The sequence below is a fragment of the Nicotiana sylvestris genome, chromosome 7 (genome assembly GCF_000393655.2).
Source record: "Nicotiana sylvestris chromosome 7, ASM39365v2, whole genome shotgun sequence".
Taxonomy (NCBI): domain Eukaryota; kingdom Viridiplantae; phylum Streptophyta; class Magnoliopsida; order Solanales; family Solanaceae; genus Nicotiana; species Nicotiana sylvestris.
The window spans coordinates 94,401,608-94,473,696 of NC_091063.1; the positions used below are offsets into that span (position 1 = coordinate 94,401,608).

Here is a 72,089-nt window from a genome sequence, read left to right on the forward strand (position 1 = left end):
CAACGACGCCAAAATTTGACGAGAGCAAAACACACACTTAGATTATGCTCGCTAATCAAATATAGTATAATATAATATCGTATCTACAGGGATTAGATTTAAATAGTATTCTCATAGTTTCTAAATTTATTACTATCCAGAAGGATCAACAATTGAGATTTATATGATTAATAACTAATATTTAACTAAGAATCTAAAGCTATTGACTAGTGACAAATCGAGACAAGGAATAAGCAAATAAAGTTATCAGTGGGAGAAGATAGGGTTTTGATAGGATATGTGCAAGATAATTGTTCTAGGTCTAACTCTAGATAATTCACTTCTAATGTTCAAATGAGTCTCTCGAATTTATTCAATTATTAGTTCAAACAACAATAACAACATACATAATATTATTCCATATTGTGAGATCTAGGGAGGGTAGTGTGTAAGCAGACCTTACCTCTACCTTGTGAGGATAGAGAGGTTGTTTCCAATAGACCCTCGGCTCAGGAAAGCATAAGCACCACATTAATGAAAATATATACAAGAAGGGACGGTACCAAAAAATCATATAAAATCAGAATAAAAACAACAAGATAGTAAGGCGATCACCAATGAAACAAAACAACAGTAGTCAATTATTAGTTCAAACGTTCAGCAAAAACTCCTCTCTCGATTAAGTCTTAACCTTATGAGATGAACCAAATTAAGCACTATGAAGATATGCAAGAATGCATAATGGATTGGTCTTTAGGAAAACCTCTTTCGATTATTCTCCTAACTAGGTTTAATCAATGATTCAGCTAGCCTCTTTCGATTACTTAGGAGAATCTATGAACTTGACCAACAATATAATGCAAAGATATCATAAGTTATGCCTCTCTCGATTATATGAACTAGTGAATATAGATGCAACAATTAAATTATCCAAAACGATTCAATATATAAAACTAGAGTTATAATCCACAAACAATTATCAATACACCAAATCCATCAAACTCTAAGGTGAAATACTCCATAGACAAGGAAAAATTCATCACAAATATAATTAAAAGTATAGGAAAACATAAATTCAATCCAAACTCGAGTCTTGATTGAGGAAGGAATGATGAATTCCTTATGCTTGTGTTCTTCCAACTTCTCCTTAGCCTCCTTAGGTCGAAAGTATGTCAAAAGTCTTGAAAATAATATTTTTTCATGTATTTATACCAAGTAGGGTCGGGCCGGGACGAAACCACCCTTTCCTAGCCAAAATAGGAAAATAGCTTTGGGAAAAATACACAGGTGCACCGCATGGGGCAACGCGCCACGCGAGGAAACAATGGGACTTATTAAAGAGCTCACAAAATTGACAAGCAACAGGAATTGCACTGTTGCAACGCACCACGCACTGTGGCAGTGTTGTTTCCTTAGAGTCCGACTTCAACCTTTATTTTTGATGTCCAGACTTGGTCCTCGACCCTCAGACACGATGCCGGCTTAATCCTTTGGGCTTTTACTCATACTTCAAAGCTCCAAATAGCTCGAATTAGCTCCATAACATCTACATAATTCGAAATCACTCTTATAAGGCATAAAACACACAATAAGTGCAAAATACTACTAACTAAATCTCAAACACAAGTGAAGTGCAGTGAATTACAATGCAATAAGCGATTAAAATACAGGATTATAGCCTACCATCAGAAAGATCCTCAGTATAATTTATTTCCATGGAAGCACACATGTTGAACTTGAGGTGCCTGCTATTTCCACTATTGATGGTAGAAGGGATACCCACCAGAAAATACTATTGACCGAAGAAAATATGTACAAACTTGAGAGCAAGAGAAGAGAGAGAGAGAGAGAGAGAGAGAGAGAGAGAGAGAGAGAGAGAGAGAGAGACCATATGTTCTGGAGCGTTACTTTTCTTATCTGAAGATAGCGTTACTTCTCCACGTTCATTCCAGATTCAGAGCGGTGCTTCCACATGTTAAAACTGGAACTACACGTGCTATATAAGCAATCGGCTAAATAGCTTTGAAATGATAGAAGAATCCTCAAATTAATTTTTATTTTCATGGAAACACACATGTTGACCTTGAGGTTCCTGTTGTTCCCTCTTATTAGTAAGTTGGAACTACACATGTTAAGCTATATAAGCGATCGTCTAAATAACTTTGAAATGGCAGAAGTATACTCACATTAATTTTTATTTTCATGGAAGCACACATGTTGACCTTGAGGTGCCTGCTATTCTCTCTTATTAGTAAGTAGTAATTTAAAGGGCTTCTTAGTTGGTTTACTTGCTCAGGGAAGTGATTTTGGTCAAACAATAAAATTCCTTGTCATTTGGTCAAATGGTTCAATAATAAACAAAAGATGAGAACAATCTAGTACTTGAAATATGAAGAACCAAAATACATTTTTAAAGGCAAAATGACATATAGTAGCATCCATTGCTTGATTCCTTTTACTTTTGTAGTGAAACATGTAAATTGATGAGCAATAAGATAATATATATATATGGGTATACACATTAAAACTTTCAAAAGAGGTGATTAGCATGCTTTTGGGGATTTTTCTCAGGTATTTTATGATTTTAGATTAAACGGAAAAGGTCCAAATATACCAATTAACTATGCAAATTAGGACATATTCCCGTCGTTATTAGTTTCGCCCAAATATGTTCAAACCGTCCAATAGTTGTGCATCCATGCCCTTATTAGACAGAACCAACATTTTCTTTTTTTTAATTAACTAATATTGAACTCGACCTAAATCTACCGACCCGACCCACCCCTAATTCTAAAAGACCCAAACTTAATCCCCTATTTTGTTCGCCCATTTCCAAAAGACCTAACAGACGTCCCTCGCCCACCCCATTCGCTCTTCCTTCTGTCCTATTCTTCCTAAATCCTAACTAGGGTTTTCCATATCTCCTTCCTTCTGCCTCAATGTCTGTCTAATTAGTGAGTTTTCTGAAAAAAGGCACGGGTCTCCCCTCAAATTTTCTTCTTTCTCCTCTTTCTTTCTCCCCTGAAAAAAAGGTACGACTTTAAATTTTTGGCTGGGTTCTTCTTCTTTCTCCTTTTTCTTTCTTTTATGCTTTAATTTTTCAATCCAACAGGCCGTTTCCATCTTGTTTGATCCATTCACTTTCCTCTCTTACTTCTTTCATTTGTTTTGAAATGTCGAAATGTTCGAGTTCTTCAAATAGTCGTCGAAGGATGTGTGGATGTGGAGTTGCTGCACTCCATCTCACATCGCGGACTGAAATGAATCTCGGAAGACTCTTTTTCAGGTGTCATAAACCTGATTTAAGTTTTCTATTTTTTCCCCAATTAATGCTTATTCCGACAGATTTGAATCAATGATTTTGTCATATTTGTAATCGATTTTTGTTATGATGTTAATATTTTATTTGCAGAAAACTGGATGTGGTTATTGGGAATAGGAAGGCGATGAATTTCTACCAAGAGCTATTATTGTCATCAACAAATTAAAAAGGGAAAAGGGTGCTCTTCTTAAAGAAAGACTTGAAAACAAGGGGGGAAATTATTTCTTATGTTTTTGGGTTTCATTATTGGATTTGTGGTTAGTTTCATGTTTTGAGGGAAGACTTGAAAATATGGTTGTAATTGTTTATGGGTGTAATTGCTTATGGTTGTTTTAGTTGTATAATTTAGATGCATTATATTGTAATGGTTGGATGAAAATAGTTGTAATATGCAATATATGATTTTTAATGTAATGGTTGAAAATATGGTTGTAATTTAAATGCATTGTAATGCTATAGTAGTAATTTCTCAGCAGCATTGCGTGAACTTTCTAGTGTTGTGTAATTGCTCAACAACATTAAGATTAGGGAGTAATATGTGATCCATATAATTGCAAAAGTTTGTAATCTGGTTATGCACATTATCTTGGACTTGCTTCTGTTGATCAGCTAAGGAGGCCTTGTAATGAAATAGTGGAAAAAAGATCATTTGTGAGAATAAATTCTTCTGTTGATCAGCTAAGTGTTAATTCATCTTGAACAAGAGTTATTGGTCCCCTACTAGAAATCGTACAAGTCATTTTGTAGTTTTGTCATCACTTAGGATGATCCACATAAAACATGCATTTCTTTCTACTATTTCGTACATTTGCTAGCTAGCATTATTATTGATGCAACGAATCTTACACTTTATGGACAAACCATATGCCATTGTAGAAATCTGTGACTTTAATCCGACAATTAGAAACATCAAGAAACAGTAATGTCTTTTGTCCCCTCATCTAACTTGGAACTAAGTAGCTAACTACTAATATCAGAACTTAAATAGATGTACTATCTTTGGACTAGTAAATATTGCAAGGATCGATAACAACACTGTTATAGTACCAATACTACTGAATAACCACATGGTTATGGCAGCAACACTGCTGAATAACCACATATTTACATAGCCACACTGGAATATAGTTAAACAAACAGACATTCATATCCACCAAACCAAGATAACATGCATATAAAGTTAAACCAACATAAAATTCACTAAAAATCAATAGTTTTGTGTATAATAGTCATCCATAAACTAAGTTCCTTAAGTTTTTCACACAAATAATTAGTCAACTTATGCTAAATTTCAGCATTTGGTACAGGGACTCCTTCCCCATTTGGCTCCATCTTCATTTTCTTTTTTCTTACTTCAGCTTGGAGCTAGCTAAGTGTAACTGCAGCTTTCCCCTTCCAAGTTGCCTTAGTTGGTGAGTAAGGCAAGTTTGTCGGCATAGACACTCCATCTGCACCCCCAGTAAATTGAATCCTTCTAGTCCCAGTTGGTAGTCTTTCTTTCAACCTTCTTTCCTTAAGTATTGATTGTGACTCAGAGATGATTTGTGGCCTCAACGGTGGATCTTCCTCATCGCCAATATTTGTACCATAGGCTTGTGATTGTTGTGTTGTGACTTGAGAAGAGTAATCAGATTATTGTGTTTGTGCTTCAATTCAGATTCAAAGTCCAACCAATTATCTTCAGTACTAAGAGTCGATATTGTACTATCCTTTTGCTTCTTTTTATTCGATATTGTACCCTCTCCACCATCTTTGTTATGACATCCAAAGAATGAGTTAATAAGAAGTTGTCATACTTTAAATTTCCATTATAAGTTTGTTTTACCTTGAAACAAATCCTAGAATTGTGGTTCTCTCCATCACATTTGTTGCATGTCATCACAGTTCCTTTCCTTGAATAACTCCACTCCCCCTTCCTCTTGCTTGCTTCATCAGGTTCTCTATTTTTCTTTACCTTGGGTTTGCCCACAGTCTTGGAAATTTCAGGTGGATCCATTGCTTGTCTAGGATCAATTTTTCAGAATTTTATACCCCTAACTGGTTGAAACTTGTGCTTGTAAGTCAAGGAATATGCTTCTTTGCTATAGTACCAATGTATTTGTTCCTTAGGATCACCCTTTCAAAAGCAAGAAATAACACTAATTAGATAACTTGGAAAATATGAGCTTAAGTGAGAAAACTAACTTAAAATATTTCATACCCTATCATATATTATAGCTTTGATAGCATGGGGCAAGGGATCCCAGAAAGTTGTCATAATCTACAAGTGCATTTTTTATGTTGAAGATCCACAGTATGTCTATCATCACCTTATATGATTTTGTATCCAAAGTCACCATTAAACTCAACCTTGCAATAATGAGCAATTGTCCTATAGTCATTGTAAAGCATCAAAGCACTTGGACTATAGTCACTATTCCATTTTCTGACAAAATAGATACAGGAAGTCAAAATAAAAGGAGCATAAAATAGAAGGAGAACATTTCATTATAACTAGTCATTACTTGATTTTATCTTTATTGATAGCCAACAGATTCATAACCTTTATTCTAATCTCCCAGAGTATCTTGATAATTGGCATATGTATAACTTCAAGAATCCATGCATTAAACGACTCGGTGAAATTATTGTCTAACATCATGTTTTTTCATTGAGTGTCAAAATATGCTCTACACCAAGACTGTGGAGGATAATGCAGGAGATCTTTTGCAGCAGAAGCATCTTCATCCTCACATAGCTCTCCCATCTTTTTAGTTGATCTTTGAAATCTTCTTCATAAGTGCTCCAAGCACACCACCACAACAACTTCTTCATATGTCCACTTCTCTCCTTCTTCTGCCAATTTACCTCAATATGTCTTACACAATACCTATGATTAGCTTCAGGAAGTATATTCTGCATAGCATCAATTAACCTCTATGATAAAACAGGAACAAAAAATCATAAGCGGTAAAATATATAAGTGTATACAAGAGAACAATAGAAATCAGAGATGAAAGTTGTAGTGTTTCCCTTTTGCATATCTGAGATAAAAGTCACTCTTTGTCCATCATTTAGCTCCAGAGAAAGCTTCAAACACTCTAAAAACCAACCCCAAGTCCTGACAGTTTCCTTGTCTACCACAGCCCATGAAAGAGGATAAAATTGGTTCATACAATCTTGACGATTAGCCACTAACAACTAATCCTTAGATGTACCCTTAAGAAAGGTACCATCCAGCCCAATCAGTGGTCTCAAGCCACTTTTCCACCCATTTTTCAATGCATTGAAGCATATGTACATCCTCAAGAACTTTCTTTTCCCTTCTCCAAGAGCATTCTTTGATAAATTGATCACAACATCACTGCTCGGATTAGATTGTCTTACTTCTTGTCCATATGCCTTGAGTTTGTTATAGTCATAAACAAAACCGCCCTCCAACTTCTTAAGAGCCAAACCCTTGGCCCTTTTGAGCTTACTTTTGGACACATTTAAATCAAAACCACTCTCCAACTCAGCTTTCATATTGTACTTAGGATTGTACTACACCTTTATCTTAAAAAATTAGGCCAAAGTATTCTGATCAGCCCTAGCATTTTAGAAACATGTATCACATGTATGTTCATCTTTTAATGTTTTGATTGTAATGGTAGGACACTTCTTATCAACTGAAATATACAGTCTAAAAAGGCAGCCTTCAGCACACTTGTAACTAGCCCTAGTCGTATCAGTTTTGAGCAACTTCAACCCTTTTTTTATTTACTAGTGCATAGAAGTTTACTGCCCTTCTAGCTTCTACAATATCCTTAAATGTCATACCTAGCTCAACTCCTTAAAATGTTCCAACTTGTCAGTTACAACCATCTTCTTTCTTTGACAATACCATCAAGTTCTATAGAATCATCCTCAAAACAATCTGATTCATCAAAGTCACTTCCCCCAAGACTATGTTCGCATTCAGAAGCTACATCAATGTCTATAGAATATGTCTCTGTATGATAAGTAATATTTTGAGCAAATACCTTTAATTCAGACTCATCAACAGCAAAGAAATTAATCACATTGAATTCTTTAGAAAACAAGCACTGAAGAGTCTTCACACCTTCATCATCAGTTACCAAGTAGTAACAAGATAAGAGACATAACCAGACAAAGTGTGCACCGACATCTTGTTATATACTATCTTGGGGGAAAAATTCAGTTACCCTCATAGTGAAACACCAAGTCCACTTTATCAATCATCTTCAACGGACTTCATATGTAAAGGTCTAGAAAAAGGGACAAAGAAGGGACCACATAAGTATATATAAAGTCATATTCGAAATGCAGAGCAAACAAAACAGCAAATACTGTCCAAGATTATCAAATTAATATATTAAAATACAAAAAGACCCAACCACTCGACAAAACCATCAAAATTATCAAATTAACTGACTGTATTTTGTTCTTTAGTGTATTAAAATACAAAAGATATAAAAAACAATATCACTCTTTAGTGGATTCTAACAAAGCATAGCTTGTCCCTACATATGAAACACACAAGAAAAAATTTGAAATCCCATATATAACACACAAAGAAAGTATAAAGTAATCATACCTTTGTCAGAAGATGAAAAACCCTAGCTTGTCATACTCAAAGATGGAAAACCCTAGTTGGGATTTTAGGAAGAAGAGGACAAAAGGAAGAAGAGGACAGAAGGAAGAGGCAGACAGAAGAAGATGACAGAAGGAAGAGACGAACAGAATAGGAGATTAAGTTTGGGTCTTTTAGAATTCAGGGTGGGTCGGGTCGGGTGGGTAGATTTAGGTCGGGTTCGGTATTAGTTAATTAAAAAGAAAAAGAAAATGTTGGTTCTGTCTAATAAGGGCATGAATGCACAACTGTTGGACGGTTTGGACATATTTGGGCCAAACTAATAATGACGAGCATATTTGTCCTAATTCACATAGTTCATTGGCATATTTGGATCTTTTCCGTAGATTAAAAGAAATCTTTAAGAGAAAAAAGAAAAAGATAATAATAATTTTTTGTATTAAAATTATAAGTTGTACCGAAATCGTTCCTATTCAAAAGGTGGAGGATATATTATTTCCCAATCTTTAAAGGTTAAAGGGTAAAGTGGATTTTAATATAAAAGTTTCAATTAATTGAGATAAAACTTTGTTTTGTATGGAAAAATAAATAAACCTTTACTGGGAACATTGTTTTACATATAAAAAATTATAACATTTTTCATATTAAGAGGAACCGTAAACATACTGGAGATTTGACGTTAGTTGATGAGTCTCGTGTGCAAAAGAAAATAGATAAATAAGTGAAATGAATTTTTAAATTCTCCGAAAAAGGTGAGAGATTTGTGGATAATACATCACCTTTTTTTCTTAAAAAAAGTTAACACATTTTAGGTGAGATTATATTTTTTTATTATTAACATTGTCATTTGTGGGTGCATAACTAAAATGTATGATAAGAAACAAACGCATCAGCCCTAAGACAGGATCAAAGAAGTCTTTTTGATAAACATATAATGCATACTAGTACCATAGTAATACGCCATATATCACAAAATAGTCATATGAATATATAGTTCATTGTTATACTTTTACAGGACTCTATTTTATAAGCATTAAAAATGTAATGTTTCTTTCTCTTCTATGTCATTTCGTACGGAAATTCTCTTATCCTTTTTTGGACGTTGGTGTATGCATCAACGTCCAAGTATAATATTTTACAAGTATTAAATACTTATTTTACTGTGATTGTAAGTTTATAACCGAATTCACGCACGTTGAATATTATACTTAGGATGTGAAGGAATGTGAGACTTTGAGTAACTCCAGTGTCTCAATTATTATTTTCATCTTTAGAGTGAAATTAGCTAAATTTTCTTTTACTGCTTCCTCAATGATTTAATTTTTATTTAATTTTTAAATGAAAAATTTTCGATGTTTTTGTCAAAACTAGAAGTCACAATTAACGCTTCTGCTCAATTAACTTAACTCATAAAATTCTTGGAGGAGTTAAGAGGCAAAAGTTAGATTGCGGCCTCATTTGTTTGCACTTAATGGAGGTCTGAATCTTAATCATTCAAATCTCAAACATTAAGTGTGTTTGTTTTTAAAGTCTGAATCTTAATTATTCAGATCTTAATTATTAATTATTTTTTTTTTACTTCACAATCACTTAATGGATCTAAATAAGTTTGTATGATTAAGATCTATAAGAGAGACTTAATTTCATTAAGATGCTATCACATATTCATTATTAACTGCCGCCATTATCAACTACCATCATGCCACCACTATCACCATACTCAACCACCACCACCATAACCCCACCACCACCTCCACCACCACCCCACCACCATGATCCTCAATTATAGCCGCCATCATTATCGACCATCACCACCTGTTATTCCCACCACTCCGACCACCATCATTCTCACCCACAATCAACACTCATCCACCTCAACTACCACAACTGACCATCCTATCACCATCAACAACCACAGCCGGCACTGTCCATCATAATAACCTACCACCACCCACCCACCACCTTCCTCAATCACAACTACTACTACCACCCCCAATTATTAACTATAATCATCCACCACCACCATCCTTAATCATAATCGCCACCACTACCAATCACTACTAGCTACTAGCATGAATCATCATCATAAACCAAAACTACCACCAACCACCACCTCTAGTCGGCATTCACCCGTTAGCCATCACCATCAACAACTATCATATTTAAAAAAGTTATATATTTTATTGATAGAATATTAGATTAGTTAGTATTTCATTTGAATTTTATATTTATTAATTTTCAAATAAAGATAAATTTTATACATTCAGATGTTAAAAATCAAACAGTCTTAATTATTTCTATCCAGATCTTAATACACATCTTAATATATTCAGATGTGTATTTAGATTCAGATGTTTTAATCTTAATACACGTCTTGATATTCAGACGTGTATTCAAATTCAGACGTCTTGATCTTGAAAATAAAACAAATGAGGCCTGATTTTTCTAGTTACTAAAGTCTAGTTAAACCTTACACACTCAAAAAGTTATTATATCTGTTGAAAGAAAAGACATTAAATTTACTATCGACAAATTTATTTTCCTTCAACCATATAAATATGGATTCTTTGGTTATTACTCTTTTTAGATTCAGTTAATTTGTAAAAGAAAAAAGGAAAATAGTGAAGTACTATTGTTTACGCATTTCCTAACGACAAAGAATTAATTACGGTTGACTTCATTTTCTTTCTTGGTGTAATAAATTTTCTGTTTTCTGAACTTGCAAACCAGCTACTCACTCTTTCTTTCTCTGTGGTAAAACCGGACCGAAAGGCTAACCTGAACCGTTGGATCCATATCTTGCCGGCGATACAGATGCGGCCGACCGCCCGATCACTATCTCTTGTTCTACTCCTTGCCGCCTTCCTCATCGTTTTTCCGGCGTTTGCTTCCGAGTCCGATCACAAGGTATAAATCTGACATATTATACATTGCAACGGGAAACCCTAATTCTAGCTCATTCTTTATTTTTCATGGCTCACACTTGTAGAAATTCCGTCACTTTCATGGAATTTGAATGCTGGGATGTTCCTCGTGCGTCATTTTTGTAATTTGTGAGCCATTATAGATTTGATTAACAGTGAATGAATAAAATACAACAATGGGTGCAACTAGGCATCCATCCTATATATTAATCCTCTACGTTCATTCAACTCCAGGGGCGGATCCACAATGTAACCTATGGGTTCCGGCAAAACCAGTAGCTTTGGCCTAGACCCTATATATGCGTTAAGAAATTCATCAATGTGTATAAAAAGTAAATTTTGAACCCATTGATTAGTGTACATGAGGTTGTTGTCCTAGAATCTTAAACCCATAAGTTCAAATCCTGGATCTGTCAAATCCACTTGGATCCCATTTAATTCAAGTACTCAAAATTGGCTTTTAGGACCAATTAGGAGTTCTCTAGCATTAGATGTTTGCTATACAGTTTATACTGATGACTCGTATCAAAGTGTTAATGCCAACACCGGATGAAATTAGATATCTTTTTTTTCCTGAGAGGAAGTTATGTGTGACCCGTAGATCTTAAAATAAATTCCTTTGTTTCATTTAAAAAATTTCAATTTGCTGACGATTTCACGTGCAATTGAGCTTTGTAACCATTACATCTTTCTAGTTGTAAGTACTGAGCAAGATGTTGTAGTGAAGTAAAGTTGCTAATAAGTCTTCAGAATGATTGCATGTGCATGCAGTAGTTTACACAGGAATTTGTGTAGGCAATGTCAATATATTGTCATAATTCGGTTTGTATACATATTTGGATGTGAGGCTGTGGGTTTCTAATGGTTTACTTCTTAACCCGAATTGATGTTTACTTTGTACTCCCTCAGTCCCAATTTATGTGATGGTGTTTGGTTGGATACGGAGTTTAAGAATTAATAAAAGACTTTTGAAACTTGTGGTCTTAAAACAAGCCTTAAAAATTTCTTTGGCTGTAAATCATCACATTAAGGGTAAAATATAAAGTCCAAAATTAAACTGTTACTAAATAAAGTAAGGTGTCTTTCTTTTTGGGACCGGCTAAAAAGGAACGAATGTCACATAAATTGAAAATAGTGGGAGTGGCAGCCTACTATATATACACACTAGTTCTTAGAAAATTATTATTTACATATATAATTATTTTTTCCCCGAAGCTATGTCGGATGACACCTGTTGGTTGAAGGTGCCTCCGCCACGCTGTTATAGGTAGTCCAGGGAGATCTGACAATGGTTGTTGGTTACTAAATTGGCGGTTATCTATTTTTTTGATCAGTAAAAATTGATGGAAAACTATTGATATTGGAGAATCTCTGTGATATGATGTTAGGTTATTCTACTATATCTAATGCGTCCATAAGGCATTATAAAAGAAAAAAATCTAATGCGTCCGGAAGGGTTTGTGGACGAATTATCAGCTTGTTCCTTTATGGCTTTACTTGTTAATCTGGATAAGTGGCACATACACAACTCCATTTTGATCTTACCATGTAACTTGCCTTATCTGGTAATTTAATTAGTTATTCTTTAGGCCTTGAATTTTAGTAGTTAACAAAAATGGTACATTGAATGTTAGTAAAGTTCAGGTGATGCCATTAATTTGCATGGTTAGATGGAGATATCAATTCATCAGAATGAAAAAACCACATACCAAAAGTTGAAACCTTTTATTTGAATTAGTTTGCTCCATAGGGTGGCTACCTGGAGAGATGTTCTAAGTTTATGATGGCTAAAGTTAAAATATTAGTTTAAAGCAGCTGTCACAGGCAGATGCAGCTTTAGAGAAATAGTCGAATAGTATAAGTGGTGGACCTGGTGAGTCCGTAAGTAAAATGACATAAAACATTGGCAAAAGAACTATACTACTGTGTACAAAAAAAGAGAACATAAATAGGTAACCATGTGCTATATAGGTCTGAGCTAATGTCCCCAGTTAACAGTCGAGTTTCTTTTTTAAAGGAAAATACATAATGCATGGATAACATGCGTTACGCAAACCAAGAATATTTCGGCCGCAAAGGTAAGCTACCCAGGGCCCATGGGCCAAAACACACCCTCAATTCTGTGAACTAACATGTTATTTCATTATGACACACATATTCCTTTAGAAGTTGATAAACCTAACTATCAGTAAGTTGGAATCCTAATTAGAATTGTCTGTTTACATTTACGTTAAACTAAAAAAATAAAAAATCACCATGGCTGGACAATTATTTGTCTTTTAAAATTTTTATGCCCCTTAATTTTTTTGATAAGGTAAATTGTATTAATCAAAAGGGAAAAAACTACCGTATACAAGAAGTATACCAAAAAGTAGAGAATTTACATCAAAACATGATTCTCTACAAAAGACACACAATCTTCTATACAGGTAGGGGCTATATGAGTGCACCAAAAAGCGATCAAAGATAAAAGACTATTCTTAAGATTTGGAAAAGGAGGGCTTAGTGTCTGGAAGACAATCAGAAATCTTTGGCAAATGTTCAACAACAAAATCAGCTATAAAGTGGGTAGTGGACAGAACATTTCTTTTTGGGAAGACAATTGGTTGGGACAGGAACCTCTTAAGACAATGTACCCAGACATTTGCTCAATAAATCAGCAGCAAAAGGCCACTGTGAACGAGGTTTGGTCAGCTCAAGGGTGAAATCTCACTTATGGAAGACTCTTAAATGATTGAGAAATCACTAGAATTGCAGATTTTTACAACAAACTCAATCAATTCACTGGGGTCAATCAGGACGTAGACAAGGTGTGGTGGTTGGGGCACAGCTCAGGAAGGTTCTCAGTCAAGTCTTCCTATCATATGCTTAATCAAACTAATATTGTGATTGATCTTTGGCCCTGGAAACACATATGGAAAGTAAGAATACCCTACAAAGTGGTATGTTTTGTTTGTTTGGTTGCTAGAAAGGCTTGTTTAACACTAGGATAATTTGAGGAGAAGGGGAATATCTTTGTGCTCTACATGTCACTTATGTGGAAGGGAGGAAGAAACCAACAGTCACCTTTTTCTGCACTGTTTGGTGACTGTTCAGGTTTGGAACATATTTATAGCACTCACACGGATTCAATGGGTCATGCCCAACAGCACCATGGAAATGTTGTCATGTTGGAACAAGGGAGAAGATCTGTAAGTGAGAAGAAGAGATGGGGTATGATTCCTGCATGCATATGGTGGACGCTTTGGAATGAGAGGAATTCAAGATGTTTTGAAGACAATGCTAACTCAATTCAGAAGATTAAAATGAATTGCCTACTGCTTTTTCATTTTTGGTGTAAACTTGAATACATAGAGGACTCAGAAGCTATAATAGATGCCCTTGGGTCTTTGTAAGAAGATAGATAAATTGATGTATATTTTTGGTTATTCCCTATGTAATTATGGCATGCACAGCCTTTGTGCTTCTGAATATAGCAAACTGTTATCATCTCAAAAAAGAAAAAAAAAAGAAAAAGGAGACTCAATCCCCTCAAAAGCTCTCCTATTTCTCTCCCCCAAACTATCCACATGAGAGCTAACGGGGCGAACTTCCACGCCTTTTGCTTTCTTCTTCTACGGAAACTGACCCAGCTATATAACATTTCCTTTACAGTGCGTGACATCGCCCATTGAACACCAAAAAGATTCAGGATTGCCCTCCACAAACCGGAGGACACAGGGCAATGCAACAAAAGATGATCAACTTCTTCCCCTGAGCTTTTACACATGTAGCACCAACTAACAAGTGTAATTCCTTTCTTTCGCAGATTTTCAGCAGTCAAGATCACTCCCCTCGCCGCTAGCCATGCAAAAAAGCACACCTTCATGTGCGCCTTAGGGATCCAGATCGAGGAGTATGGAAAAGTGGCTTCCTCTCTCACCAACATACTTTGGTAAAAGGACTTTACGGTGAACAAACTATCGCCACGCAACCCCCATCTCCAAGAATCACAAGATGGCTGGGGCCCGTCTTGCGCATATAGCAGTGCCAACAAATCTTGGAGCTTCGTAATCTCCCAATCTTGCATGTTCCTTTTAAATGAGAGGTCCCATACTATCCCCCTTCATGCTCCTTGCGAATCTGTTGGACCATCAATTCCTTCCGGTTTTAAACTCTAAAGACGTGGGAAAAAAGACCCTCAAAGTATCCTCTCCACACCACCTGTGATTCCAAAAACTATTTCTCCTTCCATTTCCCACCCTGTAAGTGATGTTGCCATTGAAGGCTTCCCAATTCTTCATGATGCTTCTCCACATGCCACACCCGAAAGGTGCTGTGATTGCCTTGGTCCTCCAACCCCCTTCCGTAGAATCGTACTTTTCTACTATGACCTCCCTTTATAGAGCGTGCTCTTCTACCCCGAATCTCCACAACCACTTCCCCAACAAAGCTCTGTTTAATATCCTAAGATCTTTTACTCCAAGTCCACCCCACTTCTTTGGGGAAGTGACTGTCTGCCAATTCATTAGATGAGACTTTCTAGTTCCATCAGCTGCATCCCAAAGAAAATTCCTTTGAAGCCCCTCCAGTTTATCTGTGAGCTTGCAACAGGGACAAGTAATAGGTGGGCATACTCGATAAAGTGCTTTTAATAAGCACTTCCTTACCGCCTTTTGACAAGTACCGTTTCTGCCAGCCTGCTAATCTTTTTTCAACTCTTTCGATCACTGGATTCCAAACCGTAGTATCCTTATGCGAAGCGTCCAATGGGAGACCCAGGTAAGTAGTGGGAAGAGAGCCCACCTTACATCTGAGAACATGAGACAAAGCATCAATGTTAGCAGCCTCACCCACCGGGAAAATCTCACACTTGCCGAGGTTGATTTTGAGTCCTGGTACTATCTGAAACCACTGCAGGACCTGCTTCAGGTAGGTCAACTGATTCATATCGGCATCATAGAAAACCAGGGTGTTATCCGCAAAAAGCAAATGAGAGACTCTTCGGGCACTGAGAACCCCGATCGGAGCTGAGAATCCTCTCAAGAAGCCTCCGCCCCCCGCACGATCCATCATTTTACTCAGAGCGTCCATCACTAGAATGAATACCATGGGGATAGGGGGTCACCTTGCTTGAGACCCCTGGAGCTGCCAAAGAAACCACACGGGCTACCATTAACCAGGGCAAAGAATCTGATTGAGGAAATGCAGAACTTGATCCATCCCCTCCATCTTACCCTAAACCCCATCCGCATCATAATGAAATCCAGGAACTCTCAATTGACATGGTAGAAAGCCTTCTCAAGGTCCAACTTGCATAGTAAGCCGGGTTCTCTATTTTTCCTTCTGGAGTCTACAAGTTCATTTGCCACCAAAGCAGCGTCCAGATCTGCCTACATGTAGGGGGGAGGTAGTATGAGACCTCTCATTTAGAAGGAACATGCAAGATTGGGAGATTGCTAAGCTCCAAGATTTATTGACACTGCTATATGGGCAAGACATGCCTCAACCATCTTGTGATTCTTGGAGATGGGGTTTGCGTGGCGATGGCCTGTTCACCGTAAAATCCTTTTACCAGAGTATGTTGGTGAGAGAGGAGGCCTTTTTCCATACTCCTCGATCTGGATTCCTAAGGCGCCCACGAAGGTGTGCTTTTTTGCATGGCTAGCGGCGAAGGGAGTGATTTTGACTGCTGAGAATCTGCGAAAGAGGGGAATTACACTTGTTAGTTGGTGCTATATGTGTAAAAGCTCAGGGGAAGAAGTTGATTATCTTTTGTTGCATTGCTCTGTGTCCTCAGCTTTGTGGAGGGAGATCCTGAACCTTTTTGGTGTTTAATGGGTGATGCCAAGCACTGTAAAGGAAATGCTATATAGCTGGGCCGGTTTCCGTAGAAGAAGAAAGCAAAAGGCGTGGAAGTTCGCCCCGTTAGCTCTCATGTGGATAGTTTGGGGGGAGAGAAATAGGAGAGCTTTTGAGGGGATTGAGTCTCCTTTTTCACATCTTAAGAATAGTCTTTTATCTTTGATCACTTTTTGGTGCACTCATATAGCCCCTATTTGTATAGAAGATTGAGCGTCTTTTGTAGAGAATCATGTTCTGATGTAAATTCTCTACTTTTTGGTGTACTTCTTCTATACGGGAGGTCTCTCCCTTTTGATTAATACAATTTACCTTATCAAAAAAAAAAATTGTTTGATTAATTTTTTTTTTTTGAAAATTCTTGGGTGGAAAGTATGAACCTAAATAATCTTATTCCACTATCAAAATTCAATTACAAAAACTATTTAAACATATTTTCTTTTGAACATTGTTAATAACTCCTGAATTGATATATAGTTCTTATAAATATTATGTTTGTGTTTTGGCACTTGGGTAGCTTACTTTTGCCGCTAAAGTTTTTTTTGGGGGTACATAGCGCATGTTATCCATGCGTTATGTATTCTTCTTTTTTTTTTTAAAAAAAACTCGGTTGGCAGCCCGTTAACCCTAGACATTAGCTCAGACCCATATAACACATGGTTTTACATGTGCTATACCTATTTATGTTCTTTTTTAACAGAGTAATATAGTTCTTTTGCCAATTGTTGATGTCATTCTGGTTCTCCACTCTGTGGAGTGGGTAGCCAAAAGGTGCACGCAGTGGTGATAGAGAGTCTTGCAGAAAATTTACTTATCTACCAGCTTTGCTGGATTTATTGCTTTTTTGGCTATTTATATTGTTAAAGCTGAAGTTTTGTTTTAGTTAGCTTTGACAATGATTCTCATTTATAAAAATGAAAAAAGCTTTGAGAATGATTTTTATCTAGAGGCCTCTCTATAACAGGTCAAGACTCCAGAGCCCTTCTTCTTGTTGCCACCGTTAGTTATGAATTACTTGCATTGTAATATGGAGTAAATATTTTCCTTCTCAAAAAAAAAAAATCCTTCTCAAAAAAGATATGGAGTAATTATTTTCTGCTGCTTAAAATCAGGGAGCCTTCTATATTTCTCGTGTTTGCTTTTGGTATTATCTTATTATCCCCCTATCAAAAAGATCTTTTAATATCTCTTATTACCTTATATAAAATAAAAACTCAAAGTACGATCTAAACACATCTGTAGTAAACTTTTCGATAAATTTAAAAAGTAATAGGAGGATGATATACATGTAAACATAGCAAAAAAACTTTTTCATATAACGGTGGTAGTGTTATCAAAGGCGCGCTTAAAGCGCGCTTAAGCCCTGAAGCGAGGCTCAAAACATGTTGACGAGCGTTTCAGTGTTGTCATCAAGGTTCTAAGGCATAATTTTTCTTGCCAATGAGCGTAATCCTAAAGAGTCGATACTGAACAAGATATTTCACTTTATCATAAATTTTCGTCAATTTCTTTGTCCATATATTTGGTATTTATGCTTATAGGTATTAGTCTTGGACTACACATACATATTTTTTTGTTTGTGCCTTTTTTCGTTAAACCCCATGCTGTATTTGCGCTTTTCGCTTAGAGCCCTAGCAGACCTTAGAGCTTTTTTTTTTTTTTTTTGCGCTTTTCGCCTTTGATAACACTGAATGGTGGTGCCCATATCAGTGTGCGCGTGCCTCAATTATTTCACTGAGTGTTTGCTACCTCCCACCAATGTAGGTATCGGATAACTCTGCCCACCAAAGCTTAGGCAAATGAGAATAATCACCTAACTTTGTTTCCTCTGTTGGGATTTGAACCGTGGTCTCCCATGGTTTTCACCCACATCATTTACCGTATGCCATTCCCTTAGGTGCAAAGAAACACGGTGTTGGCAAAAGGAAAATTCATTCTGCAGACATACAAAAGCTGCAAATGATTCTCAAAATAACTTAGCAAGTGAAGGGCTGATCTAGGAATGATCCTTAAAGTGGCCAATGGTGTTGGAAAATGGTATTTCTCATAATGTTATTTAGTGCTAAAGTCTTGCCTATACTGGATAAACAACTTATCAAGGTGTATTTTCTCATGATAATTACCACACAACTGTCCCATTCTCCACTACATGATGATATTTTAATGACCATGATTGGACATATGTCTTGTTTTATGATTATTTTAAAAAACACTGAACATATGTCCTGTTCTACTGTGTTATAGTAAGTTTGGAGTTCATGACATATGCAATTCTTAAACTCTTCATCTGTCAGGCAAATGGATTAGTAAATTCTAATAAACATTGGATTATTTAAGCTGCAAGTACCTCTATATTTCTTAAAAAACTTCTCTACCGACAAGCAGCTTCCTTAACATAACGAGGCCGACTCAGTCTCATGTGCGCTGTCTTTTGCTCTTATTATTGCATTTCATATTCTCTTTCTGAAGAAGGTATAAGATTCGTTTTTCAGGAGACTTTATGGTTCTTTTCACGCTTCATTCTACTCTATTACTTGTTGCTGTCAATTGGACTGCTGCGGTCTGATGCATTTAAATTTTATAGTTTCTTTTCTCCCTATAGTTTGTCTATTCATGCACAGGTGTTTGTAATATGTTAATCCAATATTGTTCTTTTAGCTTATGATTTTGTGCGATACATGTTTGCCTAATTCTTTGCTCCACGTTTTGTTCACTTCTGAATATTTGGAGAAAAATCTCTTAGAATATACATAGCACATATCCTGTAAACTTTTGCAAAGCATTAATGGATGCACCAGTAAAGTGAATGTATCAGTACACTCATACTTGTTCTTTCTTATCTAACCATTTGTCATATGCAATTGCTTTTCTCTGACCCCTGTTCTTTCTCATCAGTATCAACCAGATGATCCAGTTACCCTTTGGGTAAATAAAGTTGGGCCATATAATAACCCACAGGAAACATACAACTATTACAGCCTACCATTCTGCCATGCATCTGGTTCTACTCACAAATGGGGTGGCCTTGGTGAAGTTTTGGGTGGAAATGAGCTTATTGATAGTCAGATTGACATAAAGTTTCAAAGTATGTGGGTCTCTTTTAATTTGAATCCTAGTTTTTTCTTGTTTGATTTGAGTTGACATGGACTATTCTGTTTTCTAGAAAATGTGGACAAGGGTGGTATTTGTGAGCTTGAGCTTGACGAAACGAAGGTTAAGCTATTCAAGGATGCTATCGAAAACAATTATTGGTTTGAATTCTTCATTGGTACGTATTAATTTTTGATATATTTTTAACATAATTGGCTAATGGTTGTAAACAGTTGTTTCTGCACCAATGCATAGAACTTCCCATTAAATTTGGAATGAAATGGGATATAATACATATACACAAAATCAAAATCTTCAAAGACTACATTTTATTCAAGTTACTACTATTATTCCAACACTGATCATATTGTATTTCTTAATTTATTTTTGATAGAAGTCCGTGAAATATTCCAATAAGAACATCTTTTGCTCCCTCTTATTTGTTACGTAGTGTCTGTTATGGCAAGTAAACTAAATATTTCTGTAGCTATCCTTCTTTAAGTATATCTACATTCTCTCTTCTGGTTTTATGATTCCTGAATAATAATAAAGATCGTGGATGGGTTATTCATAAAAAAGAAATAAATTACAAATTAATGAATAAAGAAAGACCGCGGATGGTTTTACGGATGGCATATTGAGGGAATATTTCTCCTGCTAAAATTATGTACGGAATTAGAAAGATAGTTGACTCCTAAAGCTTTTCAATGGACACCAAAAATTTAATGTAAGCTGTTAGTCTACTCTTTAGTAAAGTTTGAGCTTGATTTTAAAAATATTTTCTGGGACTTTAAACAAGATACCAATCACGATTTTTTTTGGTCGGCTTCAAGCAAATATAAATTCAGTTTGTCCAAGAGGTTTGTTAAAGGTGTTGCTTGGAATTGGTACAGGCTAAACCATAAAATCTTAGTATACTGCACTATACAACATTGACACTGGGCCATACTGTTTTCTCGAGACGCTCTTGCATTGGACCAAAAATGCATTACAGAATACGAGCATTGCTCATTTTCCAGAGAGCTTTACATTCCGTCCCAAGGTTACACAATTTGATGACCAAGGGATTACTGAAGATGTAATGCATGGTTTCCATGTTTGTACAACATAGTTCTCTGGAATGGGACACTGCATGAAGTAATTTAGGTATGCTGAACTGCATGATGTTAAAGGTGTCCTCGAGACGCACTTAAGACTGAAGCTTGGTGCTTTGAAAAGGTTAAGCAATTACCCTTCGCTTAGGTGACACTATTAAGGCAACAAGGTACAAAGGCATGTGCCACAGAGCACATGGCTTCTCTGTTGGAAATTGGCACATGGCTTCTCTGTTGGAAAAGACTGCACTAAGTAGTAAATATGGATGGAAAAATAATATATGAATTGTTAGGTAAAGTTATCGATGAATATTTTAGTGATTAAAGCAGGAAATTTGAAACCATATAATTAAAGTGTTCATTAAATCTGTATTAGAAATTAAGAATTGCATCTTGGAAATATTTTTAAATGGGTTTTACCACATATTTCAATTAATCGCAGTTATTTCAATTTGTTTGTTCATTTTTGTTTTCTTATATTCTAGAGACTGAGATTGTGAATATTTTTAATTTTGTATGGAACCTTTGCTTCCCAACTGAGGACCTTTTGCTTATGAAGTGACATTGGTGAGGCTTCAGGTGTTTGTTGTTAACTTTTGAAGTGATGGACCTCTCTTGCGACCTCTTTTCACATATTATAAAAATTTCCTTGTTCCTTCTATTTTATTTTAATTGCAAAATTCCTGTTGACTTTAGGTCGATTTTATTTTTTGATAAGTGACTTTATGTTGATTTCTCTTTTCTTGACCTTTTTTTTTTTTTTTTTGTTTCCAAGCAAATTTATTATTCAGCTGACCTGCCTTATAAAAGCATTATTTATTTTAGCATTTCTGTTTACTTTATGTCGATTCTGCTTGTCCTGACTTTTACCTTTTGTTTCCGGCCTGCTGAATTTTTTTTCCAGATGACCTGCCTTTATGGGGTATGTGCTCTCTGAGCTTTCTTCCTTAGAAGCTCTTCTTTCAAATTTTCTTTTTTTCTTCATATGGGTTAAGTGGTTCTAATTTGTACTTTAATTTGGTGTTGTAGGTTTTGTTGGTGAGCTACATACTGACAGAAACAGTGATAACAAGCATGTGCTTTACACGCATAAGAATATTAATATTAAATATAACAAGGACCAGGTTAGTAGCTTGTTAATTTCATCTTTGGTAGCCTGTTTGCATGCTGATATGCCCTGGTTTTCTTTCTTGCAGATCATTCATGTTAACCTCTCTCAGGAGAGCCCTAAGCCTTTGGAAGCTGGGAGAACCTTGGACATGACATATTCTGTCAAATGGGAACCAACTAATATCAGTTTTGCTCGTCGTTTTGATGTGTACTTGGATTACCCATTTTTTGAGCATCAGGTGAGCGTTAGTTTGGGGCATTATTTCATTAAGCAAACTTGCAAACTTATTGGTATGCCTTCCAAAGATGGAGCTAGTGATGGTGAATTAGTTTTCTGTATGTCTGCTTTTTTGCGGTCTATTCTTGGACAGCGTACATATGGTTGTCTATTTTATCATTGGAGCTAGATCAATCCAAAGTCGTATTTAAAAAAAAGTCAATTTGAAGTTTTATAAATCCTCTCCTTGTGTTTAATGTAGCATAGCAAAATTTATTACTTGGCTTGAGTTTCATGTATTGTCTATATTATATTCACTTCGCAGATCCATTGGTTCTCCATATTTAATTCCTTCATGATGGTCATCTTTCTTACTGGTCTGGTGTCTATGATTTTGATGCGCACACTGCGGAATGATTATGCCAAGTATGCTCGGGAAGATGATGACCTCGAAACCCTGGTAACAACTCATGCGTGAACAACCTTATTTCTGAATAAGCCTTAAAATTTAAGGTTTACTGTCTTAAACGTTAATGCTTGTCTCAGGAAAGAGATGTTAGTGAAGAATCTGGTTGGAAACTTGTTCATGGGGATGTGTTTCGGCCTCCTTGTTGTCTAGCATTAATTTCAGCTCTTGTTGGTACTGGGGCACAGCTGGCACTGCTTGTTCTCCTTGTCATTCTGTTGGCAATTGTGGGGACATTATATGTTGGGTATGTTGGAACTCTTGGTATCATTCCTTGAAAACTAGTTGTTACCTAATGAAGCCTAGAAGCGAGTTATAGGGGTATTTGATGATGGCTATCTGCTATTTTTCTACTTTTCAAGTAATTTTGCATTAAATTGTACATTTACTAGCACACTGTTGGCTATTCCTGTCTAGCAACAATCATTTTAACTAACTCTATTTACACGCTAAATTGACAGAATTATCAGCTAAATAGCTTTTTTTTGGGGGGGAAAAGCTTACATAGCATATATATATATTCTTTTTACAGGAGAGGAGCTATTGTCACGACTTTCATAGTATGCTATGCTTTGACATCTTTCATTTCGGGCTATGTTAGTGGTGCAATGTACTCGCGAAATGGTGGTATGTTCTCTTGCTTATCTATATCTGTGCATACACGACACTACTTTTATTGGACCTCCTCTCTATGGCTTGTCATTTTGGTTCACCTGACTAAGAAAGTTCAGGTGAATGGAATATTTTACCTTCATGTTTATTTTTTGGTTGTGCACCTTTTATTTCCTTGTATTGTTTGGTTTACTCGGTATACATATCTTTTGATATGTTTTATAAAGTATTTCATTTGGGAATATTTAGTGTATATTTGCTTAAAAACATGTTCTCTCTCTCTCTATATATATAAAAGTATCACGGTCTTTGATTCATGGTTGCAGGGAAAAGCTGGATCAAATCAATGATTCTCACAGCATCGCTATTCCCATTTTTGTGCTTTGGGATTGGCTTTGTTCTAAACACGATTGCCATATTTTATGGGTCTCTAGCAGCCATTCCCTTTGGTACAATGGTAGTTGTCTTTGTCATCTGGGCATTCATTTCCTTTCCCCTGGCTCTTCTTGGTACTGTTTTTGGAAGAAACTGGAGTGGTGCTCCAAACAATCCATGCCGTGTCAAGACCATTCCTCGCCCTATTCCTGAGAAGAAGTGGTACCTGACACCATCTGTAGTTTCCTTGATGGGAGGATTGCTGCCATTTGGAAGCATATTTATTGAGATGTATTTTGTCTTCACGTCCTTCTGGAATTACAAGGTAAAGACTAACCTTCTGCAAGGCTGGTAAACTACTTGCAAGTCACTTTGAATAAAAAATGAAGCTAAGAGTTCACAAATGTAGATAGAAAGTAGTTGATAGAATTTTTCAATTGATTGAGACTCGTTGCTAATTAATATGAGTGTGAATTGAATTATGGATTTGAAATACAATGAGGGGTCAAGGCAAATAAAAAATTCTTAATGAGTCGAGGCAAATAATTCTTAAATAAAACCATTCTCCCTTCTCCCTTTGGTTTGACAGATGGGCTGTTCACTTCGGCTAGTTCTTATGTTTCAGCCACCACTGTTTAGATAGGGTTGGAAGTTGAGGGTCATCATTTATGTTCATATATGCATGCGGATGAAAATTACATTATTCGTTTGTTTGAGCTCGGTGTGTAGGATGCTGTATCATTTTATAGGAGAATGTCAATTAAAATGCTGCGGAGAATAACTGGGAAAGATTGCATAGGTTAACTGTTAATGACAAGGGCATTACTTCTGGACAGGCAGATTTTACATCCGTTTTGGCCTCGTGTTTATTTTCTTACATGCAGAATTCGCATTGTTGGTGCTTCTTCGCATTTTTTTGTCTTAACTCCTCGTCAAATTCTCCTATGTCAACTCATTTCCTCCCTCCCCGAGGGCGAAGAAAAGGGGGAAGGTACCATCCTTTTTTCATCGATGGCAGGGGGGTGGGTCTTAAGGGACTTCAACGTACTCCTTTTATGTCCATGATTAGTTGTATTTTGCAGATAGCCACTTTTTAAAATTTAGAAATAGTATATAAAGTAATGCCTTTTGTCAGGTAACAGCATTTGCAATTTTCATTGAACCTGTGCTGGGCTTTGCAAATTTTGAAGTCATTGCTATTTTGTTTCGTTGTATTCTTTTGCAGGTGTACTACGTCTATGGATTTATGCTTCTGGTCTTTCTTATCCTCATTATTGTTACCATCTGCGTGACTATTGTGGGAACATATTTCCTACTAAATGCTGAAAATTACCATTGGCAGTGGACTTCATTTTTCTCAGCCGCATCTACAGCTGTCTATGTATACCTGTACTCGGTCTATTATTACTATGTGAAGACTAAGATGTCAGGGTTTTTCCAGACCAGCTTCTACTTTGGATACACACTGATGTTTTGCCTTGGCTTAGGGATTCTATGCGGTGAGTATATCAACTCCAGTTCTTTTTAGACCATTTATGCGATATTGCCTTTAGGCTTTGAGTAGGATTTGTTTTCATCTAAGAGCTCTCCTTGGTGATAATTTATGTTAGCTTTAGTTTTGTTCCTGTCTCGTTGCTTTGAACACGGGTGCATATAAGTCTGTCTCTGTATGTTTTCTGTATGTTGCTTGTAGGAGAACACAGTTATTGTGGTTCTTCATTTTGTTTTATGTTGACCTAATCAACCATGTGATTTTGTCAACTATGCTCAGGTGCTGTTGGATTTTTGGGCTCTAATCTATTTGTGAGGAGGATTTACAGAAACATCAAATGTGACTAATTTTCTTCCAAAGGAGAGTAGGACAGACAATGCCCTTTATTCACCTGGTCACTTGGCTATAAGGTCAAGAAGAGCCTCAAGAATCATGTATCTTCGTGGGGGATGGTTGGTGCCTCTGCCAGGAATCGTTGGAGTCCTGAAGATTTTCCCTCTTCTTTGGGCTGTAAGAGATTCTTTTTCCCTTTGTACTTAAATTAGAAAGATTAGAGAGTTTAAGGGATTCCAGGCTAGTTTGGTAAGGGTTTCAGACAGTGATATATAGTTATTTTGGACACTCTTAAGCACTGACCCTTGATATTTGTTGATTATTGCCAAGGAATGAGACTCAGGTCAGTTTATCTGATTGATGAACAAGTTAGGACCATGTTTGGATATATACATTGCATTTTTTGAAGCACGAACCGAATTTTCCATCTTCTCTATTTAATTGGATGTCAGATGCTCAAAAAGGATTGTAGCTTTTCAGGAACTTCTGCATAATTGATGTGAAGCTGCTTGTTTAATCAAGCTTTGCTACATTGTTAATTTGCTATGCAGACCCCTTTTTTTTTGTTTGCTTTCCTTGGTTTCGCCAGGCAAATTTGTTCTTTTCGTGCTGTTTCTCAATAAGGCTAGCAAAATCTGTGTAACGTGAGATCAATCAGATAAAGGCAAAGGCAACTCATTAATTTTAGCTGTGACTTGAGCAAAGGCAACTCAAACATGAGATCTTCTCTGTGTGTGTGTGTAGCGTATGGACACAACTTTACCATCCATTACGGATTTCTTTTGTTTATTTTTAGAAACGAAAGGACTTTGATGTGATTGTTGAGCGTGTAATTTAGTACTCGATCAGTTAAGTGTTAAAGTTAAAATTGGTCTCTCCTGTCTAAAAAAGGTTTTGGTGACAAAATGCTACTACTGTCCTATTCTTACCAAGTGTGGATCATTTTTTAACGTTTTTCACCAGTTGACTAATAGCATTATTTAAGAATTAAATATCATTATTTATGTTTTATATTTTACTGTGATGTTTCTTTAAATTTTATTTTAATATCTCTTTCGTTGTTATCTATGTAATATAAAAATGAAGTTAACATACCAATAAAGCATGCTCATGAGAAAGACTCGCGACCACGCTGCTGGCTATAATACTTACCATGGGCAAACGTTGAATTCTTTAGCCCTTTTCTGCAGCAGAAAATTCTTGTCATTCCCCACCACTGTTTGTTCACTTAAGATATGTAGGTTTGGGTATGAGTTATTCATATCTCGATTTATTTAAATGCATTTTTGTACAAACACTTATTTGCTCTGAACAAAGTCTGATTCAATTTTTTTTGTACATTCTCAAAACTATTAAGACGTTCACGAAAAGATTATGTGAATGTAACTTTTACCATCACTCTATTGACGACCATTGCGCACCCACCTACATCGCCAGCCACTGGCAACTATCACCATTAACCTCCACCGTACAACAACCACTAACCATCTCTAATGCCAACCACCACCAGTCCACCACTAGCTATCACTGTGCCACCACCACTTCCACTAGTTGACAACAAGTAGTTTTGGTCATCATTGCACAATCACCATCAGCCATCACTGCACAACTGTCCCCACAGACAACCTTCACCAACCACAACTATCACTAACCACCACCTTGGTTACAACCGTGGCAAACGTACGGGGCGGGTCGGATATGAGCGGGTAGAAAATTGGTGATTCAAAAAAACGAATAAATTATCCGACGCGTCCCGTATTTGGGACGGATAAAAAACGGGTTATGGATAATATGGATTTACAATACTATTTTAATTTTTTTTCTAATTTTGTAATTATTATTTTATTTGAATGTAATATTTGTTAAAGTAAATGAATATAAATATACATATTTAGATACTAAGAAAAATAGGTTAAACTATCCAATATCCAGATATATAACTCCCTTGATGCTTCCGTTTAAATTGTGGTTGACAGGACAAATTAAAGCCACAAGCCTTGTGAGAATGAAAGGCTGATATTAAAGCAGTGACATTCACATTCACACGATAACTGGTGAATCCTGCTAAGTTGATAAACTGATAAAGCTAGCCATACCCTATTGACACGTGGAAGATAAACCACTCACTATTTCCACAAGCCCCTCTTCTTATATATCCTCACATCTCAAGTGAGAGCAGAGCAAAGCAAAGCAAAGAAAATTTTTGTAAAAATGGCCAGTATTTCAGGTACCATGGTTAGCACCTCTTTCCTCCCAAGGAAACCAGTAGTGACTAGCCTGAAAGCCATACCAAATGTTGGGCAAGCTCTCTTTGGTCTTAAATCTCAGAGGGGTGGTAGGATTACTTGCATGGCCAGTTACAAAGTGAAGCTTATTACACCAGAGGGAGCTGTTGAGTTTGATTGTCCGGATGATGTTTACATTCTTGATCAAGCTGAGGAAATGGGACATGATCTTCCTTACTCATGCAGAGCTGGTTCTTGCTCTTCTTGTGCTGGAAAAGTTACAGCTGGAAATGTTGATCAGTCTGATGGAAACTTTCTTGATGATGACCAAATGGCTGATGGATTTGTTCTAACCTGTGTTGCTTACCCCCAGTCTGATGTTACTATTGAGACTCACAAGGAGGAGGAGCTCACTGCCTAAACCCCTCAATCTCATTATTTTAAAAAAGTTTGATGAGCATTTATTTTCATATGTAACTCTTTTGTTCGCATAAAAGATGCTATGTTGCAACTTCTAGTCAATGACTTTGATTTGCTTAGTATATCAACTTTCATCTCCTTATTCCCCGCTTTTAGATGTGTTAATTTTCATGTATATTTAACTTTTCTCAAATTTGTACACCAATAAAACAAGTACGGACCAGTCTAGTTGAAAGATGGCACATGTAATCCAAGAGATAGTAGAGTCTATCTTATCACAATTTGCAAGATTAGAAAATTACCATTAGTAACTCTATTAAGGTCCAACATAATACTTTGTTATATAGACCTAGGGCTATTTACGATTAGAAAGTTAAGAGGTCTTTGATGTGCAAGCCCTACATCTTTGATGCAGGGGTGGAGGTAGAGTGGGGAAGCGGTTCGGCCGAACCCAATAGCTTTGGTTTGAACTCTATATTTGTCTTAAAGTCTGTCAAATATGTAAAAATTCTAGAATACAAACCCAATAGCTTTGGTTTAGACTCTATATTTGTCTTAAAAAGTCCTGTGAAAATGTAAAAATTATTAATTTATAACCTAATAACTTAAAACGATTAGAACCCGGAACCCATAAGCTTGAAATCATGGCTTCGCCTCTACTTTGATGCAACCATTGATTCTCACGAGAGGTCACAGTTGTTGCGTAGGAAGGCATTTTTGTTATGTACTAATAGCCTGTTTGGCCAAAAGTGATTTTTTTTTTTGGCCAAAAGCACTTTTGGCCAAAAATTGAGGTGTTTGGCCAAGCTTCTGGAAGGAAAAAAAATGCTTTTGAGTAGAAGTAGAAGCAGTTTTGGAGAAGCAGAAAAAAATAGCTTCTCTTCAAAAGCACTTTTTTGAGAATGTACTTTTGAGAAAAATACATTTAGAAGCAGTTTTTTAAAGCTTAGCCAAACACTAATTGCTGCTCAGAAGTACTTTTCGAACTAATTAGCCAAACACAAACTGCTTCTCACCAAGAGTACTTTTGAGAAAAACACTTTTAAAAAAAAGCACTTCTCAAAATAAGCTGGTTTTTGCAGTTTGGCCAAACGGGCTATAATACTTGCTCTGCTACTCTTTACGGGCGTACAACAAAAGCCCCTTAAAGGTCCAACACTACCAACTGAACTAATTAATTTCCATGTAAAATTAGGCGTATATTCATCAAAACTGTTTCTTTACAGCTCAATATATGTTCATTTTCTGAGTTACAAAATAGATGCCTAATCTATGAACTGGTCTCCATTGCCAGATAGCAAAGACTGCAATAAATACTCATCTAAAAATGGTTTACCCCATGCAGGAAGTGCTCCGCGGCTAGTGTCCGAGTATGGACTGGTAGGTGTATATTGTACAGAATAAATACTTTGCTTGCATGAGAAAAAATCATGTCTTTTGAAACAGATCAAAGAGAGTTTCTGGCTTGTCTGCATCCCCATTATCCACATTCTCTTGTATATCAGTAACCAGAGGTTCAGATGAATGCCTCTCATTATCCACATTCTCCTCTGTATCAGTGACCAGATATTCGGATGAATATTCCCTATTTCTGAAGGAAAGTTCATGTGAGGTTTCAACAATGCAATCTTCTTGTTGATCATTTGACAGGACATTCTCATCTAGATGGTGAAATGAGCCTCTAGAGGAACATGGAGATAAAGTTACCGTTGCTATCTCATCCCCCTCATCAATCGTTGATCCTAGGGAACACGTTGATCTTGTAGTGATAGAGCGTAAAGCATCTCGTTTAGACTTGTCCTTTACTCTCTTACACCAACTGTGAAGTGATTCTCGAACACTTTCAGCAACGAGAGCCTTTCCACACCGCGAACCCATCTGTGACCAAAAGTTTATGCAAATTAAAGGTCATTTAGGACTCCATGTCACTATCCCAAGACTAGTTCAAGTTCACTGCAACACATGGAATGCATTAAAAGATAGGTAAATGCATGAAAAGTGAGAGAGAGAAAAGGATCACCTGCGAGATAATTACGTTTAAAGGAACAGTGCTGTGGCTACACCAGAACTGCACAAGAACCCTGTTCAAAGAGTGCATTTTCTGAGTACCAAATAATATGCATCATACACTACATGTTATAAAAGAACCGCTATGCATCTTCTATTTTAATGCACGAAAATCATGTTCAACGAGTGCAGCTTCTATGTACCAAAAACATCTGCTAAGGATCCAATCTTTTCAGTACATGTAGCAAAACCAAGATATATGTGAGATAATTAGTCTTCGACTTGATAACTATTCTGATGCAACACTCAGCAATTATTTATTTGGGTTTTGATGGCCATTGACTTGGTCCAGGCTTGAAAATCAGGTAATGATGGCTTAACCAAGCAACATATAGGCTGGATGGCTCGAAATTTAGTAGCTCCTCACTTGTGCTCCTAATATTTTAGCAGCTAATTTAAGTGGTTCTCACTAAAATTCCCCTTAAAAAAGTAATTCACTCAATGTCAACTAAGAATAATCAGTAATGCATTGTTCAGTGAACTAGTTACATGGAGTAAGTTCTGATCAGAGAAGATAGGAGGGGAGGGGGCGCAGTTCTGTGCTAGAAAGTGAATCGGTGGATGAGCTCTACTTATAGAAGATGAGAAACATAGGTATGCAGTTGCAAGACGATTGCAGGCCTTCTAAAAGGTTCTTTCGAACCGTTTTAAGATAAGTACAAGTATGCACTGCAAGTTTACCCCCATGGGAAGAATGATGGGAAAGTGAGATTAGATGGTATCTACGTGCAAACAGCTCAGATAACTAGGCTCAATCTTATAGGAGAATGACATGATCCATGAAGATAGTTATGATAGAACTGAGATAGGGATGACCAAAAATAGAGTACTACAGGAGCTATGGCTATGCGATAGGAAGAATACTTAATAAGGTAAAAGGCAAGAACGAGCCAGACTTTTACCGTTCAAGAAAAAAAGAATGGGCAAGAAGCGGATATTGGAGTAAAGTTCTTCACAGTTTGAACTGTATTAAATGCAAAAGTGGTTCCATATTACTACTTCCATAGAGAAGTATTAACAAGTACTTGCGAGCCTGCTTTCTTTTAAAAGAATCTTTTTTGGGACAAATCAATATAGAAAATAAGACAATGGATTCGGGCTACTAATTATAAATTCAAATGGGAGGAAGGGGGTAGTGTGGTAGAAGTGTACATTACATACCCTGAAATCAATCTGATAACAACCATCGCATGGTTCTTCATGAAACACTCCCGTTGCTCGAATCCCCACTGCACAATTGGATTAATGCTGTTATGAAGTGAATCATCAATCTAAAAGAACAAAAATTCTTCTCGAGCGAGAAGAACCTCTAAGACAATACAAATACATGGTTTGATAATAAGAGCAGCTTGTATGAGTAGGTAGCCCTCCAAAAACTGCAAATATTAGTTTTCTGACATTATTTTCATGTCTATATCTATCAATAAAAGCGGCAGTCTTTCACTTGAGCATATTATGTTGAAGAGAGTGTGCAAACTGAACTTGTTTGCAGAGAGAAAAGTGACCTTTTTGTTTTCATTTCTAAAGCATTAAGAAAATGAAAAATTGATAAAATGATAGCATAGTGGAAGAATCCTCAACAACCTGAAGGGAATCCCGTCTTACTAAATAACTAATTTAAGGTTACTATGATTGAACCGTTAAATGTCCGACTTTGGTTCAAGGGATGTGCTGTTGTCTCGTCATATGGTCTTGGCAATCATCATCTCATGAGCTAGCTTTTAAGGTTTAGTTAGATCCAAAGTTCATTTACTTAGCAAAATGTTGTCATGGAAGGAACATGTGTTACTCTTTTCATGCAACATCTGTTTTATGTTCTCTAACTGTGCAATCGAGTCCTAGTTATTGCAAGAGTGGAAGATACTAAAGAAGCATGTAGATGTTATTTTGTAGCATAAATTCCTTTCAACTGATTATCCACTCCACATTCATTCATTTTTAGCAGAAGACAAAAAAATTCATGTGTCGACCTAAAGAAGAAGTATTAATCTCAAACAAGAAGATGATGCATGGACAATAGAAAAGAAGAAAGGCTAATGAATCTCACCAAGGACCAGATAAATGTTGCCATTTCAAAAGCATTCTGCGTACAGAACAAAAAGCAATCGACGTTAGGACATTTATTTTTATCATTTACATCTGTTTTGCATGAAATAAACATTGAACAGTGGATGGAGCACCAGAGCTATTGAGAATTTGACCTGAAATGATATAAACTGTATTAATCGTAATAGTATCTTCGGTTTGCCAAACCAAAACAATTCATCGCGTGGCTTTACTTGTGTTCTAGTAAGTGGACCCTTAGGCTCTGCAATTTCAAGTGCCAACACGGAGACTACATGCTGTAGTTTTGTTCCAACCACCATGACAAGCTTTGGCACAAGTCAATATAATGTCGAGCATCAGATACATATATTAATTCAACTAGAAACGGACCAAAGAAGGGAGGCTGACTTACAATCGCAGGAATAAAAGAAAGCCAGAAGTAGATATTAAGGCCTGCAATATATGTATAAAACATCGTTCTGAAATTTCAACAAGCCAACTAAAACTGATGTTTTCACATTAGAAAATTTCATTACCATGAATGTTGATGAAGATGCATATGATGGCATAACCCCAAAGGATCCAGCTGCAAAGTCCTAGAATAAGTCAGCATAAATATTCAACTATCAAAACACTCATTTGTAGAAACGTTTAAATATATGACAACAGACCCTCAAGGAGGACCTCGAGTTTTTTTCAGATGTTATAACACTGAAGTATAATAATGATTAAGTCAAAATATCCTCCCACCTATTATGAACTAAATTGATCTAAACCAACAACAAAACATACCTGATCCCTACAATTTCATAAAATTCATCTTCCATGCTACGAACCATGTACTTATGGAAATTGTAAGTAAGCGGAAGCTTGTGATTCTGCATGTTATAGAAGCAAGGGTCAGGCATTACAGGTAAATAGTGAACTTTGGAAATAAATAGAATGAGAGCATTCAATTTTGTGTTCAGTGATTAATTGCTTAGCATCAACAGCATTTTCAAGATATCCCGCCGTCTTGCTTAAGAATAAACCTGGCAATTTGAATGTAGCTGCTTAAGCACATCGAGGGTGATGTTGACGAATTTTAGCTGTGTAAAACGATAATGAGCATTTCGCCTCTTCCCTTCCCTCCTCATACACAGGCGAATTGAGATATTTATAAGGAGAAAGAATAATCTAAAGGAAGTACCAAAAGAAATTGAATACCTACAGTGATAAAGCCCAATCTCAGTGCCAAGTAATCTGACTTATGAATTGAAGTCCTGAACTGCCTTAGAAAGCAAAGCTGCAAGATTACAAAACAAATGCATGTCATATACATGCAGAGCAAATCTAAAAACAAATTGCTAAAATATTATTGAAGACAAAATGTATGGAATTTTGTTATTTGCAAGGGAGGCTGACAAGTCTGTAGTCTTAACAAATCAACGGATCAATTGAACATGGGTGAAGGGAACAATTGTGACTGTAACAATAGTTTAGTCTAATACAAATTGAAATTTTAGACTAGAAGATAATATTTTCGACAACTTGATAAGAAGTCTAGTGGTTTACAAATCCATTTATAGTTCATTAACCTTTCGGTGGCAATCATTTTCCTCCTTGTGTTAAAAATCAAGATCCTCCTCAAAACCTTACAAAAGAGAGTATAGTGTTGTTGTAAAATTGCAAGAGCTATTACCATCCATATAAGAATTCGACTCCTACTCCATGGATGAGAAGCATGATGCAGAGCGAAGGTGGATTGTCGCCTCATCTCCTTATTCTTTGGCACTAAAAATATCAGAAAGAGATAATAAAAGAATGATATGTAGAGACAATGCTTAGAAGCTCAGCTCTATGCTAAAAGATCAGAGCACATGTTTAATATTTAAGACAATTCGTGCAATCAAATTGAAGAAGGTGAATTTATATTGTGTGCACATAGTTTATTATCTTCAATTCCATGTACCTTGTAAGTTGTTCTCTGCCCCAGAGCTCACTTGGTTTTCCCACTTCCTCCAACTGTAGATCTACAATCAAATTCATTCAGAAGAAAATAATAATCCTGCATGCCTCAATTTTAAAAGCACAAACAAGGAAGAGCATGAACTCTGCTGTTTTGCCTCACATATATAGGGGTATCATCCGACATCACTTAGACGAAAAACTTCACAAATTATATAAATCATACTTTCTTTTCAATAGAACATGTATATATATAATAGGCTGACACCATTTGAAAATAATGAAAAGAAAAAAAGTCAATTTGATACAAGAAGTAAAACCTTAGAACATCTACCGCCCCAGACCCCAAACTCACATACAAAGTTGAGTTGTGATAATGCAGAGGTCAGATACCACTTGCACAAAATCCCGCGTACACTTGTGATGGTAGACATCCTATACAAGAATATGTCTACCCCGATTTAGAATTAAAAGCTTGATATGGAAACTCTACCTTGCTCATGGCCAAGCCCACAACAATACAACTGTACAGGACATGGGTGATACCGAGAACAAACAAGAAGCGGTGGAGCTGTTCAAGTCCTTCATATGAGACAAAAGGTTCACGTCCCTGATATTAATACAAAATTAAGATTGTCTTTAGTGCAGTAACAAAAAGCATCATTTGCGCGCAATATGAATCAAGAAAACAACTTACCTCACCACATTGATGTGATGGTTGATAAATTCCCTTGGGAGGAATATCAGTATCATTTGAGAAAATGGAGGAGCGCGACAAATGGATTGTCTCACTCGCACTGTCATAATCTTCTTGAGAACAAAGGTAGAATTTACTACTGAAAAGGGATGAATCCACACAAATTTGAGAAATCTGCCTTGCGCATTGTCCCAACAACAAAGAAATAAGCCCAAGCAGCATCAGCTCTGTCCCATTAATAATCAATTGAAACAAATCACCAATGTTGCTTATGTTGAAGATACAATTAAGTAAATAAAAGTACTGTGTCATCTATAACAACTTAAGCTTTTAGATGACACAATTTAAAGAAGCAGCAATTGCTAACCTTCCTTGATCTTCTCGACAGAAGCAAAAAGAGCTTTCCTTCTGGTCTTCTTCAACCACTGCATATATATATATATATATATATATATATATATATAAACACAACCCCAAAACTTATTAAGAAAAGACTGTCCATTGTGTGCTTACTAAAAGAGAACAAATGAACAATATTAGTATAGAGAGAGTTGTGTTCAGTCATTGACTAGTGCTGACCTTTCCAAATCGGTAAATGGAGCGTTGGACAAAAAGGCAAACAAATACCATAACAGTAGTAACTGTTGCAACAGACCATGTTGGAGTTTCCTCCAATGACCTCCCTTCCCTGAAAACCACTTCCATTTCCTGCACTTTTCTTGAAAAATTAGTAACTACTTTCTGGGAAAATCAAGATCCAGCAAGTGGGTGATACTGAAAAGGCTGGCTGGCTACACATTTTTCTTGAACGGATCGGAGTATAATATAATATTACTAGTACGTACAAGAGATGCACCATGGAATCTTCCTTTTTTAATTTCTTATTAATGTATGTATGTGGCTAGTTCTTTCTTAATTAATTAATTAATTAACGTAGTGTTATAATTTAAAAAAATGGGGAAAGCCACAGCTACAAATGCGTTGGGAGGTGCTAAGATCTTTTGCTTTTGCTCCACAAGTCCGACCTTTTCACATGCATGCTGTCCCAAGAAGGTACTTCACCCCCCCCCCCCCCAAACTTCTGGTCTTTGTGCATGCATGCGCCTTACTCTTCTTCAACTTTAAACTCTATGCCATTACTAACTGTCTTTTTGTCTTTATTTTGCCCCCTATTTTTTTTTTTTTTTTTTTTTTTTTTTGCTACGTATCAAATATCTATCGATTAAAGTTAACCGTCCTCCAGCTGGAATATAAAAAAAATTCACTTGAGGGAGCTAGACAGTTTCTTTTCGGCATTGCCTGCTTACGTCCTGTCATCCTGTGTGCTCGGTTTCTAAATTAGTTTTACATCAACTTTTTAAGTTTATATCTAACGAAAGAATCTAAAGAATAGAGGGGAATAAGAAATTAAAGCAAAAAATAGAGGCTCAGATGAGCTGAAGTTTCGTCTGATATCAGACTCGGTGAAGACCCAGAATTCTCACCTGTGGCGCAATTATCTTCACAGCACTCTTTATGCACCAGACGGAATCGAACCCGGGTCTGTACCATGGCAGGGTACTACTCTACCACTAGACCACTAGTGCTTCTTGTCTCCATAAGTTTGAAATATGATTTAGGCTATTGATATAAAAATAAAATCTGGGGGATGCTGTTATAATAGTTCTTTTCTATAATTACAGCTTGACTTCCAAATCAAAAATGTTGTCTCTAACGAAATAAGAGGAGCAATAGGCTTTTTAGTTTGAAAGATCTCCGAATCTGTTCCAACATTTACTAATAATTACTTATGTATAATTATACAAATTTTATTTGTCTTATGATCTGTAGACTACAGTGCAAAATTTGCAGAAGGTCAAATTACAAACTTTTTTCACTTAAATTTCAAGCAACACAACAACATTTGTTAGAAGTCAAATTAACTTTTAAATTGATAATGGCTCTAAATGCAATTTATAATTATATCTCCACCTCAACGGCTCAACGTATTATCGTATCAATATACCTTAATGTGTTTTTTTAATTAATAAAAATTATGGCGGAACTCCAACACACGGAAAGTTCCAGCATAATATACTGGAGATTGAAGCACCTGTGTATGAACTTCCAACACATTATGTTGGATCGGTATATTATACTGGAACTCCAGTATATTATGCTGGAGTATTTTTCAGATTTTGAACAGTGTTTTGTTCAAATTTATCTTTGCATGAAAAAATGGCTAAATTTCATTACTTTTGAAACCGTGGCTATTTTTGGACGTCCCAAACTAACGGCTATTCAGTATAGTTTGACCAATTATAACGCATGAAATTCATGATGTATCCAACAACTTGGAGATCTTTATGGATACAGGTAGCTGAGGTAGGTTGATTTTTTAAAGGACGAAGAATACTACACCACTTTTCGTTTAACAGATCAGTATAATAATCCAACATATTTCAAAATGTGATTCAATTTTGTTTAATATCTCACCACGTGAATTTTTTTAGCTATCCTCCCCTTTTTGCCTTTTGTTAAACCAACTAGTGAAAGTAAGTTTCCTAGGTATTATTCAAGAGTTGTACATAACAAAACTAGGACGAGAGGGTAAGAATAATTTAGTGAATTAATATAGGGTAATAATAATTTGGTGAATATAGTTATAGTACTATATTTATAACAGTGAAATTTTCTTGTCCTGTCAATGAAATTCAAATTAACGTTTGTTGAAGTGACTTAACGCAATAAGAATCAACAATATATTTATGGTATATTCGACGCGACTTCAATGATTGTACCAACAAATTTGTGCATTTCACAAGATATACAAATCAATGACATGCCTTCTCTTGTCAATCAGAAATTGAACAAGGAAAGCATCTCAATGACACTACAATAAACAATTTTGTAGCACGACATAAAACAAAAACATAAAAACAAAAAGTTAATAAGCTCAATCTTCATTTGTGTATGCGAGTGATTGCGAAATCCTGCCAAGAATTTTGAAATATATAGTTGTACCCCAATTTTACTTTTACTTCAACAATTCCTGCAAATTTTATTTTCGGACGAATAAAAGACAGATAAGGAGGGAAAAATAAGAACGGCAGAGCGTATAATTAGCCTCTGTATAAACAAACCCCAACAATAACTGTTTTTATTTCCTTATTTCCCGCCAAATCCGGACTCTCATGTCTGACTCTCTTTACTCAAACAAACAAAAATTCAAAATGTCTCCTTGGATCCTTTCATTTCTCTTTTCCCCTTCTTCTCAATATCATTATTGATTAAGGTAAATTAACACTCTTCTTCCCCCCTACCCCCACCTCAAACAGATCATGCAAAATATGTTAATGATCTATATATATTATATGTGTCCTATATATATACATGCAAATAAAAGAGCGTAAATTCTTGTTATCAATGCCAATCTTTTGGCATTCGTTACAATTTTCTGTTCGTGTATGTTACAAACCTAGGCAAGGTTTAGAGATCTGATATACATGTTGTTTTTACTCGCGAAAATGGTGGATTTGTGATCTTTTCTTGCATGTCTCAACGTGGTGAATTAAATTTAATATGGTAATGTGTGCGCGTACATTGTTTTGACCTTTTGTAGAGGTTAAGCTCTAAGGAGGTACCTTTGAGCTGGGAACAATTCCACGGGTTCACAATAATAGAAGGAGATATTTCGCGCCAATGACTAAGTGACTGTACACGCAACTCTTAGGACTCAATATGAAACAGAAAGGTGTTCGAAAATGTGGAAAGTGTGTTGAGGAAAAACAGATTCTTTTTAATAATAAATTTGTGGTTGTTTATTGATTGACATGTTAACATATAGAACCATTCTAGATCCAACAAAGACATGTATGAAATAATTGAACAAATGGTTGCACTTTGTTATCTGTGTTCACTTTATTTTCTCTTTTTTTTTTTTTTCGTTTTTCCAGTTGGGATCAGTTCCACGCCGTTGGATATGCTTCGGTGAAGGAATTGCAATGAAGCATAATTGACCATCTCTATGCTTGCTAGACAAAGACATGTATTTGATATAACACTTCCAGGCTTGTTGCCACATGCCTTAATTCATGTGAGGGAGCGCATACAATCCTTATCAGTTGCCATTTTTGGCAAAACAATGTCAAATTGAGTTACTGATTAGCTGCAAAATATGGCTGGAAAACATGGTATTGACATACCTGGAGGTTCAGTACTTCTGCACGGAGAACTGGACTTGCGGGTTATAGAAGCAAATTCACTTCCAAACATGGACATGACATGTTGTTCTAAGTTTAGTCCTTTTGGGACGACGCGAAAGGTTAAGAGCAAGGATACAGGGAATAAATCAGCAACTCGTAAAATAATAGATACTAGTGACCCCTATGTGTCTGTATGTATAGGCGGGGCAAAGGTAGCTCGAACAACAGTGATTCGCAACGATGAAAACCCAACATGGAATGAGCATGTACGCATACCAGTCGCTCACAAAGTTGACAAAGTAGAATTTTTTGTCAAGGACGATGATGGGGTAGGTGGTGAACTGATTGGAAAGGTGGAAATTCCTGCTGATAAAATTCATGTTGGTAAAGAAATAAGTGGTTGGTTCCCTATTCTTGGATCTTCTGGGGATCCATTGAAAACCGGTGCTCAACTGCATCTGTCAATCCAATACAAGCCAATGGCAGAGAACCCTATATATAGAAATGGTGTTGGAGGTGAAGCCAATAGAGTAGGAGTACCGCATACTTATTTTCCACTGCGAAAAGGAGGGAATGTTACTCTTTATCAGGATGCCCATGTACCTGATGCAACACTTCCTGAAATTTTGCTAGATGATGGGAAGGTTTTTAATCATAACAAATGTTGGGAAGACATTTGTCATGCCATGTTGGAGGCTAAGTATTTAATATATGTTGTTGGTTGGTCCGTATATCATCCTATACGACTAGTAAGAGAACCTACAAGGCCGTTGCCTTCTGCAGGGGAACGAACACTTGGAGATTTGCTCAAGTACAAGTCACAAGAAGGAGTTCGCGTCATTTTGCTCATTTGGGATGATAAAACTTCAAATGATGATTTATTCCTCAAAACGGTAATATTTCAGATTCAATGTTGAGCCTCAGGCTGAATATCTCATGGCAATCCATTTTGCAGTCTTTTTCCTACATATAGCTGTTTGGAAAGTATAATAATATTTGTTTTATTGTCTCGAATGCAGGAAGGTGTAATGCAGACTCATGATGAAGAGACGAGAAAGTTTTTTAAATACTCAAGTGTACACTGTGTGCTTTGTCCTCGTTCCGCCAGCAGTAAGCTTAGTGTTTTGAAGAGACAGGTACATACTTTCTTTTCCCTTAAGGGCAGGTGGAGGGGAAAGTATTTGACGGATAAATTCTAACAGCAAGATGATTTTGATATTTGGAGAAGTTGTAAATCTAGAACAAGCAAGTAGTTATCTTCAAGAAGAATTGAATCAAGGGGACAGCTAACCATAATCATGATTCATCTATTGATCATATTAAGAATAAATTTCTTCTGCAGATTGTTGGAAACCTATTTACACATCATCAGAAGTGTGTGCTTGTTGACACAGAAGCACCTGGGAATGAACGGAAAATAACTGCTTTTATTGGTGGCCTGGATTTATGTGATGGCCGCTATGACACTCCCGAGCATAGACTGTTTAGCGATCTCGATACTGTCTTTGGAAATGATGTTCATAATCCTACATTCACAGTAAGCTGTTAATCTGGATCTTTTGAAGTTTTTTGTTTAAGGTTTTATAAGAGCCCTTAAACTTCTTCAGGAACCAGAAAATCTTCTATAAGTATAACCTTTTCTCCATACTTAGTCCATCAATTGCTTGAGCTTAATTCTTATTCACATCAAAGATACACTCCATTTTCTATTTGATGGATTTATAGCTTGGATTTTTGCATGTTATTATTTCGAATGCAGGTGAAAACAAGTAAAAATACCTTTTCTTTTCGAATGTAGTTTTTGCATTTTCCATTGAGACATTCCTGGTAGCTAATAATTGGTAGATGTAATCTCTTATGATACATACAGACTACTTCAGGTGGCCCAAGAGAACCATGGCATGATCTACACTGTAAAATTGACGGTCCTGCTGCTTATGATGTTTTGACAAACTTTGAGCAAAGATTTAACAAGGCCACTAAATGGCTCAAACTAAGGAAAGTCAAACAAGGATCTGATACATTGCTTAAATTAGATCGAATAGCAGCAATTCGCATGCCTTCTGCTGGGCCAGATGGTGACCGTGTGGTCCGTGTCACAAGTGAACAAGATCCAGAGAGTTGGCATGTGCAAGTATATTTCTTCATTTGCTTCTTTGTCAATCATTACTAGTAATTCATTCTAATAATTTGTTGTGCGCTCTTTCCAGGTATTTCGATCAATTGATTCAGGATCAGTAAAAGGATTTCCAAAAGACATTAAGGAAGCTGAAGCTCAGGTATAATACTAAAGCTTTTTGAAAACCTTAGTTGTATATATTATGTACTAGTTTCAGAAAGTGAAAATGGAACATGTCAAATTAGCTATGTACAATTGCAGAATCTTGTCAGTGGAAAAAATTTGAAGATAGAAAGAAGCATACATTTGGCTTATGTGAAAGCAATTCGATCAGCCCAGCACTTTGTTTACGTAGAGAATCAGTATTTTCTTGGTTCTGCATATAGCTGGCCATCGCACCGAAATTCAGGTATATATGCAAATGTTTTTTAACTCAATTTCAACTTTTATTCTTTAAAACTTTTAGCATAAATTCAAGATCTTATACAAATGATTACCAGGAGGTCCAAAACTAACAGCTCTTAACAATAAACTCAAACTTTATCATCCATAATTTGTCATTTCAACTGCATCTGAATGATCAGTTTGATTTATCTCGAGGAGAGAAGCACAGAACATTCGTATATGATTGAAGAAGAGAAGCTTAAGATGCAAATGAATGGCTTTTAGAATCTTTAACAAAATTCATAGATGTCAATATATAACATATTAGTACTATATCTTTCTAACAGGAGCTAATAACCTAGTCCCTATGGAAATAGCTTTGAAAATTGCCAGAAAAATAGCAGCAAATGAACCTTTTGCAGCATACATTGTGGTTCCAATGTGGCCTGAAGGCGTCCCAAGCAGTAAACCAGTCCAAGAAATTCTCTTCTGGCAGGTTCGAATTAGCTCTACTTCTTATTTGGTAAATGCATGCCTGCTTTTTTGAACTGATTGTTCATATGCCTCACTATTAATCTTTTATGTATTGCAATTATATATATCGCAGAGCCAAACAATGGCTATGATGTACAAAATAGTGGCAGAGGCTTTAGATAAGGCAGGGGTTTCTCAGTATTTTCATCCTCAGGATTACTTGAACTTCTACTGCCTGGGGAAGCGCGAGGTAGCAAAGGGTAAAAGTGAGAAATCTGTGTCACAGGGATTGGCTCAGAAATTTGGGAGATTTATGATATATGTACACTCAAAAGGAATGATAGTAGATGATGAGTATGTGTTGATGGGTTCTGCAAATATCAACCAAAGATCTTTGAGTGGTTCTAGGGATACAGAAATTGCTATGGGAGCTTATCAACCAAATTATACATGGGCAAAAAAAGATAGTCATCCACATGGCCAGGTTTGAAAATACAATTTAACCTTTTTCTGCATGAATTAGTAACCTTCTATACCAAAGTTAAATCTTCATTACATGGTCAGTGCATATAAGTGAAATTCGACGACTATTTATCAATGGAAATGGATCTTTTTGCATTCAGGTCTATGGTTATCGGATGTCTCTCTGGGCTGAGCATCTTGGAGTGGTGGAGAATACCTTCACGGAGCCACAGACAGTGGAATGCGTTAGACGCGTTAATGAGATAGCGAGATACAACTGGAATGCATTTTCAGGGGATGAGTACAATAAGATGAAGGGGCATTTGATGCAATATCCAATTCAGGTCAGCAAGAATGGAGATGTCACAACTCTGCCTGGATTTGAATGCTTCCCTGATGTTGGTGGTAAGATTCTAGGGGCACCCACAAATCTTCCTGATGCTCTTACCACTTAATGCCACTGCTTGAAACGCGTTGTGATTAGTCACATCAGTAGATTTTGGATACCAGATGCCTAAAAGCAAAAAAGACAGATACCTAGAGGTTTACTACATGGTCTATTATGGTTCAACTGCCAGGCTGATTAGTGATGAAAAAGCTCAATCTCCCCTAAGATTAAGATGATAGTATCTATTCAGAAACTTTATAGTCAGTTTTATCTAAAAAAAAAATTATAGTTGTACAAACTAATTTCTATTTTTTTGCTACAACTACTTAAGAAGTCTGTACATTGTGCAAGTTAGATGTTAAGAAAAGGTTGATAAATATTTTGAACTTTGTTATAGTTGGTATAATATGAAAATCTTTTTTTTTTTTTTGTGTGTTACTTTTAGGAATATCATAGTATAAATTATATTATTAGTAGGAACTAAAACGGAGACAAATTTCGAGAGAGAGGAGGGGTTTTTTTTGTGGTTGGGGTGGGGAGGGGAGGGGGGTGTGAACAACTAATTTTTGAACATACCCGAATTCTATATTATTTTTGTGTAAATATTTCTTTTAGATCTAATCTTAATATTTAAACTTTTATCTTACTCTTAATATGATTTATTTTTAAAGAAAAAACTACAAAAATACTCTCATTCTTAGAGTACAAATTTTATTTCTAAAAAAAATAAAAATAAAATATATGTATATATATGGTTTCTTTTAATAAGTAAGCTATCATTTAAAGTACATGTAAATATTTAGTTTTACTATATTGTACGAAATGTTGGTTATTCTTCTTATCTTCATAATTTAATTATCTTTTAAAATAAAAGATAAAAAAAAAAGATTCAAAATGAACTAAAATCACGTTAAAGTGCTGAAGTTTATTATAAAATTTTATTTAAAAATCTGATTTTACTTTTAAATAAAAAAAAATTTAAAAAATAAAAATAAACCATAACCCCATTTTCCCCATACCCCTCACGTCTCCACCTCCCCACTTTCCCCACTGACAACCCCTATCCCTCAATAAAACACACACACGGGGGCTGGGGACAAAAAAAAAAAAAAAAGAAACAAAAAAAGATAAAAAGAAAAAAAGAAACAAAAAAGATAAAAAGAAGAAAGAAGTGAAAAGATAAAAAAGAAGAGAAGGAAAAGAAGGAAAGAGAATGAAAAAAAGAAAGATAAAAATTGAACGTGAAAGAGAAAAGGAGTTTGAAGACGGAGTTCGAGATTTCATTCGCGGTTCCGAATTTAAGGTTCTAGAAAAGTTAGTGTTGCTAGATTTGGAAACCAGTAGACTCATATTATCACCAACACAGGGTACTACATCCTCTGATTGCATTACTTTCTGCCAACATAGGGTACGACATTCCCTAGTAGCATCTCGGAGAGTCACGAGCTTCATCATATTGCCAAACACAGGGTACTACATCTCCTGGTTTAGTGCCAACATAGAGTACGACATTCCCTAGTAGCATCTTAGAGTGCCACGAGACTCATCTTATCACCAACACAGGGTACTACATCCCCTTATTGCATTACTTTCTGCCAACATAGGGTACGACATTCCCTAGTAGCATCTCGGAGAGTCACGAGCTTCATCATATTGCCAAACACAGGGTACTACATCTCCTGGTTTAGTGCCAACATAGAGTACAACATTCCCTAGTAGCATCTTAGAGTGTCACAAGACTCATCTTATCACCAACACAGGGTACTACATCCCCTGATTGCATTACTTTCTGCCAACATAGGGTACGATATTCCCTAGTAGCATCTCGGAGAGTCACGAGCTTCATCATATTGCCAAACACAGGGTACTACATCTCCTGGTTTAGTGCCAACATAGAGTACGACATTCCCTAGTAGCATCTTAGAGTGCCACGAGACTCATCTTATCACCAACACAGGGTACTACATCCCCTGATTGCATTACTTTCTGCCAACATAGGGTACGACATTCCCTAGTAGCATCTCGGAGTGTCACGAGCCTCATTTTTATTGCAAACATAGGGTACGACATTCCCTAGTAGCATCCCAAGTGCCATGAGCCTCACCTTATTGCCAACACAGGGTACGACATCCCCTAGCTATATTACTTTTTGGCCTGCATAGAGTACGACATTCTCTAGTAGCATCCCAGAGTGCCACGAGCCTCCTTTTATTTCCAACACAGGGTACTACATCCCCTAGTCGCATTACGTTCTACCTACATAGGGTACGACATTCCCTAGGAGAATCTCAGAGAGCCACGAGCCTCATCTTATGGCCAAACACAGGGTACTGCGTCCCCTAGTTGCATTTCTCATTGCTAACATAGGGAACATGTCACAACCCAAACCGAAGGGCCGTGACGGGCACCCGGTGCCTTACTCAACCGAATACAAACATAACATATCTTTCTTATTATACTATCTTGAGTAAATGAGCCAGAAACCCATCATGAGGTAACAAGAATAAAACGTAAGGGAATACTCAACATATGACGACCCAGCATGATATACAAACTTATACATGTGACATACGGGCCTATAAGGCAGACATGACCATTTGTAAACTCAACACATGGGCCAACAAGGCCATACAAGTATCCATAAACCTGACATCTGTCTACAAGACTCTAAGAGTACATAAAATCATAAAGGTCGGGACAGAGCCCGCCATACCAATCAATACATATCCAAAGTATACTGACCAAATAGGTAACTCCGGAGCAAGTGGAGTGCACCAACACATCCGCTGAGCTGATAGCCTACTAGGAAGACTGTCAACCCATCAATCGGGACCTGCGGGCATGAAACGCAGCGTCCCCAGGCAAAAGGAACGTCAGTACAAATAAAGTACCGAGTATGTAAGGCAGGAAAGCATAAACAAGAACATTAATGTAAAGAGGGATAGAGGAGATACAACCTGTAACATATGAGTGCCTCTAGGGGCTACTGACATGAAATGCATAATACATATATATACATACACTTTAAAAACATAAGCCTCTGTGGGCATCATCATCATCATATCATACCCAGCCTCAAAGAGGACTCGGTAAAAACGTACCCGACCATCATAAGGCTCGGTAAAATCGTACCCGACCACGTGGAGCTCGGTAAATCCAACTGATTAGTGGTTGCACAATAGATGTCATACCCGGCCTACTATACCGCGGCTTAGTAGAGTAAAATAGATGCTATATATAATGCATGCTAGACTCATGGAATCATATTCTAAACCTTTTGGAGTGACTTAAGGTCGTTGCACCTTCGATTAACATTATGGACATCATACCATCAATATGAGCTTCTATAGGATTCAAGGATCATACATACTTGCTTAAAATAACTTTATAAGGAAAGAACAACATGAGCAACCTTAGTTTCTAGGAGTAGATCCGTTATGAAATAACGTATTCATTTCACTTTAGATTATGCCAAAAAAAATAAGGAAGTGCCTTAACATACCTTAACCATGGTGAGTCCTTAATACCTCCCAAGCTACTCGTCAATCAAATCAACTCAATCTACCTTTGCATAAGGAGATTCAAAATCAGTGTTGAATAAAGGCTAAATCTGCAACTTAAACTTGTAGCTCGTTTATATAAATCCGGGCATCATCTACCCTATAACAAGAGCCTCCTCAAATATCATATACCAACAACAATTACCAGAGAAATCCAGTAATACATAATTATCAATAACAAGACACCATAAAACGACAACAAGTCATAACTATTTTACGACGAGCGACAAGCTCCAATTGAAATTCGTATACCCCATATCATCCCTTATAAACTTTTTACTTTAACTTAATAGTATCATTAACATGATAATGAAGTCATTCATCAATAATTCCAGCCTTATACCATATATCCGTAACAAAGAAAATGATCCACAACTCCAATTATCTTAATTAGCAACTTTATTCAATAGTTCATGTCTAGTTCATCCATTTAACTTAACCAATGCCAAGATAACCGTAAGAACCTGTAGGAACACAATATAATTACCTCATACAGTAGATTCAAGTCGAAATCAATATTATATTTAGCTTACAACAGCCCAACACACCCCAATCAATTCATACCAAAAACGACAACTATAGTAGTGTCCAACACCCCGAAAATATTACAAAGAATGACTAATCCATAATTTTGCCATTACGTGGTGTTTCTCCAAACTATTTATCCTCCAAAAACTCCATTAAATATCAGCAAAATATATAGACCAAAAGCTACACGAAACAGCCCACAAAACAGTCCATTACGAATCAAATAACTCGAACTCACGGCTTCCGATCACCGTCCCGTGAGTTCTAACTATTATGAAATAAATTAATCAATCTTCCTTGATGTTTAAGATATTGAAACCAGAAATTAGGCATTTTTATTAAAATCAAAATACCTTCCAAAACTGAAACTACAAAGAAAAAGAGAGGTTATATAGTGATACTTACGTCGTGGGGATCGTTCTAGTGTTATTGCTTCGTGATTTCGTGTCTCGGACGATAATCTTGTTGGATAACCTTGTGGAAAGCTTAAGGGTGAGGTTAGGGGTATTATTTGGTTGAGCTCTCTGGAATTATGAAGAAAGAGACGACATAGGAAGATAAATATCCATTTTGGTTGAAAAGGCAAAAGGTGCTACTTGGCACCATCTCATTGGCCCTTTTTCAAATACTTATATCTTTTTATTCGGATGTCGTATGAGAAAACGGTTAAGAGCGTTGGAAAATACATTCCAAGACCTTCAATTTGGTATATAATATGTCCCAAAAAGACCTCATATAGCACACGAAATTTATTACTTAATAAGCTCCATTACAAGGCAAAACCTTAATCGGTTTTTCCGCAACTTAAATCCGATTTTTCTCAAACTTTATACTTCATGTACAAACATCATATATAGTCATATCATGACTTTAAACTAATTTAAATCATGGTTAACAAGTCTCATATTCATCTTAACTTACTTAACACTTCGGCAAACCTTTCTTATCCTTTTAGAAAGATTTCATCCTTTTTGAGTTTACATTAGATAATCCTATAATGATAGTAACGTCTAAAGTACGGGGTGTAACAACATGTACCCTTATAAACATTTATCCTTGAATATTAACTCTCAAAGGCTTGAAAAAAAATATGGGACGTAAAATCACTTTATATACTTTCCAAGAGGATCTCATTTCTGAGCTTACATCAACGGACTTACGACGTACTTTCACGTACAAAAACATGGGTTGTAACATTATTCCCCCCTTTGGAACATTCGTCCTCGAATGTTGACTGATGCACTTCTCATTCTCATACCATGTGGCTCTTATGAATACTTTAATATTGTCCTTTGTTGTCTAGGCAATTGTTCTGTGGATAAATTTAAAAACCAAGGCATTTCCCCCTTTAGTCCTATTCTCACCTCGAGAATTATGGCCGGAGTTCTTCCAATATCGTAACTTCGACTACTTTCTATGATGTATCCTATATGACTATGTCCTTTTATTCACGACTCTTCTCTCCTTTTTTTCCTCCAGTTTTTTGCCAATCTCTTGGCTTCACTTTGTGAATACATACATAGAACTAAGACATGATGTCCCTCTGGGCATATATAGGTATATTTAAGCTCTTCGCTTGGTACTTTGCTGAATGTACGACTATTGCTATATTTCGTTTCATAGCCTTGGTATTATTACCGGGGTGTGCTACACAACTCTAGGATACTTTATCATTGCTTGTCCCATAACCTGCCGATGCGACCCTGCCACATTAGGAACATATAATCAACCTCGATATCTGAGTACTCCATCTCACCCTGCCACATTAGGAACATATAATCGACCTCGATATCTGAGGACTCCATCTCTTGTAATCTCAAATAGTGTCTTCTCCTTTTGAGGGGTTGTATCTCTTTAATGGTCTAGCACATGATCTTCATACTGGCATTCCTTCACTTCAGTTACTAAAGAGGAGGTTTCCATGTCCTAAGTAGTAACTCTGGTACCACCTGCATCTAGTAATCGAATTCCAAGATTAGCTAGCAGATGAATCTCACAAGCTATCTCACTCTTCTATGCCTGTAAATATGATAGGCTAAACATAGATCCACGATTGAGGGAGTTGACTACTACATTCGCCTTCCCTGGATGATATAAAATATAAACATCATAGTCTTTCACTAACTCCAGCCATCACCTCGGATGTAATACATTGTCACTAAGGCTCGCCTCTCATCGGGAAACATCTGAAGTGATTTTCTTGATGCACCTACGGACGATACTATACTTCAATAACTGCATTTTCATAGCATCCCAACGTATTCATCTTACGGGGGCATTATAATACCGTGCCATCCATAAAATCCCTTTTCTTTAAATCATTACTCAATCGAAGGCCCAAACGTCATTCTCTTAACTATTACAATTACATCCTTATTCTACTACCAGGGAAGTATTCCATCTCTTCTAATTGCTCCTATTCTTAGACTCCTCGGAGTTCATTCAGAGTGTACCGAGCTTTCTATAGCTCATGGAAAGCATCAGCCCTCTTGTTTTGACGGGTTTAATCTTGAGAACTTGCCTATTATTATCACCTTCTCACTCACATTTACCATACTTACCTTTAAATCTTGCACTGTATCTTCTACCGATTTCATAACCTCCCTTCTACATTGGTGGAATTCACATCCATACCTTAAAGCTCTACTATATTACTTGTAACCCTGGTGCATACACAATCTGGTGGGAGCTTCGTATTAACGTCTTATGAGGCTGATACTCTTCTAATTGCTTTGTCGTAGAGCTTTTATAGAATATGATTGTTGTACTATCTCTCTTATACCTCTGCTATTAAAAGTGCTCCTGCTATGGTTTGAGTCACGATTTCTATAATCGTCTGGGTCTAACAATCGGACTCATGATATAACTTTCGAGCTTCCTCTTCCTTCTCAGTCTTTAATTAAGCTTAGGCTATCTTCTAATCTTCAACTTAGGGTATTAGCTATTACATTAGCCTTTCATGGACTCTATGTAGCATCCATGATATAATCTTCTAACAATTCAAGCCTTTATAGGTGACGTGGACTTAATTCTTTCTTTTAACTTATAACAGAGTCTCTTATAGCTGTATGAATGTCAACATATATACTGCATGGATATAACTCTGAAGTCTTAAGTGCATTCACAATGTAATTAACTCTGGATCATTGATTGAATAATTCCTTTCATGCCTTCTCAGCGTTCTTTAAATGTAAACAATCACTTTTCCTGGTCGTTATGCCACTTGTTACATGAATACTTGGATTATCTTATTGCCCACCAATACTAGAATTTCCTATAACTCATATGATCTCAAATATCACTTTTGACTTCCCGTTCATTAGTCACGATAGGTGCCACTTTCTTATGGAGTGTATACCATATTGTAGCGAGACTGTTGTTACAAGACCATTTCTTCTCTATATCGTTATGCTTAAGTTGAAGCCTTCTTCCTTATTTCCTCAGCTAGTCTTTCTTTGTAGTACTTAAGGAGACCTTCTGGATCTTGTAAAGTTACGATCTTGTTATACTGTATACCCGAAGGAATTTTCGATGTTCTTACTCGCCTACAAACATCCTTAGTTACATACTTTTGTGCCCTTGTGCTCGTAGGGTTACTTCTAAACTCAGATGTTGATTGTCTCCTTAGTGGCACTCTCCATTATTCCCATAACACTTATACGGTACCTTTAGTAACTCAACTCCTATCTGAATATTTCTCAAGGTTACGACATCATATATGCGAGACTAAATTTACTAGATTATGATTCACTACATTTATCTTGCATGATCTGTTGATTTGCTTATACCCTCTTATCTAGCCATAACTAGGCTCTTCCTGAATCAACTACAAACTACTCGTTGATCCAATCTCATATCTATATTCCACGTAATCTCTCTTTAGTTATTTATTTTGTCTTAAGTTACCTCTCGCACTGGCTCCTTATGTATCAAGTGTTCATTTGCACTTATTTATCAATATCATCGGGTGCATAACCCTTACCGCTTCTCTCCGATGTCATGCTTGCATAATGTTCAAGAGTCATATCATATCTATAGGATTTGAATAGATGCAATCTCATTCCTTTCACCCTTTTACCGGTTCCTCATTTACTATTCCATAGTTACCTCTTCATCTTGGTATTTTTTCCACATCTTCACTAACATCTTACTCGCCTTGCGGTAACCTCTCTATACCAGGGATAATTGAATTTATTATGCACAAGGGTGACACTTAATATAACTGGCACACTTAGTCCCTTAAGGTTAACTTTGCTCCACGTGCTTGCTTTAGGGAAGCATCTTCCTAAATGAACCTTAAAGGTTATTCTTTTATTGTCCATTTTATTATTGTCGGAATGTTATCTCTGAAATTCACATGATATCAACTATTATAAAATCCTTCAGTCCCTAATTCATGTTCAGTTTATCTTGTTCACCAGCCCATACTAATTTCTACTACTCTGGGGTCTAACCTTTCCTCTTGGTAATCACGTTGAAGTCACCAACTCATTCTTGAAACAAGGATATGACTTTATGGCCTATACTCATTTATTGCCTCAAGGCCTGTCACCTCTTGTATTTTCCTTCACTCGACTATAGACTCTATCATCGTGTCATATTTTGATTTACTGTTATCACCCATATCTTACTCATGATGCTTCATTTACTCTCTTCTTATTCTCCGAATAATATTTTTGTCTATCACTTTATTCTGAAACTTGAACAAAATGTTCTTTCACTTTTAGCTCCCTTGCTTTATCTCACTGGATCTTCGGAATGCCTAACATTCTTCCCCTTTTTTTAAAAATATTTTTCCCTTCTAGGATCCCACTACCTATCTTCTGAAATTTCTGAATATTCTAGTATTCATATCTGATTGTACTATTCTAAAGTTCACCATCTAGGTGTCTCACAAGGAGATCTATTACCACATTTGCACTATCCTTCGGATACATTAGTTAATGATAACAATCCATCCATAATTTTTGGTTACTCTAACCCGAATTGAATCTTGATATCACCTTCTTCTTTTAAACTATATTTGTTAGCTCCCATAAGACACAACTGAGATGGGTGTGGTGAATTGTATATATCACCGTTAATATTGAAGGTAACACCAGTACTTACATTTCTCTGCCTGAATTGTAAATACTGATAATCTTCATTAACTAGGTACCTCGTACACTTCGTCATCTTGCTTGTTTTACTCGCTGAAACTTGTGTCTACTTTCCGATTCTCTTATTCCTTTTTACCATATGAGTGGATATATATTCTTGCTTTATAACTCCTTATCAAGAAGCTTACACATTTTAGTACACATATGATCTGCTGAAGACCTCATATTTAGTCATCATAAGCATGATGCAAAATCGAGTTCCTCTGACTCAACTCTTCCGCATCAAAATTCAATCTCTTACCAACTATATTTCTGGATGTAGGTATAACTGTATTATGAATAAAACAAAATTTAGGAGTTTGAATTCTTACAACTGAGCTCTATCACACGATCTAGATAAGAAGAAAGAGTGACAGTCCTAAATGCCTTGTAGCCTCCTGCTTATAAGTGCGGTGCACAACACACCCATAAATAAGACTCTACTAGACACGGCTTGTAGACTCCCTAGGATAGAACTGCTCTGATACCACTTCTGTCACGACCCAAACCGAAGGGCCGTGATGGACACCCGGTGCCTTACTCAACCGAGTACCAACATAACATATCTTTCTTATTATACTATCTTGAGTAAATGAGCCAGAAACCCATCATGAGATAAAAAGAATAAAACGTAAGGGAATACTCAACATATGATGACCCAACATGATATACAAACTTATACATGTGACATACGGGCCTATAAGGCAGACATGACCATTTGTAAACTCAACACATGGGCCAACAAGGCCATACAAGTATCCATAAACCTGACATCTGTCTACAAGCCTCTAAGAGTACATAAAATCATAAAGGTCGGAACAGAGCCCGCCATACCAATCAATACATATCCAAAGTATACTGACCAAATAGGCAACTTCGGAGCAAGTGGAGTGCACCAACATATCCGCTGAGCTGATAGTCTACTAGGAAGACTGTCAACCTATCAATCGGGACCTGCGGGCATGAAACGTAGCATCCCCAGGCAAAAGGGACGTCAGTACAAATAAAGTACCAAGTATGTAAGGCAGGAAAGCATAAACAAGAACATTAATGTAAAGAGGGATAGAGGAGATACAACCTGTAACATATGAGTGCCTCTAGGGGCTACTGACATGAAATGCATAATACATATATATACATAAACTTTAAAAATATAAGCCTTTGTGGGCATCATCATCATCATATCGTACCCGGCCTCAAAGAGGACTCGGTAAAAACGTACCCGACCATCATAAGGCTCGGTAAAATCATACCCGTCCACGTGGGGCTCGCTAAATCCAACTGATCAGTGGTTGCATAATAGGTGTTATACCCGGCCTACTATAGCGTGGCTCGGTAGAGTAAAATAAATGTTATATATAATGCATGCTAGACTCATGGAATCATGTTCTAAACCTTTTGGAGTGACTTAAGGTCGTTGCACCTTCGATTAACATTATGGACATCATACCATCAATATGAGCTTCTATAGGATTCAAGGATCATACATACTTGCTTAAAATAACTTTATAAGGAAAGAACAACATGAGCAACCTTAGTTTCTAGGAGTAGATCCGTTATGAAATAGCGTATTCATTTCACTTTAGATTATGCCAAAAGAAATAAGGAAGTGTCTTAACATACCTTAACCATGGTGAGTCCTTAATACCTCCCAAGCTACTCGTCCATCAACTCAACTCAATCTACCTTTGCATAAGGAGATTCAAAATCAGTGTTGAATAAAGGCTAAGTCTGCAACTTAAACTTGTAGCTCGTTTATATAAATCCGGGCATCATCTACCCTATAACAAGAGCCTTCTCCAATATCATATACCAACAACAATTACCAGAGAAATCCAGCAATACATAATTATCAATAACAAGACACCATAAAACAACAACAAGTCATAACTATTTTACGACGAGCGACAAGCTCCAATTGAAATTCGTATACCCCATATCATCCCTTATAGACTTTATACTTTAACTTAATAGTATCATTAACATGATAATGAAGTCATTCATCAATAATTCCAGCCTTATACCATATATCCATAACAAAGAAAATGATCCACAACTCCAATTATTCTTAATTAGCAATTTTATTCAATAGTTCATGTCTAGTTCATCCATTTAACTTAACCAATGCCAAGATAACCGTAAGAACCTATAAGAACACAATATAATTACCTCATACAGTTGATTCAAGTCGAAATCAATATTATATTTAGCTTACAACATCCCAACATACCCCAATCAATTAATACCAAAAACGACAACTATAGTAGTGTCCAACACCCCGAAAATATTACAAAGAATGACTAATCCATAATTTTGCCATTACGTGGTGTTTCTCCACACCATTTATCCTCTAAAAACTCCATTAAATAGCAGCAAAATATATAGACCAAAAGCTACACGAAACAGCCCACAAAACAGTCCATTACGAATCAAATAACTCGAACTCACAGCTTCCGATCACCGTCCCGTGAGTTCTAACTATTATGAAATAAATTAATCAATCTTCCTTGATGTTTAAGATATTGAAACCAGAAATTAGGCATTTTTATTAACCTCAAAATACCTTCCAAAACTGAAACTACAAAGAAAAAGAGAGGTTATATAGTGATACTTACGTCGTGGGGATCGTTCTAGTGTTATTGCTTCGTGATTTCGTGTCTCGGACGATAATCTTGTTGGATAACCTTGTGGAAAGCTTAAGGGTGAGGTTAGGGGTATTATTTGGTTGAGCTCTCTGGAATTATGAAGAAAGAGACGACATAGGAAGATAAATATCCATTTTGGTTGAAAAGGCAAAAGGTGCTACTTGGCACCATCTCATTGGCCCTTTTTCAAATACTTATATCTTTTTATTCGGATGTCGTATGAGAAAACGGTTAAGAGCGTTGGAAAATACATTCCAAGACCTTCAATTTGGTATATAATATGTCCCAAAAAGACCTCATATAGCACACGAAATTTATTACTTAATAAGCTCCATTACAAGGCAAAACCTTAATCGGTTTTTCCGCAACTTAAATCCGATTTTTCTCAAACTTTATACTTCATGTACAAACATCATATATAGTCATATCATGACTTTAAACTAATTTAAATCATGGTTAACAAGTCTCATATTCATCTTAACTTACTTAACACTTCGGCAAACCTTTCTTATCCTTTTAGAAAGATTTCATCCTTTTTGAGTTTACATTAGATAATCCTATAATGATAGTAACGTCTAAAGTACGGGGTGTAACAACATGTACCCTTATAAACATTTATCCTTGAATATTAACTCTCAAAGGCTTGAAAAAAAATATGGGACGTAAAATCACTTTATATACTTTCCAAGAGGATCTCATTTCTGAGCTTACATCAACGGACTTACGACGTACTTTCACGTACAAAAACATGGGTTGTAACATTATTCCCCCCTTTGGAACATTCGTCCTCGAATGTTGACTGATGCACTTCTCATTCTCATACCATGTGGCTCTTATGAATACTTTAATATTGTCCTTTGTTGTCTAGGCAATTGTTCTGTGGATAAATTTAAAAACCAAGGCATTTCCCCCTTTAGTCCTATTCTCACCTCGAGAATTATGGCCGGAGTTCTTCCAATATCGTAACTTCGACTACTTTCTATGATGTATCCTATATGACTATGTCCTTTTATTCACGACTCTTCTCTCCTTTTTTTCCTCCAGTTTTTTGCCAATCTCTTGGCTTCACTTTGTGAATACATACATAGAACTAAGACATGATGTCCCTCTGGGCATATATAGGTATATTTAAGCTCTTCGCTTGGTACTTTGCTGAATGTACGACTATTGCTATATTTCGTTTCATAGCCTTGGTATTATTACCGGGGTGTGCTACACAACTCTAGGATACTTTATCATTGCTTGTCCCATAACCTGCCGATGCGACCCTGCCACATTAGGAACATATAATCAACCTCGATATCTTAGTACTCCATCTCACCCTGCCACATTAGGAACATATAATCGACCTCGATATCTGAGGACTCCATCTCTTGTAATCTCAAATAGTGTCTTCTCCTTTTGAGGGGTTGTATCTCTTTAATGGTCTAGCACATGATCTTCATACTGGCATTCCTTCACTTCAGTTACTAAAGAGGAGGTTTCCATGTCCTAAGTAGTAACTCTGGTACCACCTGCATCTAGTAATCGAATTCCAAGATTAGCTAGCAGATGAATCTCACAAGCTATCTCACTCTTCTATGCCTGTAAATATGATAGGCTAAACATAGATCCACGATTGAGGGAGTTGACTACTACATTCGCCTTCCCTGGATGATATAAAATATAAACATCATAGTCTTTCACTAACTCCAGCCATCACCTCGGATGTAATACATTGTCACTAAGGCTCGCCTCTCATCGGGAAACATCTGAAGTGATTTTCTTGATGCACCTACGGACGATACTATACTTCAATAACTGCATTTTCATAGCATCCCAACGTATTCATCTTACGGGGGCATTATAATACCGTGCCATCCATAAAATCCCTTTTCTTTAAATCATTACTCAATCGAAGGCCCAAACGTCATTCTCTTAACTATTACAATTACATCCTTATTCTACTACCAGGGAAGTATTCCATCTCTTCTAATTGCTCCTATTCTTAGACTCCTCGGAGTTCATTCAGAGTGTACCGAGCTTTCTATAGCTCATGGAAAGCATCAGCCCTCTTGTTTTGACGGGTTTAATCTTGAGAACTTGCCTATTATTATCACCTTCTCACTCACATTTACCATACTTACCTTTAAATCTTGCACTGTATCTTCTACCGATTTCATAACCTCCCTTCTACATTGGTGGAATTCACATCCATACCTTAAAGCTCTACTATATTACTTGTAACCCTGGTGCATACACAATCTGGTGGGAGCTTCGTATTAACGTCTTATGAGGCTGATACTCTTCTAATTGCTTTGTCGTAGAGCTTTTATAGAATATGATTGTTGTACTATCTCTCTTATACCTCTGCTATTAAAAGTGCTCCTGCTATGGTTTGAGTCACGATTTCTATAATCGTCTGGGTCTAACAATCGGACTCATGATATAACTTTCGAGCTTCCTCTTCCTTCTCAGTCTTTAATTAAGCTTAGGCTATCTTCTAATCTTCAACTTAGGGTATTAGCTATTACATTAGCCTTTCATGGACTCTATGTAGCATCCATGATATAATCTTCTAACAATTCAAGCCTTTATAGGTGACGTGGACTTAATTCTTTCTTTTAACTTATAACAGAGTCTCTTATAGCTGTATGAATGTCAACATATATACTGCATGGATATAACTCTGAAGTCTTAAGTGCATTCACAATGTAATTAACTCTGGATCATTGATTGAATAATTCCTTTCATGCCTTCTCAGCGTTCTTTAAATGTAAACAATCACTTTTCCTGGTCGTTATGCCACTTGTTACATGAATACTTGGATTATCTTATTGCCCACCAATACTAGAATTTCCTATAACTCATATGATCTCAAATATCACTTTTGACTTCCCGTTCATTAGTCACGATAGGTGCCACTTTCTTATGGAGTGTATACCATATTGTAGCGAGACTGTTGTTACAAGACCATTTCTTCTCTATATCGTTATGCTTAAGTTGAAGCCTTCTTCCTTATTTCCTCAGCTAGTCTTTCTTTGTAGTACTTAAGGAGACCTTCTGGATCTTGTAAAGTTACGATCTTGTTATACTGTATACCCGAAGGAATTTTCGATGTTCTTACTCGCCTACAAACATCCTTAGTTACATACTTTTGTGCCCTTGTGCTCGTAGGGTTACTTCTAAACTCAGATGTTGATTGTCTCCTTAGTGGCACTCTCCATTATTCCCATAACACTTATACGGTACCTTTAGTAACTCAACTCCTATCTGAATATTTCTCAAGGTTACGACATCATATATGCGAGACTAAATTTACTAGATTATGATTCACTACATTTATCTTGCATGATCTGTTGATTTGCTTATACCCTCTTATCTAGCCATAACTAGGCTCTTCCTGAATCAACTACAAACTACTCGTTGATCCAATCTCATATCTATATTCCACGTAATCTCTCTTTAGTTATTTATTTTGTCTTAAGTTACCTCTCGCACTGGCTCCTTATGTATCAAGTGTTCATTTGCACTTATTTATCAATATCATCGGGTGCATAACCCTTACCGCTTCTCTCCGATGTCATGCTTGCATAATGTTCAAGAGTCATATCATATCTATAGGATTTGAATAGATGCAATCTCATTCCTTTCACCCTTTTACCGGTTCCTCATTTACTATTCCATAGTTACCTCTTCATCTTGGTATTTTTTCCACATCTTCACTAACATCTTACTCGCCTTGCGGTAACCTCTCTATACCAGGGATAATTGAATTTATTATGCACAAGGGTGACACTTAATATAACTGGCACACTTAGTCCCTTAAGGTTAACTTTGCTCCACGTGCTTGCTTTAGGGAAGCATCTTCCTAAATGAACCTTAAAGGTTATTCTTTTATTGTCCATTTTATTATTGTCGGAATGTTATCTCTGAAATTCACATGATATCAACTATTATAAAATCCTTCAGTCCCTAATTCATGTTCAGTTTATCTTGTTCACCAGCCCATACTAATTTCTACTACTCTGGGGTCTAACCTTTCCTCTTGGTAATCACGTTGAAGTCACCAACTCATTCTTGAAACAAGGATATGACTTTATGGCCTATACTCATTTATTGCCTCAAGGCCTGTCACCTCTTGTATTTTCCTTCACTCGACTATAGACTCTATCATCGTGTCATATTTTGATTTACTGTTATCACCCATATCTTACTCATGATGCTTCATTTACTCTCTTCTTATTCTCCGAATAATATTTTTGTCTATCACTTTATTCTGAAACTTGAACAAAATGTTCTTTCACTTTTAGCTCCCTTGCTTTATCTCACTGGATCTTCGGAATGCCTAACATTCTTCCCCTTTTTTTAAAAATATTTTTCCCTTCTAGGATCCCACTACCTATCTTCTGAAATTTCTGAATATTCTAGTATTCATATCTGATTGTACTATTCTAAAGTTCACCATCTAGGTGTCTCACAAGGAGATCTATTACCACATTTGCACTATCCTTCGGATACATTAGTTAATGATAACAATCCATCCATAATTTTTGGTTACTCTAACCCGAATTGAATCTTGATATCACCTTCTTCTTTTAAACTATATTTGTTAGCTCCCATAAGACACAACTGAGATGGGTGTGGTGAATTGTATATATCACCGTTAATATTGAAGGTAACACCAGTACTTACATTTCTCTGCCTGAATTGTAAATACTGATAATCTTCATTAACTAGGTACCTCGTACACTTCGTCATCTTGCTTGTTTTACTCGCTGAAACTTGTGTCTACTTTCCGATTCTCTTATTCTTTTTTACCATATGAGTGGATATATATTCTTGCTTTATAACTCCTTATCAAGAAGCTTACACATTTTAGTACACATATGATCTGCTGAAGACCTCATATTTAGTCATCATAAGCATGATGCAAAATCGAGTTCCTCTGACTCAACTCTTTCGCATCAAAATTCAATCTCTTACCAACTATATTTCTGGATGTAGGTATAACTGTATTATGAATAAAACAAAATTTAGGAGTTTGAATTCTTACAACTGAGCTCTATCACACGATCTAGATAAGAAGAAAGAGTGACAGTCCTAAATGCCTTGTAGCCTCCTGCTTATAAGTGCGGTGCACAACACACCCATAAATAAGACTCTACTAGACACGGCTTGTAGACTCCCTAGGATAGAACTGCTCTGATACCACTTCTGTCACGACCCAAACCGAAGGGCCGTGATGGACACCCGGTGCCTTACTCAACCGAGTACCAACATAACATATCTTTCTTATTATACTATCTTGAGTAAATGAGCCAGAAACCCATCATGAGATAAAAAGAATAAAACGTAAGGGAATACTCAACATATGATGACCCAACATGATATACAAACTTATACATGTGACATACGGGCCTATAAGGCAGACATGACCATTTGTAAACTCAACACATGGGCCAACAAGGCCATACAAGTATCCATAAACCTGACATCTGTCTACAAGCCTCTAAGAGTACATAAAATCATAAAGGTCGGAACAGAGCCCGCCATACCAATCAATACATATCCAAAGTATACTGACCAAATAGGCAACTTCGGAGCAAGTGGAGTGCACCAACATATCCGCTGAGCTGATAGTCTACTAGGAAGACTGTCAACCTATCAATCGGGACCTGCGGGCATGAAACGTAGCATCCCCAGGCAAAAGGGACGTCAGTACAAATAAAGTACCAAGTATGTAAGGCAGGAAAGCATAAACAAGAATATTAATGTAAAGAGGGATAGAGGAGATACAACCTGTAACATATGAGTGCCTCTAGGGGCTACTGACATGAAATGCATAATACATATATATACATAAACTTTAAAAATATAAGCCTTTGTGGGCATCATCATCATCATATCGTACCCGGCCTCAAAGAGGACTCGGTAAAAACGTACCCGACCATCATAAGGCTCGGTAAAATCATACCCGTCTACGTGGGGCTCGCTAAATCCAACTGATCAGTGGTTGCACAATAGGTGTTATACCCGGCCTACTATAGCGTGGCTCGGTAGAGTAAAATAAATGCTATATATAATGCATGCTAGACTCATGGAATCATGTTCTAAACCTTTTGGAGTGACTTAAGGTCGTTGCACCTTCGATTAACATTATGGACATCATACCATCAATATGAGCTTCTATAGGATTCAAGGATCATACATACTTGCTTAAAATAACTTTATAAGGAAAGAACAACATGAGCAACCTTAGTTTCTAGGAGTAGATCCGTTATGAAATAGCGTATTCATTTCACTTTAGATTATGCCAAAAGAAATAAGGAAGTGTCTTAACATACCTTAACCATGGTGAGTCCTTAATACCTCCCAAGCTACTCGTCCATCAACTCAACTCAATCTACCTTTGCATAAGGAGATTCAAAATCAGTGTTGAATAAAGGCTAAGTCTGCAATTTAAACTTGTAGCTCGTTTATATAAATCCGGGCATCATCTACCCTATAACAAGAGCCTCCTCCAATATCATATACCAACAACAATTACCAGAGAAATCCAGCAATACATAATTATCAATAACAAGACACCATAAAACAACAACAAGTCATAACTATTTTACGACGAGCGACAAGCTCCAATTGAAATTCGTATACCCCATATCATCCCTTATAGACTTTTTACTTTAACTTAATAGTATCATTAACATGATAATGAAGTCATTCATCAATAATTCCAGCCTTATACCATATATCCATAACAAAGAAAATGATCCACAACTCCAATTATTCTTAATTAGCAACTTTATTCAATAGTTCATGTCTAGTTCATCCATTTAACTTAACCAATGCCAAGATAACCGTAAGAACCTATAAGAACACAATATAATTACCTCATACAGTTGATTCAAGTCGAAATCAATATTATATTTAGCTTACAACATCCCAACATACCCCAATCAATTCATACCAAAAACGACAACTATAGTAGTGTCCAACACCCCGAAAATATTACAAAGAATGACTAATCCATAATTTTGCCATTACGTGGTGTTTCTCCACACCATTTATCCTCTAAAAACTCCATTAAATAGCAGCAAAATATATAGACCAAAAGCTACACGAAACAGCCCACAAAACAGTCCATTACGAATCAAATAACTCGAACTCACAGCTTCCGATCACCGTCCCGTGAGTTCTAACTATTATGAAATAAATTAATCAATCTTCCTTGATGTTTAAGATATTGAAACCAGAAATTAGGCATTTTTATTAACCTCAAAATACCTTCCAAAACTGAAACTACAAAGAAAAAGAGAGGTTATATAGTGATACTTACGTCGTGGAGATCGTTCTAGTGTTATTGCTTCGTGATTTCGTGCCTCGGACGATAATATTGTTGGATAACCTTGTGGAAAGCTTAAGGGTGAGGTTAGGGGTATTATTTGGTTGAGCTCTATGGAATTATGAAGAAAGAGACGACATAGGAAGATAAATATCCATTTTGGTTGAAAAGGCAAAAGGTGCTACTTGGCACCATCTCATTGGCCCTTTTTCAAATACTTATATCTTTTTATCCGGATGTCGTATGAGCAAACGGTTAAGAGCGTTGGAAAATACATTCCAAGACCTTCAATTTGGTATATAATATGTCCCAAAAAGACGTCATATAGCACACAAAATTTATTACTCAATAAGCTCCATTACAAGGCAAATCCTTAGTCGGTTTTTCCGCAACTTAAATCCGATTTTTCTCAAACTTTATAGTTCATGTACAAACATCATGTATAGTCATATCATGGTTTTAAACTCATTTAAATCATGGTTAACAAGTCTCATATTCATCTTAACTTACTTAACACTTCGGCAAACTTTTCTTATCCTTGTAGAAAGATTTCATCCTTTTTGAGTTTACATTAGATAATCCTATAATGATAGTAACGTCTAAAGTACGGGGTGTAACAACATGTACCCTTATAAATATTTATCCTTGAATATTAACTCTCAAAGGCTTGAAAAAAAATATGGGACGTAAAATCACTTTATATACTTTCTAAGAGGATCTCATTTCTGAGCTTACATCAACGGACTTACGACGTACTTTCACGTACAAAAACATGGGTTGTAACAGAACAACATTCCCTAAGTAGAATCTTAGAGAGACAAGAGCCCCGCCTTATTGACACACAGGGTACTACATCGCCAGACTGCATTATTTTCTACTAACATAGGGTACAACATTCCCTAGTAGCATCTTAGAGTGCCACACGCCTCATCTTCTCACCAACACAGGGTACTACATCCCCTGACTGCATTATTTTTTCCAACATAGGATGCGACATTCCCTATTAGCATATCAGAGTGCCACGAGCCTTATTTTATTGCCAACATAGGGTGCGACATTCCCTAGTAGCATCTCAGAGTGCCACGAGCCTCATTTTATTTCCAACATAGGGTACGACATCCCCTAGTATCATTTCAGAGCGCCACGAGCCTCATTTTATTGCAAACATAGGGTACGACATTCCTTAGTAGCATCCGGAATGCCACGAGCCTTACCTTTTTGCCAATACAGGGTACTAAATCCCCTGGTTGCATTACTTATTGCCAACATAGGGTACAACATTCCCTTGTAGCATCTCAGAGCGCCATAAGCCTCATTTTATGCAACATAGGGTACGACATTCCCTATTAACCTCCCAGAGTCCCACGAGCCTCGTCTTATTGCCAACATAGGGTACTACATCCCCTGACTGCATTACTTTCTGCCAACATAGGGTACGGCATTCCCTAGCAGCATCCTAGAGTGCCACGAGCCTCATCTTATCGTCAATACGGGGTAATAAATCCCCTGGTTGCCTTCCTTCTTATTAACACAGGGTACGCCATCCCCTATTATTTATAAAAGAACATGTCTTTTTTAATTCTTTATTCTGCAATAGCAAAGATAGTTTAATGTGTTTTCAATAACTCACAAAATTTTCTAGTGCAAACTGGTGCAGAAAATTTTTGTTCGTTTTTTTTGTGTTGGCTTGTAGGTTTTTCTGCAAAGCACGGATTGGATGTGCAAAAATAAGATTTCAGTTCTTTCCAGAGAAAGTAGAACATTTGATCTCAATATCAGCCGCAACCAGCTTTGACGTAATGCATGCGGAGACATATGGTCAAGATCCATCTTCCCATCATTTGATCAAGAAACAAGCCTGCGAGAATATTTCATAGTCTGTTGCATCGAGAGTATCAAGTTTCAGTCTAAAGTCAATTTGAGAAGCAAGTCAAGAATCAAGACAAGAATCTAGATGGCATCTAGATAGGAATTTTGTAACTCTTAAATTTCAAGAGTATGTAATTTTATTTTCATTTTGATGTAATAGTAAGAACTGCGGATCGGAACCTCGACGGAACCTCAATGGACTCTCCATCTAAGCATACTCAATCACTCTTCTTCCACTTGAACTATACGTGACCTGATTCCCTTATAACTCGGGATATGTAGGCTGCCTAAAACCAAGGGTCGGTTACATCTTTTTCTTTTATCTTCATTTCCTTTTTAAATAATAGTAAGTTCAAAAATCAGTCACCTTGTTTATTTTCTTTGCCTGAAAACTCTTTATGTTTCCAAGAAAAGAGGGGCATGCTGTGAACTAGGGGTGTGAATAAAATCCGAAATACCGAATTTCGAACCGGACCAAATTAATTCGGTATTTCGATTTTGGTTTTTCTGGTATTTCGATTCAATTCGGTACTAAATTTTTGGTATTTCGTTACGGTCCTCGGTATTAGGATCTTGATAATTCGGTATACCGAATTTTTAAAAATGATACAGGAGCTGACTGCCCAGTGCCCCAGCCCAGGTGCCGACCCAAAAACTAAAATTTTTATTTTTGGTGTTGGAGCCCAACCCAGTAATGAATAACCCAATAACCCAAAAATCTTTCACTTTCTTACCCTCTTGTCTTACCCCCAAACAAATGAATGGGAGAAAATGTTCGGATTTGCTACATGTATTAAGCCGCGAAAACTACCTTATAAGCTAAAATTATCGACTCCATCAGTATCAAGATCAGAATTTAAAAATGTAATAATAAGGATAACACCTCGCAGAAAGTCGTCAACTTCAACTTTATACTATAAACACCAAATCATAAGTAGGGTATTGATAATATAGTAATATCAGTGAATAGACACCCAAAATGCACCAGAAATTCATCATCAACAGAAAAGTAACAAGCAAGAACAAGAATCCTCTAAACTTTGGATAATGAATCACTTCCATCTCTTGAACTTGTGTTTGCCAAACATGCCATGTTTCCAATGCTTCCAAACTTCCCATGCTTGAATTTTCCGTGCTTAAACTTGCCAAATAAATGTGCCTTGTGTATGTTTCTGCCTTTATATTTTGTATTGGCCACTTGTAGTTTGGTATTTTGGTTGCACAGTTCTTTTAACACACTAATAACGAGTGACAGTTAGATAACATTTCGTTGTTCTTTATCAGCGAATATTAAACCGAAACCGTACCGAACCAAAATAATAAATACCGAACCGATACTTTGGTACGATATTTGGTATACACAATTGATAAACCGAATACCGAACCGAAATACCGAATGCCCACCCCTACCGTGAACAACTAATTTTTGACCATACCCAAATTCTATACTATTTTTGTGTAAATATTTCTTTTAGATCTAATCTTAATATTTAAACTTTTATCTTACTCTTAATATGATTTATTTTTTTTTAAAAAAAAATACAAAAATACTCTCATTCTTAGAGTACAAATTTTATTTCTAAAAAAAATAAAAATAAAATATATGTATATGTATATGTATATATATGGTTTCTTTTAATAAGTAAGCTATCATTTAAAGTACATGTAAATATTTTGTTTTACTATATTGTAAGAAATGTTGGTTATTCTTCTTATCTTCATAATTTAATTATCTTTTAAAATAAAAGATAAAAAAAAGATCCAAAATGAACTAAAATCACGTTAAATTGGTGAAGTTTATTATAAAATTTTATTTAAAAATTTGATTTTACTTTTAAGAAATAATTAAAAAAATAAAAATAAACCATAACCCCATTTTCCCCATACCCCTCACGTCTCCACCTTCCCACTTTCCCCACTCACAACCCCCAATCCCTCCATAAAACACACACACGGGCTGGGGACAAAAAAAAGAAGCAACAAAAGAAGATAAAAAGAAGAAAAGAAACAAAAAAGATAAAAAGAAGAAGAGAAGTGAAAAGATAAAAAAGAAGAGAAGGAAAAGAAGGAACAGAAGTCAGAAGACAAAGGAATAAGAAAAAAGAGAACGAAAAAAAGAAAGAGAAAAATTGAACGTGAAAGAGAAAAGGAGTTTGAAGACGGAGTTTGAGATTTCGTTCGCGATTCCGAATTCAAGGTTCTAGAAAAGTTAGCATTGCTAGCCTTAGAAACTAGTAGATTGTAGATATTCTATTTATTGTGAAATCTTACAAAAGATAACACTCAATCTTTTTGTATAGTTTAAACATGATATATGAGATTTATGTCTTCGCAAAGTTTGAAGTTTAATTCGTTTTGTGAATTTTGTTAGAATCATATATCAAATCTTTCTGTATAGTTTAAATATGATATATGAGATCTATGTCTTCACAAAGTTTGAATTTTAATTCATTTTGTGAATTTTGTTAGAATCATATATATATATATATATATATATATATATATCTTTCTTTGTAAGTAATATTTAATACGTCTGAACAACTTCCATACTAATTCATGAATTGGAAGGAGCCTATTAATAAAGAAAAAAACTTTTGCAACTAAGGTCATTCTTTCCATTTCTTGCTTTCATTGTTAATTTATCTATTTTGCTATATATCCTCGTCAATTTGATTGATGTTCTGTTGATTAGCCCATGTGTTCATAGCCGAACCTTTGATTAATATACTTAAATAATAAAAAGATCATGTACGCATTTCGCGCCTCAATGTCTTTAGATTTAAAATAATTATGTTATAACTAGGTGTACATTCCGTATCTTGGTTTAACATTTAATTTCAAAGAAGTACCTTATGTGCGTTCCACATCTTGGTGAAGACAATTTATAAAAAAATAATAATTAATTAAGCGGTAATAAATAATTCATAATCAATAAAATACAAGAATAGCTAAAAATTGATTTAAGCCTTACATTAGTCAATAAAGCGACCGTGCTAGAACCAAGGGACTCGAGGGGTGCCTTACACCTTCCCCTCGATCAACAAAATTCCTTACTTAGTCTTCTGTTTTCGTAGACCTTAAATTAGGAGTCAAACCTTCCTTTTGATAAGGGATTCAAATAAAAGGTGACTTGGAACATCAAAACTCAATTCTAAGTGGCGACTCTAAATAATAAATAATCCCTTTTCAAAACATCACTTCAATTGAAAAAACTCTTCTAACTCAACCTCGTAATAGGATTGCGTAAAAAAAAGAGGTGTGATAGGGGGAGGGAAAGAAATATTCATTAACCAGGAAACTTTGAAAAATGAGAAAGAAAATTACCTAGTGAACCTTGATTCACTTCAAACAGCAGCAACTTCGGTTCAGATCAAACAACAGTGCATATATTATTTAAATACCAATTATGTCCAGTTATAAGTAGCTTGTTACAAAAATGTACGGACGAAATTTAAAAATAGCCAGATTCATAAGTGGTCAATCACAAACAGCCACAGTTTCAAAAGTAATCGAAATTTAGCCACTTTTCATGTAAAGATAAATCTGAACAAAAACACTGCTCAAAATCCGGAAAATACTCCAGTATAATATACTGGAATTCCAGTATAATATACCGGTCCAGCATAATATGCTGGAAGTTCATACACAGGTGCACCGATCTCCAGTATATTATGCTGGAACTTTCCGTGTTACAGCAAAATAGTGGCTATTTTTCAATAACTTTGCAAATGCTGGCTATTTTTGAATGATCAATCCGAAAACTGACTAGCCCGTACTATTTTTACTACAAAAATTGATCAATTCATTAAATATTACTTACTAATATTAGCCATATGTTATCAATATTAGCCAATTAGGTCCGTTGTCCTAAAATTTCATTGCAGTTCGAATTTCAAGTCACTGCCCTGAAGCTTGAACAGTAATTGTGTAAAATTATTTTATAATTTCTACTGCTAGACAAATTTGTTGTTGCATACAAAGTTGGTGCTTTTGAGTTGCAAATGTGACTATTAGATGATCATAGACGTAGAATTTGTTGTCTGGCATCTCTTATTGCCATTTTCGATGCCACGTTATTATCATTAGTTAGTGTTGCTACATGTTTGAGTGAGTTGGAGCAATTTTTGGATAATTAAGCAAATTTTGCAAAAGTTTTGGGATAATTGTGATTGGATGAAGAGAGACTGCAAAGAAGAAGACGACATTAGGAAGTGCTAAATTCTAAACACATGATCAATTGTACCTATGTTTTAAATAACACCATTAAAACACCTGTTGTTATTACTTTCAATATAATTTTCAGCGTTTTATTTGATTTATAACACGTGGCGTTTGGATTTAAAAACAGATTTAAAGAGGAAAAGATGGTAAGTTTTTTGTTAGTATTAATAATTATGATCCTTGACTTCTTTCGCATAAAAATATTCGGACTATTTGTCCATGAAAGATTAATGAATTTTATATCTTTACTATGGCAAAATAATAGTAGTAAATAACTTTTAGATCTGTGTCTCTATAAATTCATAAAAGGTCGGTTAGCTAGGGGGAAAAAACAACGTAGTAATAGTCAGCTATTAATCAGGGAAAATATCTATTGATCAATTTTCCGGATCTAGTGGATTATTTAATATTTAGATGAAATCTTAGGGAAAAATAACTTTCACCAATTTCCTTGAATTATTACAGGGCGTTTGGATTTGAAAGCAGATTCAAAGAGGAAAAAGATGGCAAGTTATTACGTACAGTAATAATCATGATCCTTGAGACCTTGACCCCTCCTTCCCATAAATAATTGTAAATATATTCCTTAATTAGTCACTTTCCTTTTGTTTTCACTCGGATCTAATAAAAGCATTGTAGCTTTACATTGCATAAAAAAGGAAAACTTTCTATATAAATCCTCCATCTATCGTCTCCTTATATAAATGGACCAAAGATCTTCTCCAGTTGTGTTCTCGTTCTTGATTTTGAGCGTATAGTAAATTAAGAGAAAATTATCAATGGCCTGGAACTGCAGGTTGTGTGGTCGCAGTGGGCGTAACCAAAGAACGTGTAGTGAGAAAGGCAAGAGCATCAAATTATTCGGTGTGAAGATCTCAACTACTACACCTAAAAAAGATTCAGCAAATAATTATGGAAGAAAAATCAAGAAAGCAATCCCATGGACTGAAGATGAACATAGATTATTCTTGAAGGGGTTGGAAATTTATGGGAAAAGCAATTGGGCAAAGATTAGTAAAGATTTGTTGCCTAATAGAACACATATTCAAATTGCTAGCCATGCTCAAAAGTATTTTATGTTTAAGAGATTGGCTGCTGCTTCCAATGAGAGAAAAAATCGTAAGAAGCCAAGTATTTTCGACGTTCATAGTGAAGAAATAATTATTTCAGAAAGAGAGACTAGTAATGTTTCTGAACATGCAATTCAAGAACATGTACAAGAAACTGGTGGAAATATTCCAAGTCAAGTGCCATTGGAGATTATTAAAGAACATGCTCAAGATCACCAAGAAACTACTGCAATTAGCTCTGAGAGAAATCATGGTTATAATTTCTTCATTATTCCATGTTTTATGCCGGTGTTGAATTTACCTGTATTCCATAGTTTTTGCAATTAACTAAAAATCAAGGATAGCTATAGTGGAGTAATATTTTTGTATATTTGACAGTCCCACCTTTTGTACCTTTTTACATATGAAAATAGAATAAGGCTAGAACAAGTTTTCTCAGAAAAATATCGAATAATACTCGGTACTTATTTAGCCAAACTAGGAAATTTATGTGCTCTTTATAGCACTATCTTTGTTTGTACTGACTGTTAATACTTTTCTTATCTCTCTTTCGACCCAAAAGAAAAAGGAGTAAATTGCTTTTAATTTAGGGTCTTCTGACATGCAGTTAACTAAATAGTACTAACTACAACAACAACAACAATCCAGTATAATCCCACTTAGTGGGGTCTGAGGGAGGGTAGTATGTACGCAGACCTTACCCCTACCCTAGGGTAGAGAGACTGTTTCCAAATAGACCCCCGGCATCCTTCCCTCCAAGAACTTCCCACCTTGCTCTTGGGAGACTCGAACTCACAACCTCTCGGTTGAAGTGGGGGTTGCTTACCATCAGAGCAACCCCGGTACTAAATAGTACTAAGTAACTAAAATAAATAACAGACGACAACTGGAACTCGATTATGCTAGCCCTGAAATTCTTATCAGCGCAATATATTAGTCTTGTCTCCCATAATCCTTGTTTATCGAGACTCAGAACCAAATTTGACTTCTTAATTTAGGAAGCAAATAAGACTTAATTTCATTCGTTATCTAGCAATCGGAGAATCTAAATTTACGGAAAATTTTATTTTGTGACTCATACAACTGAGGCAACATTTTTCTCACAATTTTGTGGACCCAGATTTCTGTGGACCCAGATTTCTGTGGACCCAGAAGTGTAAGATTGGTCTTCACAAATTATTAAGACAAAAAGGTGCCTCATTACAATTAGTGTAAGTTGTATGAGACACAAAATAAAACTTCTCTAAATTTACTATTGCAAAACCCACTCAAATATCATATCATATCCAAATTAAATTGAAATCCGTGGAAGGAGAACGTGGAATGAGAGTTTGAAACTCAAGTAGGAAGTAGCTAATTAGTAAATTTTTCTAAGGGACCTAAATAATATTTTTATATTTCCGAATATTAATTAAAAGTCCTTTAGTCACTAATACAAATATCTTGGATTTTAAGTTTTAATTCATGTTACTATTAACACTTAATTTTATATTTTCTCTCATCACTTGAGGGTCTTATTTTAATTATTAAGATCTAGCACTGAGAGATGGTATGTTGGGACCGCATAGCGCAGTGGATTAGCGCGTCTGACTTCGGATCAGAAGGTCGTGGGTTCGACTCCCACTGTGGTCGTTTTATTTTTGCCTTCTGGTAGGTAGCGTTGACGAATAACATTGCATTAAATCTAGCCACCACTTTGCTTTGCCAAGTATTACAGTACCTTTTAAATAAACTTGTTGAATATTAGTCTTTGAACAAAACAAAAGCTTAGACACATGTATTACCAGTTGTACATTTTGGGAAGTAACCTAAAAATAAAGAGCACCATATATATATCAACATATTACAAGGAAACCTAGGACTGTTACTTGCAAAGAAATTTAAAAATTAAAGAATGGATTACTATGTTGCACTCTTGTACTTGATAGAAAGGAAGGAAAGAATAAGCCTTAACTTTAACACGGATAAATTCCACTGGACCAATATCATTTTGTAACCGAAACTACGGGACTAGTATCTGCTTAAAAGTTAGAAGGAACAATTTCATAGTGGGAAGCCAATGAACAGTTGCAGCTGCAGTAATTATAAATATCCAACTGAAACTTGATCCAACATTGAAGAAAATACTTTCCAAATATTTCTGCCTACATGTGAAATATGATTTCTACTAAAAGACTTTAATGTCTTAGCAACAGCTAGCAATGAGTTCTTTTATGTTTCAACACACAAAAGAATGCATGCGGCAAGCATAATAAGTAGGAGTATTTAAAGTGTTCATTAAAGACAACATAATATTAGTGCCAAATATGAGGATTAAAACCAGTTCTTTTCCAAATGTGTATATTAACATCTTATCATATAGAATTACAGGTGTTAATTAAAATCAAGTACTAGTGAGACTAAAACTCCATGTTATATCAACCAATCTCAGTGCTAAGTGCTAACACGGAAAAAAGAGAAGAAAAAACAAAAGAAGGGATTGTTATAGAGCACAATGACACCACAAGAAGCTTGTTCAGCATACTAATCTAATACTCTCTTCCATTTGGAGTGATTATGAAACAAGATTTATTTATGCTAATATGATCTAAGAAAGTAATACTACTACTAGTAACTAAAAATGGGAATTTGCAGTGAAGTATCAATCTTAAGGAACTCTTTGATTTCAGTAAACAGTAATCATCGATGACACTTGGTTAAAAAAACCCAATCCTCGTCAGTTTTGCACCCTCCACTTTCATCTTTCTCCTTCTCTTTCTGTAACACATGAGCCTAAAATATTTCTCTGCTTCTTAAACCTGATAGGAAAGTGTTTGTCATGTGAAAGCTCAATCATAATAATATCCCCTGATTTCAACTCATGTTCAGCAACAATTTCCTTCCATTTTCCACG

At 36.1% G+C, this 72,089-nt stretch overlaps 6 protein-coding genes and 1 non-coding gene across 9 annotated transcripts in view; 5 read left to right on the forward strand and 2 right to left on the reverse strand.

Annotated features, from left to right (window-relative positions):
* The first annotated feature begins 10,579 nt into the window (after positions 1 to 10,579).
* On the forward strand, positions 10,580 to 25,839 carry LOC104243180 (transmembrane 9 superfamily member 1). The gene is made up of 12 exons (XM_009798335.2): positions 10,580 to 10,781; positions 19,535 to 19,724; positions 19,803 to 19,907; positions 21,728 to 21,745; positions 21,853 to 21,947; positions 22,020 to 22,172; positions 22,476 to 22,610; positions 22,697 to 22,863; positions 23,149 to 23,243; positions 23,555 to 23,928; positions 24,829 to 25,102; positions 25,375 to 25,839. Exons 1-12 carry the CDS (start codon positions 10,689 to 10,691, stop codon positions 25,440 to 25,442), a joined length of 1,767 nt encoding a protein of 588 aa, XP_009796637.1. The 5' UTR covers positions 10,580 to 10,688; the 3' UTR covers positions 25,443 to 25,839.
* A 1,559-nt stretch (positions 25,840 to 27,398) lies between these two features.
* LOC104243179 (ferredoxin) lies at positions 27,399 to 28,195 on the forward strand. The gene has a single exon (XM_009798334.2). It carries the CDS (start codon positions 27,640 to 27,642, stop codon positions 28,072 to 28,074), a length of 435 nt encoding a protein of 144 aa, XP_009796636.1. The 5' UTR covers positions 27,399 to 27,639; the 3' UTR covers positions 28,075 to 28,195.
* Positions 28,196 to 29,239: 1,044 nt separating this feature from the next.
* LOC104243177 (MLO-like protein 4) lies at positions 29,240 to 35,730 on the reverse strand. 2 transcript variants are annotated; one of them, XM_009798332.2, is made up of 15 exons: positions 35,410 to 35,729; positions 35,198 to 35,255; positions 34,831 to 35,057; positions 34,627 to 34,743; positions 34,138 to 34,198; positions 33,868 to 33,959; positions 33,397 to 33,471; positions 32,979 to 33,064; positions 32,723 to 32,772; positions 32,599 to 32,639; positions 32,342 to 32,512; positions 32,188 to 32,223; positions 31,302 to 31,369; positions 30,094 to 30,154; positions 29,240 to 29,951 (listed from the first exon to the last, which is right to left on the reverse strand). In XM_009798332.2, the coding sequence occupies exons 1-15, from the start codon at positions 35,533 to 35,535 to the stop codon at positions 29,502 to 29,504; spliced, it is 1,719 nt and encodes a 572-aa protein (XP_009796634.1). In that variant the 5' UTR covers positions 35,536 to 35,729; the 3' UTR covers positions 29,240 to 29,501. The 2 variants fall into 2 exon arrangements, with proteins under 2 accessions (XP_009796634.1, XP_009796635.1); XM_009798333.2 differs by lacking the exon at positions 32,342 to 32,512 and having other exon boundaries at positions 35,410 to 35,730.
* A 2,300-nt stretch (positions 35,731 to 38,030) lies between these two features.
* Positions 38,031 to 43,208, forward strand: LOC104243176 (phospholipase D delta-like). 2 transcript variants are annotated; one of them, XM_009798330.2, is made up of 10 exons: positions 38,031 to 38,104; positions 38,766 to 39,907; positions 40,034 to 40,150; positions 40,357 to 40,551; positions 40,885 to 41,148; positions 41,225 to 41,293; positions 41,395 to 41,542; positions 41,865 to 42,013; positions 42,125 to 42,475; positions 42,615 to 43,208. In XM_009798330.2, exons 2-10 carry the CDS (start codon positions 38,987 to 38,989, stop codon positions 42,906 to 42,908), a joined length of 2,508 nt encoding a protein of 835 aa, XP_009796632.1. In that variant the 5' UTR covers positions 38,031 to 38,104; positions 38,766 to 38,986; the 3' UTR covers positions 42,909 to 43,208. The 2 variants fall into 2 exon arrangements, with proteins under 2 accessions (XP_009796632.1, XP_009796633.1); XM_009798331.2 differs by lacking the exon at positions 38,031 to 38,104 and adding an exon at positions 38,290 to 38,394.
* A 25,697-nt stretch (positions 43,209 to 68,905) lies between these two features.
* Positions 68,906 to 69,523, forward strand: LOC104239942 (transcription factor KUA1-like). The gene has a single exon (XM_009794693.1). The coding sequence runs from the start codon at positions 68,906 to 68,908 to the stop codon at positions 69,521 to 69,523; it is 618 nt and encodes a 205-aa protein (XP_009792995.1).
* A 1,231-nt stretch (positions 69,524 to 70,754) lies between these two features.
* On the forward strand, positions 70,755 to 70,828 carry TRNAR-UCG (transfer RNA arginine (anticodon UCG)). The gene has a single exon. It is a non-coding gene; the product is annotated as a tRNA-Arg (tRNA).
* Positions 70,829 to 71,573: 745 nt separating this feature from the next.
* Positions 71,574 to 72,089, reverse strand: part of LOC104239940 (uncharacterized) — a 1,381-nt gene continuing 865 nt past the window's right edge. The window contains exon 2 of the mRNA XM_009794692.2: positions 71,574 to 72,089. This exon is cut by the window's right edge and continues 226 nt beyond it. Within this exon, the coding sequence (XP_009792994.1) occupies positions 71,934 to 72,089 (156 nt within the window). The 3' untranslated portion in view covers positions 71,574 to 71,933.

Bases quoted from the DNA above. Each gene is read 5' to 3' on its own strand.
- LOC104243180 (XM_009798335.2), top strand. From the start codon at position 10,689: ATGCGGCCGACCGCCCGATCACTATCTCTTGTTCTACTCCTTGCCGCC. The intron at 22,611-22,696 runs GTAACAACTCAT...TGCTTGTCTCAG, and splicing joins ATGATGACCTCGAAACCCTG to GAAAGAGATGTTAGTGAAGA. The intron at 22,864-23,148 runs GTATGTTGGAAC...TTCTTTTTACAG, and splicing joins GTGGGGACATTATATGTTGG to GAGAGGAGCTATTGTCACGA.
- LOC104243179 (XM_009798334.2), top strand. From the start codon at position 27,640: ATGGCCAGTATTTCAGGTACCATGGTTAGCACCTCTTTCCTCCCAAGG.
- LOC104243177 (XM_009798332.2), bottom strand. From the start codon at position 35,535: ATGGAAGTGGTTTTCAGGGAAGGGAGGTCATTGGAGGAAACTCCAACA. The intron at 33,960-34,137 runs GTACATGGAATT...TGATATTTTTAG, and splicing joins GGCAGAGAACAACTTACAAG to TGCCAAAGAATAAGGAGATG. The intron at 32,224-32,341 runs GTCAAATTCTCA...TTCTGTACGCAG, and splicing joins TACAGTTTATATCATTTCAG to AATGCTTTTGAAATGGCAAC.
- LOC104243176 (XM_009798330.2), top strand. From the start codon at position 38,987: ATGGCTGGAAAACATGGTATTGACATACCTGGAGGTTCAGTACTTCTG. The intron at 39,908-40,033 runs GTAATATTTCAG...TCTCGAATGCAG, and splicing joins ATGATTTATTCCTCAAAACG to GAAGGTGTAATGCAGACTCA. The intron at 42,014-42,124 runs GTTCGAATTAGC...TATATATCGCAG, and splicing joins AAGAAATTCTCTTCTGGCAG to AGCCAAACAATGGCTATGAT.
- LOC104239942 (XM_009794693.1), top strand. From the start codon at position 68,906: ATGGCCTGGAACTGCAGGTTGTGTGGTCGCAGTGGGCGTAACCAAAGA.